Raw genomic sequence first — 70,425 nt, 5'->3', positions numbered from 1 at the left:
ACCAATGTTGGGGCACTGTTCCTCCCACTGACACCAATGATGGAGCACTGTTCCTCCCACTAACACCAATGATGGAGCACTATTCCTCCCACTGACACCAATGATGGAGCACTTTTCCCCCCACTGATACCAATGATGGGCCACTATTCCTTCCAATGACACCAGTGATGGGGCACTATTCCTCCAACTGACACCAATAATGGAGCAGTATTCCTCCCACTTATACCAATTATGTGGCATTATTCCTCTCACTGACACCAATGATAGAGTATTTTTCCTTCCCCTGACACCAACAATGGAGTGCTATTTTTCTCAGAGACACCAACAATGGGGCACTATTCCTCCCACTGACATCAGTGATAGGGAACTATTCCTCCCACTGAAATAAATGATGGTGCACTATTTTGTCTACTTATTTCAGTCATGGGGCACTATTCTTTCCATTGACACCAGTGATGAGGGCACTACTCCTACCACTGACACCAATGATGGGGCACTATTCCTCCCACTGACACCAATGATGGGGCACTATTCCTCCCACTGACACCAATGATGGGGCATGTATTCCTCCCACTGACACTAATGATGGGGCACTATTCCTCCCACTGACACTAATGATGGGGCACTATTCCTCCCACTGATACCAATGATGGGGCACTATTCCTCCCACCGATACCAATGATGGGGCACTATTCCTCCCACTGACACCAATGATGGGGCACTATTCCTCCCACTGACACCAATGATGGGGCACTATTCCTCTCACTGACACCAATGATGGGGCACTGTTCCTCCCACTGAAACCAATGATGGGGCACTATTCCCCCACTTAAACCAACGATGGGGCACTATTCCTCCCACTGACACCAATGATGGGATAATAGTCCTCCCGCTGATATCCTCAGAGTCTAGAGATAGATAAGTATGTCTACAATGTAACACTTATGAGCTTGCAATTTTATTGATATAAGTCGATCTGTGTGAGCCTCACCTAATAAACTAGCCAGATTCCTCCCCATATTGGACATCCTTTATTAAATATTTCTGTGCAAAATATTTGTTTTAACAGCAATAATAAAAAAATAAGAATATGCAAGATCCGTTTATAAACCATTTTATTACAAAGTCAGCTTTGGGTAAATCCCGACATTGTGTGACCTTTATACACAATATATCTATTGACTTACTTCCAGTTAAGGCAACATAGAATGTCTTTGGTATGATGTGTATTTCAGATATGCAATTGTATCCTGTTGCTGTTTATAACATGCTGATAAGATGATATATAGTCAATAAAACATTTAATGGTAATAAAATACATAGGAGTGAAGCTGAGGGAGGATATAGAGAACTGGGTGGGAGGAAATAGACATCAATGGAGGTTATCATTGGGGAAGAGGATTGCATTGTATTTGGGCTCACAGTATTTATGGCCCTACATTTATTCATTAGTACTATAGAGAACGATGATTGGCCAATGGCAGCCTCCTGATACAGAGAAGGTGACGCTCCAGCATTATGAGGGAATCGCAGCATAAGGTGCAAATCAGGGATGAGCCAAACAGTGCCGGCCAGAGCAAGGTCATCTAGTACCCCAGGGAAAGGTGCCAAACTGCGGCCCCCAGTGTGGGGAGAAGGTGGCCAGGTGGGGGGAGGGGGGGGGGTTGGGGTTGTAGTGCTTATAGGCTAGATGTGTACAGTTCATTTCATTCTGAATAGAAATTTAGACATATTTTTCATTATTCGTAAATTTGGATGAATCCAAAATTCTGAATGACAGTAGTAATGAATTTAAACTAATCCAAAAAAAAAAAAAAATAAGAAAATTTTAGATGGAATTCTACGTGTTTGAATCGAATTCAAATTTCCAAAGAGAATAAAATAGAATAAAAAAAATAAAGAAATATAATTAGAAAATAATAGAATAGAAAGAATAAATAAAAATAGAATAGAATAAAATAGAATATAACCTTCTTCTGAAATTTGAATCTTGAATAGAATAAATTCAAATTTGAATAGAATAGAAATTATTGTAATAGAAAAGAATAGAATAGAACAGAAAATAAAAGAATAGAAAAAAAAAACAATAGTATAGAATGGAACAGAAAGAATATATCCATCTTCCAAAATGTCAATTTATAATAAAAAAGAATATAACAATAAAAAAAAAGAAAATAACAGAAGAAAGAAAAAAGAAAAACATAGAATAAAATAAAATTGAAAGAATATAAGAAAAGTAATCTAGTGCCCCGGGCAAAACTGCCATACTGCAGCCCCCAGTGTGGGGGGAAGTTGACTGGGGGGGGGGGGGGGATGTATAGTGCTTACAGGCTAGACATGTGCATTTCATTCTGAATAGAAATTTAGACACATTTTTCATTATTCGGAAATTTGGATGAATCCACATCTCCAAATTACAGTAGTAACAAATTTAAATTAATCTGAATAAACAAAATAACAAAATTTCAGATGGAATTCAAATAGTTTTTGAATCAAATTTGAATTTCCAAAGAGAATAAAATCGAATAAAAAATAAAGGAATATAATTAGAAAATAAAAGAATATAGAATAGAAAGGATAAATAAAAAAAGAATAAAATAGAATATAACCTTCTTCTGAAATTAAAATTTCGAATAGAATAAATTAAAATTTGAATAGAATAGAAACAATTGTAATACAAAAGAATAGAATAGAACAGAAAATAAAAGGCTAGAAAAAAAAACAATGGTATAGAATGGAATAGAAAGAATATATCCATCTTCCAAAATGTCAATTTAGAATAAAAAAGAATATAATAGAAAAAAAAAAGAAAAGAACAGGAAAAAAAAAAGAGAAAAAGGTAGATTATAATAGAAATGAAAGAATATAACCTTCTTCCGAAATTCGAATTTTGAATAGAATAAATTTAAATTTGAAAAGAATAGAAAAGATTATAATAGAAAAGAATAAAACAGAAAATAAAATAATAGAAAAAAAACAGTAGTATAGAATGGAATAGAAAGAATATAACCATCTTCCAAAATTTCAAATTTAGAAAAAAAAAAGAAAAGAATAGAAAAAAAAAAAACAATAGAATAGAATGGAATAGAAAGTATATAATCATCTTCCAAAATGTGAATTTTCAAATGGAATAAATCTGATTCAAATTCGAATGGAATTTGAATCGGTTCAAATTTTTCCAAATTGAAATGAGTTTAATTAGGCCAAATTCGGAAAATTCCAATCGATTCAAATTCAAATAAATGAACCGAATTCCAAAAATGAATTAAGCAAATTAACCACTTAGGCTGCATTCACACCTAAGCGTTTCGCTTTCAGGCAGAAAGTCACGCGTTTTTACCGCGTTTTTGCCACGATTGTATACTTTTTTGAGCTTCAGGGGTTTTGCTTCAGGCTACAAAACGCTCAGATGTGAACAGGGCCCATTTAAATAACTGGGATTTTGCTTGTTGGGCGTTTCTCAGACGTTTTACAAGCTGAAAATGCTCAGGTGTGAATGCAGCCTTCGGGACCAGAAGATTTCCCCCCCTTAATGACCAGGCCTTTTTTTTGCGATTCGGCACTGCGTCGCTGTAACTTGCGTGGTCATGGGACATTGCACCCCAAACAAAATTGACGTCCCACAAATAGAGCTTTCTTTTGGTGGTATTTGATTGCCTCTGCGGTTTGTATTTTTTGCACTATAAAGAAAAAAAAAAAGCGGCAATTTTTTTTAAAAAATGCGACATTGCGGCGGACAGATCAGACACCTAACTGATATTTTTGACACTTTTGACATAGATTAGCCGACCTGCTGCAGTGCAATGATGGCGATTCGCGGGAACGAGCTGACCTGCCCCCGTGCAATGACGGTGATTCGCAGGAACAAGCCATCCTGCCACAGTACAATGATGTAGATTCGCGGGAAAGAGCTGACCTGCCCCCGTACAATGGCGGCAATTCGGAGGAATGAGCTGACCCGCCGCAGTGCAATGACGGCGATTTGCAGGAACAAGCCGACCTGCAGCCGTACAATGGTGGCAATTCGTGGGAACGAGACGACCTGCCGCAGTACAATGATGCTGATTTGTGGGAACGAGCCGACCTGCCGCAGTACAATGCCGGCGATTCGCGGGAACGAGCCAACCTGCCGCAGTACAGTGACGGCGATTCGCAGGAACAAGCCGACCTGCCGCAGTACAGTGATGGCGATTCGCAGGAACGAGCCGACCTGCCGCAGTACAATGATGGCGATTTGCAGGAACAAGCCGACCTGCCACAGTACAGTGATGGCGATTCGCAGGAACGAGCCGACCTGCCGCAGTACAGTGACGGCGATTCGCAGGAAGGAGCCGACCTGCCGCAGTACAGTGATGGCAATTTGCAGGAACGAGCCGACCTGCCGCAGTACAGTGACGGCGATTCGCAGGAACGAGCCAACCTGCCGCAGTACAATGACGGCGATTCGCAGGAACAAGCCGTCCTGCCACAGTACAATGATGGCGAATCGTGGGAACGAGCTGACCTGCCGCAGTACAGTGACGGCGATTCGCAGGAACGAGCCAACCTGCCGCAGTACAATGACGGCGATTCGCAGGAACAAGCAGTCCTGCCACAGTACAATGATGGCGAATCGTGGGAACGAGCTGACCTGCCGCAGTACAGTGACGGCGATTCGCAGGAACGAGCCGACCTGCTGCAGTACAATGATGGCAATTTGCAGGAAGGAGCCGACATGCCGCAGTACAGTGATGGCAATTTGCAGGAACGAGCCAACCTGCCGCAGTACAATGACGACGATTCGCAGGAACAATCCATCCTGCCGCAGTACAATGATGGCGATTCGTGGGAACGAGCTGACCTGCCGCAGTACAGTGATGGCGATTCGCAGGAACGAGCCGACCTGCCGCAGTACAATGATGGCAATTTGCAGGAACGAGCCGACCTGCCGCAGTACAATGATGGCAATTTGCAGGAACGAGCCGACCTGCCGCAGTACAATGATGGCAATTTGCAGGAACGAGCCGACCTGCCGCAGTACAATGAGGGCAATTTGCAGGAACGAGCCGACCTGCCGCAGTGCAATGATGGCGATTTGCAGGAACGAGCCGACCTGCCGCAGTGCAATGATGGCGATTTGCAGGAACGAGCCGGCCTGCCGCAGTACAGTGACGGCGATTTGCTGGAACGAGCCGACCTGCCGCAGTACAATGATGGCAATTTGCAGGAACGAGCCAACCTGCCGCAGTACAGTGATGGCAATTTGCAGGAACGAGCCAACCTGCCGCAGTACAGTGATGGCGATTTGCAGGAACGAGCCGACCTGCCGCAGTACAGTGACGGCGATTCGCAGGAACGAGCCGACCTGCCTCAGTACAATGACGGCGATTTCCAGGAACGAGCCGACCTGCCGCAGTACAGTGATGGCGATTTGCAGGAACGAGCCGACCTGCCACAGTACAATGCCGGAGATTCGTGGGAACGAGCCGACCTGCCGCAGTACAGTGATGGCAATTTGCAGGAACAAGGTACAATGATGCCGATTCGCGGGAACAAGCTGACCTGCTGCAGTACAGTGACGACGATTTGTGGGAACAAAGGTGCCCCCATCTGTACAATAAACCATTGCACCCAGGGCAGCCGACCCTCCTGCCCACCCCTAGTCCCAGCCCTGGAACCAAACATATCTGGGTTCAGTTGGAGGAGGGTTTGCAGAATATGACTAAAGTTTAGGTGCCAAATCTGAACCACCTAGTAAAATCAATGAGAGCCGAATGTTAAATAAATATATATATATATATATATATATATATATATATATATATATATATATATATATATATATATATATATATATATATATATATATATATATATATATATTAGGGTTAATAGGTGAGGGATTGTCAAATAAATGGAAAGGGAGGCTTGACACACCAAAAAAATTGCGTTGGGTTCCACCCAAAATACATACCAGACCCATTCCCTTGTTGAAGGCTTGGTATGGATGTCAAGGAGGACCCCACACAAAATATTAAAAAAATGCCATGAGAGTTCAAATTCAACACATGCAAAAAGAAAACCCTCAAAAAATACATACCAGACCCTTACTCTTACCCTTACCCTATGAATGCAGTCTGAAAGGAAGGAGGGAGTGGTCTGCATGCCATCCCCCGTCCTGAACCCTACTAAGCCACATACCATGAACATGGAGGGTACCTTGCTAGGCAGGAGCCTGCTGCCAAAGCACCTTGTCTCCATGTTGATAAAGACAAGGGCCTCTTCCCTACAACCATGGCCTGATGGTTGTGGGGGTCTGTGGGTGGGGGGGCCTATCGGAATTTGTTAGCCCCCTTTAACAATAAGAGGCATCCAGATACCAGCCCCCAGTTGTGCTCCCCCCCATTGTGCTTAGCTGCTGAGCTCCTCTTCCCATCCCCACACTCAGAGCCAAGACAAGATGGGGGGCAGCCTGGTGCAGTGAATTTCTGGAGAGATGTGACAACGGCACAGAGGAGAGAGCCAGGGGGAGCTGCGCAGTGTTGTCTAATCCCCCCTCCTTTCACAGGATCGCTCTTACACAGTTTGTTTACCGCCCCCCTACCCACACCTCCTGCTCCCGGGAGATGCTGGCAGCCCTTGGAGGACATGAGGAAGGGTAATTCCTGTCCTCTGCACTGCTGACCTCTGTCCTCTGCAGTGCTGACCTCTGTGCTCAGCAGTGCTGACCCATGTCTTCAGGGGTGCTGACCCCTTTTCCTCTGCCTTTGTGACCCCTCTTGCAATACTGACCCCTGTACATTGGCCTGCAGATCCTTATCCTCTGCCCTCCTTATCCCTATTCTCTGCCCTTGTGACTCCTGTACTCCACCCTGCTGACCCCTGTACACTTCCCTACTGGCCCCTGTCTTTTGCCCTAATAACAGCTTCTCTCCACCCAGCTGACTCCTGTCATCTGCTCTGTTGACTCCTAACCCCTGCCTTACTGTCCCTCTGTACACTGCCCTACTGACCCCCTGTCCACTGCCCTACTGACCCCCTGTACACTTCCCTACTGACCCCCTGTACACTTCCCTACTGACCCCCTGTACACACCCCCTACTGACACCCTGTACACTCCCCTACTGACCCCCTGTACACTCCCCTACTGACCCCCTGTACACTTCCCTACTGACCCCCTGTACACTCCCCTACTGACCCCCTGTACACTGCCCTACTGACCCCCTGTACACTGCCCTACTGACCCCCTGTACACTGCCCTACTGACCCCCTGTACACTGCCCTACTGACCCCCTGTACATTTCCCTACTGACCCCCTGTACACTGCCCTACTGACCCCCTGTACACTGCCCTACTGACCCCCTGTACATTTCCCTACTGACCCACTGTAAACTGCCCTACTGACCCCCTGTACACTGCCCTTCTGAGCCCCTGTACATTTCCCTACTGACCCCCTGTACATTGCTCTACAGACCCCCTGTACACTGCCCTACAGACCCCCTGCACACTGCCCTACAGGCCCCCTGTACACTGCTCTACAGACCCCCTGTACACTGCCCTACTGACCCTCTGTACACTTCCCTACTGACCCCCTGTACATTGCTCTACAGACCCCCTGTACATCACTGCCATATTGACCCCCTGCTCTACAGATCCCCTGTACACTGCCCTACTGACCCTCTGTACACTGCCCTACAGACCCCCTGTACATCACTGCCATATTGACCCCCTGTACACTCCCCTACTGACCCCCTGTATCCTGCCCTGCTGACCCCCTGCACACTGCCCTACAAACTGCTAACCCTATCATCTGCTATCCCCTGTACCCTGCCTTGCTGACCTTGCATCCACCGCCCCCCTGAATTTTTTTACTGCCCCCCCAGATAGATCAGGCAGGCTAGAGCCAACACTGTACCCCCACCTTTTTGTATGGCAGGAGATTTCCAACCTGTAAATTAATAGGGCTGGGTAAAAAAAATTGGTTGCTAAGGATGTGGCAAATGCTTGTGCCCACAGTTTCCTTAGCACCCATTGACGGATAGGAAGCCGTTATATATTGTAGCAGTAGAATTACCACTACTATAGTTGATATTTGGCTTTCTCTGAATGGGCTAAAAGTCCAGCATTCAGGAAAATGCATAGAGCTCATTTAGACTTTAACACACATTAACGGCTTGTTTACACTTTGCTTCAACACAAGGCTTTGGACGCACTTTTGTTAAAGCTCTCTGAGCGCCAGTCAAAGCTCCTGTCACTAAATAAAATGGTTCGCTTACAGTCCTGTTTACACCTTGCTTTGGCTTTGCTTCAAAAATGATACCCCGTGTAGCTTTAGTGGTGCTTCAAAGTGTCTTCAAAGCCTCCATAGAAGTCTATGGCAACTGGACTTTTATGGCTGAAGCCCTACTTTCTATAAACCCCTCCCCCATTTCCTGTTCATCCAATAGAGACAAAATGAAAAACACAGCACTTACTGCTCATCAAAATTACCTTCTCCAGCCATACTATCACATATGAAATTTGTCCGAATATACCAATATGGAATAGCACTTAAGGTGTCCTAAATTATGCTTAACCCCTTCAGATTTGCGCTATAGCCGAATGATGGCTACAGCGCGGACCTACTTTGCCGGGAGGCCGTCAATAGACGTCCTCCACATTGCATGCTCCCGGCGCACGCGCTGTGATCACCGAATCAATGAGACTCGGGTGATCACAGGTCGGAGTAAGGGGCCGATCCCGGAACCCTTACCACGTGATCAGATGTCAACCAATGACAGCTGATCATGTGATGTAAACAGAAGATCGGTAATCGTTTTTTTTTTCTCCTCACGCTGAAAAAAAAAGCCGATCAGCGGCTTCTGTGCAAGGGACATCGGTCCCGAAGAGGAAGATGCACAGCCATCTCATCTGTGCCCCCACCAATGCTGCCTGCCAATGCCCACAGTGCCACAAATTAGTGCCCACCAGTGCACAACAGTGCCAGCAATCAGTGCCACCTATCAATGTCCACAAGTGCCACCTATCAATGTCCACCAGTGGTGCCTATCATTGTCACCTACCAGTGCCAATCAGTGACCATCATTGCCACCCATCAGTGCCCATCCCTGACACCCATCAGTGACCATCACTGCCACCTATCAGTGCTCATCAGTGCCAGCTATAAGTGACACCTATATCAGTGTCACCTATTAGTGCTCTTCATGGCACCCATCAGTGCCACCTCTCAGTGCCACCTCTCAGTGCCCACCAGTGCCACCTCATTAGTGCCCACCAATGCGCCTATCAGTGCCCATCAGTGCAGCCTCTTTGTGACCTCTTGGATGAGTCGTCGCTGCGCTCTTGGGGTAATTTTGGGCGGCCGGACAATCCTGGGAAGGTTCACCACTGTTTCATGTCTTCGCCATTTGTGGATAATGGCTCTCACTGTGGTTCGCTGGATTCCCAAAGCTTTGGAAATGGCTTTATAACCCTTTCCAGACTGATAGATCTCAATTACTTTCTTTCTCAATTGTTCCTGAATTTCTTTGGGTCTCGGCATGATGTGTAGCTTTTAAGGATCTTCTGGTGGACCTTACTGTGTCAAGCAGCTCCTATTTAAGTGATGCCTTGATTGTGAACAGGTGTGGCAATAATCAGGCCTGGGTGTGGCTAGAGAAATTGAACTCAGGTGTGGACAACCACAGTTATAGTATGTTTTAACAAGGGGGGCAATCACTTTTTCACACAGGGCCATGATGGTTTGGATTTTTTTTCACCTTTAATAATAAACACCTTCATTTACAAATTGCATTTTGTGTTTACTTGTGTTGTCCTTGACTATTGTTTAAATTGGTTTGATGTTCCGAAACACTTAAGTGTGACAAACATGCAAAGGAATAGGAAATGAGGAAGGGGGCAAACACTTTTTCACACCACTGTATGTATAGACATATACATTATGGCATTGGCCTTCAGTCCCTGCTCCTCGCTTTTTTTGCCACGTATTTCTTCTTACTAAGGATGAGATGGTCCTGGAAGAGAGTTAAGCAGAGTCAATAAGGAGCCCAACGGAGGGAAAAGCCTCTCTATATAATCACATGATATCTGCCGATGTGCATCCTTCGTCATTGTCTGTACTAAAGATCAGAGATTACTTCTATGGGAGGAGATAGGAAACATTATACTGGGGAAAATAAGAAAAGTGCTATGGGGTACACGTTATATGAGATGCAATAGGTCGTGGCTAGTGATGGGCCTAGGGTAATGATGGTGAACCTTGGCACCCCAGATGTTTTGGAACTACATTTCCCATGATGCTCGTGAACTCTGCAGTGTAGTTGATCATCATGAAAAAATGTAGTTCCAAAACATCTGGAGTGCCAAGGTATGCCATCACAGGCCTAGGGTAACCAAGTATCCCGGATTGCCTGGGACAGTCCCGCATTTTACAGGTCTGTCCTGGGTTCCGGGCACTTTCATTCCGGGACAATGCAGTGTCCGGGAATGAAAATTAAACAGCCTCTCCCCCCTTCCCAGGCCAATCCGATGTCCCAAAAGGCTGCCGCATCGCCGCTTTACTCGCTGACAGTGCTTGTCCTGCCAAGCCGAGACCTGTTTTACTTTGTTCCACCGCTAACTCTACACTGCCCGAACTGACTGCTAGGACCACCTGCCGCCTGGTGTCTAGCAACCAGTGACGTCACGTCACCGCAGAGCGAGGCCCCAGCATTCAGAGCAGAGGAGGAGGATTTAACTTCCTCCTCCGTGTCTAGTGCTTTGGCTCCACCCACCTCCTCTTCAATCTTCTCCGGTGGCATGCTCAGAGGGAAGGGAACCGGCAGGATTTGAGAGCAACTCCCAATAATCAGAGGTGAGGCCAGGCACCGGGGATGGATGGACCACCATGCGTGTCATGAGACACCGACTGTAGAGAGGTATGGCAGATAAGCTGGCAGCAGAGGACACCCTCAGAGGTATGGCAGGAGGAAACATCCTTAGATTTTAGGGGTTCCTGCTGGGACTTGTAGTCTTTCACTTTTGGGGGATGTGACCCCCCAAAAGTGAAGGACCACAGGTCCCAGCATGAATCCCTCAGAGCTGAAGATGTGACCTTCTCCCCCCCCCCCCAACTATGAAGGTCCACGTAGGAACCCGTGAAATCTATGGGGGTCACAAAAAAAGTATCAAAAATCATCTTTTTTTGGGAAGAGGGGGGGGGGGGGGGTGTCCCTGAATGGCAGTTTGGAAATGTGGCCACCCTAGATGGACTCGGACTTGATTGGCTTAGGTTTTGGCAAATCCTGTTACAAATCTGTCAGAGATCTTCTTAGTGGCAAAAGCTAATGGGGAACAGGGGGGGGGGGGGGGGGCAATGGCCAAGCCATGCATGGTTAGCTGGGCACTGCCATGGGGAACATGAACTAATCCCAATTTAGAAAAGAAATCCATACAATGGAGAGAGGGCCCTTTTAATTCTTTAAATTATACATTTGGGAGATGCCTTGAGGTTAAGTTTTGACGTGTAGTTGGGGGGTCAGTAAAAATGTGTGGTTGAGCTGCATTTTTAGTGCCTCCCCTAGCCTCCCCCTATTAAGCTGCAATGGCAGCAGATGGGGGAGTTTACATGCTGCCATCATGATGCTTTGCTTCGCACTCGGCCCAAATATACTAGAGACAAAAAGTGCAGGTAAGGGTTTTACTACAAGCAATAAAAGACCATAGAGGATACAGCATACCTCCAAACATTCGAACTTCAGAATAAGGAACACTGTGGGTGTGGCCAAGTGCTTAGCAGTGGGAGGGGCTTAAGGGTTGTGGCTAAACAAAACCCATTCTGATTCCATCCATTCCCCCAATCCCATCCCGGCTCCATCCATTCCCCCAATCCCATCCTGGCTCCAGCCATTCCCCCGATCCCATCCTGGCTCCAGCCATTCCCCCGATCCCATCCCGACTCCAGCCATTCCCTGGATCCCATCCCGGCTCCAGCCATTCCCCCGAACCCATCCTGCCTCCATCCATTTCCGATTCCATCACGGCTCCATCCATTCCCCTAATCACATCCCGGCTTCATCTATTCCCCCGAACCCATCCCTGCTCCATCCATTCCCCCAATCCCATCCCGGCTCCATCCATTCCCCCAATCCCATCCCGGCTCCAGCCATTCCCCTGATCCCATCCTGGCTCCAGCCATTCCCCCGATCCCATCCTGCCTCCAGCCATTCCCCAATCCCATCCCGCCTCCATCCATTTCCGATTCCATCACGGCTCCATCCATTCCCCTAATCCCATCCCGGCTTCATCTATTCCCCCGAACCCATCCCTGCTCCATCCATTCTCCCGATCCCATCCTGGCACTATCAATTCCCCCGATCCCATCCCGGCTCCAGCCATTCCCCTGATCCCATCCCGGCTCCAGCCATTCCCCCGATCCCATCCTGCCTCCAGCCATTCCCCAATCCCATCCCGCCTCCATCCATTTCCGATTCCATCACGGCTCCATCCATTCCCCTAATCCCATCCCGGCTTCATCTATTACCCCAAACCCATCCCTGCTCCATCCATTCTCCCGATCCCATCCTGGCACTATCAATTCCCCCGATCCCATCCCGGCTCCATCCATTTCCCCTGATCCCCTCCCCGGCTCTATCCACCACCCCGATTAAATCCAGGCTCCATCCACCACCACGATCAAATCCTGGTTCTATCAATTCCCCCAATTCTATCCCAGGTCCATCCAGTCCCCTGATCCCATTCCGGCTCCATCCCTTCCAAACCAATCCCATTCAGGATCTATTCTATCCTATTCTATCCTATCTATCCCTAACTTCCCCATGCCTCAACTGCGTTCTGGCAGAGGGGCGTGCTGCTCCCTGCCTGTACAGGAAAACACAGGAGGAGGAGGAAGGGAGGGTTCAGTGCACTCCGATCTGCACTGTGTGTCAGAGGCAGCCAGGGAGAGATGCCTGCTGCCATGCAAAGACAGTGTAGCTGGAGGCATGCAGAAACCAAGACACCCCGCACACGCCACGGGTGTTTCAGGAATCAGCCCTGATTTGCCGGGACCCCGGGACATGGATAAAATTCCGAGACGGTCCCGGTGAATCAGGGACAGTTGGGAGGTATGGGTACAGCAATGTAGAATTGGCCAGAAGCAGAACAAGGCCCTTTTTATACTGAGGGGGCTGGTTTATACTAAAGCCCCAGCATTGGCCCTTCTTGGTTTAAAGCAGGGGTCCCCACACTATGGCCCAAGAGTCACATTTGTCCTGCTTATAAGATTTTACTCAGTCTACAGCAACTCTAATGTGAGGGGGGGGGGGGGGAATTCTGATGTGAAGGGGACTTCTAATGTGAAAGGGAGCACTCTGATGTGATGGGGGGGCTTCTGATTTGAAAGGGAGATCTAATGTGTAAAGGGGACACTGATGGAAGGGGGGCATGCTTATCTGGGGGTGTGATCAGGGTGGGGGTATCTTCGGGGTGTGAGCAGAGGGGAGGTGGTATCAGGGGGTATGATCACGGTGGGGGATATCTACATTTTCACTGGTTAAGGGGACACAAATACTTGCCTTGCCCCAGGTGCTTGCTGAAAACCCAGGCTACGCCACTGGTCCCTATCTCTAAAGGAGTATGAGCCCAATGTAACCAGAGCTTTAGATGTCATCATTGAACAGGACATTCTGCTAACCCTGGTTGCCTCGTCATGTGAGCAATGACATCAGTGCACTCACCAGGTACATGGCGGCACCCAGGAGGGTGGCTTTTATAGTCACATCCAGATCCAGTGGAAATGAGACGACATAATTGCCGCTCTCCATCCGCATCACCCCGACAACATGCTGCTCATCCCGAGACTTCACCTGAGAACGAGACAGAAAGGTCACGTGAAATGGGTTAGGGCTGGTTGATAACCCCCCCACCAACCTATTCTACCCCCGCAGGGGCCGGCTGTTTTACCTCAAAGGTGGAGTTTCCAAAGATGCTGGTCTGTAAGCTTGGCCCCAGAATAAGCAGAACGACCTCTTGGCTGGCGTTCATGACGGACAGGTGGGTCACCATGTTGTTCCAGTGCAGCTTCACCAATCCAATTGGATGCGCAGGAGGACACTGAATCTCCACCTGTAATAGGAGACACAGTCATCTCACCTCCACAGTCCATCTTCAGATACACTCCATAGCTGAATGTTTCTGAATACCTGACCATTTGGAATGAGTAGAGCCAGGCAAAGTTGAGTTCACTGAGCGATAGGAGAACCTGGGGGAAGGTCTAAGAACCCTGAACATAACGCTGGACCTCACTGAAATCTACGGTAAGTGGGCCTTGGGTTTTTCCAGTCTTTTTCAAGGCTAATTTGTGAGCATTTGGTAAAAAGAGACATCAGTAGACTAGTCACCACCCTGGGGACGTCTAACAATGCACAGCAATTTGTAATGGATTGTTCTGCGGGGAGAAGACCTTTAAAGGTTGCTTCGCCCCTTTGTTTGAAAATCGTTTGCATAATACCCTTGGCCAGGATTGATCTTCAAGATTCACCTCCCATTGACTTCAATGGCATTCAGAATTTGCAGTAGGTGGGTTTGATGAACCTAAATAAGACCCAAGAACATTTACACATCTCTACACGTAAGTAGTCTCTGACAGTCTCATGTTACATGTAAGCAGTCTCTGATAGTCTCATATTACATGTGAGTAGAGATGAGCCAACAAGTCGGCCCAAAACCTAGGTTTGGACCCAACTTTGACTGTTGGGGACATTCAAACAAATGCTTAAACCTTTGCCCATTCAGTCCCTTGTTCCACAGATTCATTTATAAAACCAGTATTTCTACAGCTTCCATGTATGACAGCATCTCATCATCACTGATTGGTAAGAAAGTCCCTGGGGACCACTGACGTCACAGGGAATCCCTGTACATGTAACCAAAAGGATGGGGACTGCCCAAATATGGCCGTTGGCCATCATGGCCATCAATGATGTCACCAACATTTCTACGCCTCCCCTTATATATTAGCTCGGGGAGTAACATCAGTCGTGTGCACCGAGTCATTGTTTTTCTTTTCCTGTGTTCGATAGGCATCATGATTGACGATCGACTTACAATTAAAGACATTTTTTGGGGGATTTTCTTTTTATTTAAATAAAGTATTGTCAAACATTTTGGTGTTTTTATATCCAGGTTCCAAGTTTTTTTTTTTTTTTTTTTTTGTGAAGGAGTAGGGGTATTATATACCTCATACTCATTCATGTAGGAGAGGGGTGGTATATGGGGAGCCCCCCTATTATTAAAGGGGGCTTCCAGATTCTTATAAGATCCCACAACCAATGGCCAGGGTTGTAGGGGAAGAGGCCCTTGTCCTCATCAACATAATGACAAGGGCCTTTGCTCCTGCCAGTGGCAAGGCACCTCCAACTCCTACTCCGACTATGCAAATCCCCTCTACCTAGTACTTCTCAAATACCAAATTTCACGTTTACAAGTCGTTCAGAACACAGCAGCCAGACTGGTAATCAAAAAAAACACTGGGAATCAATTACCCCGTCCCTGAGGACTCTACATTGGCTAGCCGCGAAGGACCGGATTACATTTAAGACCCTCTGCTTCACTCACAAATCGACACAAGGTGAGCCCCGCAATACCTCTGCGACAAAATAAAGCACTACACCCTAGGTTGCTCCCTCCAGTCAACTAACCAGAACTTCCTCCACATCCCCAAGACCCGTTATAAATCAAAAGGCGAACAAAGGTTCGCGGTCCGAGGACCACGGCTATGGAACGCTCTACCCGTGGACATCCGCTTGAAAGAAAACCATCTGGCCTCAAGACCCATCACTTCTGAAGACCCAGATGGACACTGTTTGGCAAAAACGGCTTGAGGCAATTTAGTTTGCATATGTAGCGCTATACAAGTTACTCATTCATATATATATATATATATATATATATATATATATATATATATATATATGTATATATATATATATATATATATATATATATATATATATGGGCTGTGAAAATGAAAGATTAATTCCTCGATTAATCGTTAATTTTTTTGATCGATCAAAATTCTTTTGACCGGTACTCACCTCTCCGCCGACTTCCCAGGTCTTCAGGGAGTTCCGCCGGAGATCCGGTGACATCACCAGACTCCTTCCCCAAATGCCTCTGTCTGCTAACGAAGGGAAAGGGGGAGGAGCCTGGTGACGTTGAAGTTTCTGATTGAACGTAACGTGTACGGGGGAGGAGCTCTGCATGACGCCCCCCGCTGCTGCCCTACGGAACTAACACGATTGTCGGCTTTACATGCCGTGTTTTTATCATCTTTATGTGAGTAGTTTGTGTTTGAACACAAAAATTAAATCGTATTCTTAAGCGGTGAGCACTTTGATCTTTTCTTTCTACCCACGACCTGAGATTGTGAGAGAAGTTTATGGTCCGTGTCAACCCTTTTGATGCCCGCATGCATGACCACCTGTTTGCACAGGGGTCCATGCCATAAGGTGAGAGTGATTCGTTAGACCGGAGGTGGAGGGATTGTCACACTACTGTGGAAAAAAAAAATTACTTACGTCAGTGCTATAGTTTGAATTTAAAACGTTTGTGTGAACTGTGAAGTTAAGTCATGGATTGTGAAAACTAAGTAGTGTCAGGTGATTGTATATAGTGTATACCACATTTACCACTGACTAATGCAGAGTTGCAATGCAAGGAGATCAGCTAAAAGTAGTTTGGATCTGTATGTGCGTTATAATTAATCGAAATTAGTCGATTAATCGATTAAAAAAAAAATCTATTAATCGAACACAAAATTTTTGATCAGTAACAGCCCTAATATATATATATATATATATATATATATATATATATATATATATATATATATATATATATATATATATATATATACACACACACACATATATATGTACTATAAAATGCATAAATGTGGAGGAATGGAGGAACCTGTGAGCAGGTGACTATATACTGTATATACACTCACCTACCACTTTATTAGGTACAGCTTTTTAATTGCTTGGTAACACAAATTGCTAATCAGCCAATCACATGGCAGGAACTCAATGCATTTAGGCATGTAGACGTGGTAAAGAAGACTTGATGAGGTTCAAACCGAGCATCAGAATGGGGAAGAAAAGGGATGTACAGTGGTGTGAAAAAGTGTTTGCCCCCTTCCTCATTTCCTGTTCCTTTGCATGTTTGTCACACTTAAGTGTTTCGGAACATCAAACCAATTTAAACAATAGTCAAGGACAACACAAGTAAACACAAAATGCAATTTGTAAATGAAGGTGTTTATTATTAAAGGTGAAAAAAAATCCAAACCATCATGGCCCTGTGTGAAAAAGTGATTGCCCCCTAAACCTAATAACTGGTTGGGCCACCCTTAGCAGCAACAACTGCAACCAAGCGTTTGCGATAACGTGCAATGAGGCTTTTACAGCATCCTGGAGGAATTTTGGCCCACTCATCTTTGCAGAATTGTCCTAATTCAGTTACATTAGAGGGTTTTCGAGCATGAACGGCCTTTTTAAGGTCATACCACAACATCTCAATAGGATTCAGGTCAGGACTTTGGCTAGGCCACTCCAAAGTCTTCATTTTGTTTTTCTTCAGCCATTCGGTGGTGGACTTGCTGGTGTGTTTAGGATCATTGTCCTGCTGCAGAACCCAAGTTGGTTTCAGCTTGAATACATGAACAGATGGTCGGACATTCTCCTTCAGGATCTCTTGGTAGACAGCAGAATTCATAGTTCCTTTTATCACGGCAAGTCTTCCAGGTCCTGAAGCAGCAAAACAGCCCCAGACCATCACACTACCACCACCATATTTTACTGTTGGTATAATGTTCTTTTTATGAAATGCAGTGTTCCTTCTACGCCAGATATACTTGGACACACACCTTCCAAAGAGTTCCACTTTTGTCTCATCGGTCCACAGAATGTTGTCCCAAAAGTCTTGGGGATCATCAAGATGTGTTGTGGAGAAATTGAGACGAGCTTTGATGTTCTTTTTGCTTAGCAGTGGTTTTCTCCTTGGAACTCTGCCATGCAGGCCATTTTTGGCCAGTCTTTTCCTGATGGTGGAGGCATGAACGCTGACCTTAACTGAGGCAAGTGAGGCCTGCAGTTCCTTGGACGTTGTTGTGGGGTCTTTTGTGACCTCTTGGATGAGTCGTCGCTGCGCTCTTGGGGTAATTTTGGGCGGCCGGCCACTCCTGGGAAGGTTCACCACTGTTCCATGTCTTCGCCATTTGTGGATAATGGCTCTCACTGTGGTTCGCTGGATTCCCAAAGCTTTGGAAATGGCTTTATAACCCTTTCCAGACTGATAGATCTCAATTACTTTCTTTCTCAATTGTTCCTGAATTTCTTTGGGTCTCGGCATGATGTGTAGCTTTTAAGGATATTCTGGTGGACCTTACTGTGTCAAGCAGCTCCTATTTAAGTGATGCCTTGATTGTGAACAGGTGTGGCAATAATCAGGCCTGGGTGTGGCTAGAGAAATTGAACTCAGGTGTGGACAACCACAGTTATAGTATGTTTTAACAAGGGGGGCAATCACTTTTTCACGCATGGCCATGATGGTTTGGATTTTTTTTCACCTTTAATAATAAACACCTTCATTTACAAATTGCATTTTGTGTTTACTTGTGTTGTCCTTGACTATTGTTTAAATTGGTTTGATGTTCCGAAACACTTAAGTGTGACAAACATGCAAAGGAACAGGAAATGAGGAAGGGGGCAAACACTTTTTCACACCACTGTAAGTGACTTTGAATGTGGCATGGGTTGTTGGTGCCAGACGGGCTGGTCTGAGTATTTCTGGGATTTTCACGCACAACCATCTCTCGGGTTTACCGATTTCAGCCAGTATAAATCTGCCCTCCAAAAATACAATTCCAGCCTCCTCACTGCCAAGCAGACCTATTTTTATCACTCTCATTAACAACTTATCATCCCATCCCCGTTAACTCTTCTCCTCTACCTTCATCTCTCTACTTCACCCTCCACCGACTCCGCCCACCAACTCACTCACTGCCCAGGAGATCGTCAATCACTTCAAACAGAAGATTGATACAATTCGCGAGGAGATCTCTACTGTTCAGATACCCTCCACGCCTTACACTACATGCCTACGAATACAATCATTACTTCCCTCTTTCAACCTCACCACTATAGACAAGGTTGCTAAACTACTTGCCAAAGGGCCATCTAACCACCTGAACCCTCGCAAATGTTACGTTCACCCTCTGGTTCTATTATACACTCTCCAACCCTCATCTTGAATCTCTCCCTCTCTTCTGGCATCTTCCCCAAATCTCTAAAACATGCTCTAGTCACCCCCCATACCTCAAAAGCCCTCACTGGACCCATCCAATCTTAAGAACCTACCTTAACAATCTCCTTGCTCCCGTTTTTATCCAAACGTCCTTGAACGCCTGGTCTACAACCGACTGAGCGTCCACCTTGCCGAGAATAGCCTTCTTGATCCCCTTCAGTCTGGATTTCGTCCTCAACACTGCCCAGAAACTGCTCTCCTAAAACTAACAAATGATCTACTGACAGCCAAAACCAATGGGCACTATTCTGTACTTCTATTCCTGGACCTTTCTGTTGCCTTTGTTACGGTTGGCCACCCCCTCCTCCAAAAAAAAAACTCTACACCTTTGGTCTCCATGATTGTACTTTTCGCTGGTTCTCTTCCTACTTATCCAACCGCACATTTAATGTTATTTAGAATTCTGCTTCCTCCTCTCCTCCTCCATTTTCTGTTGGGGTCCTCCAAGGTTCTGTTCTTGGACCGCTCCTATTTTCAATCTACACCTCCTACCTGGGTCATCCGATAGCCTCCCATGGCTTCCAATACCACCTCTACTCTGAGGACACCCAAATCTATTTCTCCGCCCCTCAGCTCACTCCTTCTATCTCCTCACGTATCACTAATTTACTATCAGATATATCAGTCTGGATGTCACACCACTTCCTCAAACTCAATCTATCCAAAATGTAACTTATCATTTTTCCCCTGATCTCTCTGTCAAACTCGGTGGCATAACTATAAGCTCATCCCCACATGTCAAGGTCCTGGACTCAGGACCGTTTTTAAGACAGGGCAAAAGGGGCAGCTGCCCTGGGCCCCATCATTGTTGTGGGGCCCAGAGCAGCTGCCTCATACTTGCCAACTATCCCAGTTTAAATTCCCTTATCCCTTGAGGTTTAGTCCCGTGCTGTGTCACGATATCTCAGTGTAAAGTTCTATTGCTGCTGCCCAGCTGTGCCCTTTTGCCATGTACAGATAATTCACCTGCAGACCCTGTGTTTACATGTAAATAACCTGAATTCATATGTAAATAGAGGCGGAATTTATGTGTATATCATGTCCCCCTGAGGTCATATCCACCATCGCTTCTGCTGAATGCTGCCCACTGGGGAGGTAAAGGAGCATGTTTGAAAGTCCTGCCTACAACTGTGCTCATTAAGCCTAATATCAGCATGTTCTGCAAAGGTAAGCAAATTGGAGGTGGAACCTGTCTTTAAAATAACATGGTGCCACAGCACCCTTCATTTTGTTGCCTATGAACAGTCATTGAGTGATAAGGATATGCAGTAACCTCTAGGAACCAATCAGTGAGCAATAATAATGTGTAGTAACCTCTAACAACCAATCAGTGAGCAGTATTGATGTATAGTAATCTCTAGAAACCAATCAACAAGCAGAAGTCATGTGCTGTAACCTCTAGAAAATAAACATTGAGACAAAATGTGTGCTGTAACCTCTAGCAGCCAGTCAGTGAGCGGTAATGATACACTTTAACCTCTGGCAACCAAACGCAATTGCTGCCTGATCTGATTCAGTAAACTGATTTTGCGTCTAGCTGTTATTTATTGTAGGTTTCAGAGCATGTGGAGAGTGAAATTGCATGGGGGGGGGCAAGAAAATGTTTGCCCAGGGTCCAGTCAATATTAAAGACAGCCTTGCCTGGACTCCGAACTCTCCTTTAAGCCCCCACGTCCAATCACTGTCCAAATCTTGCCGCCTCAACATCTCCAAAATACCCCCCTTTCTAACCAATGACACAACAAAGCTCTTAATTCACTCGCTGGTCATCTCCCGCCTCGACTACTGCAACTCCCTTCTCATTGGCTTACCTCTACATAGTCTATCACCTCTTCAATCCACCACGAATGCTGCTGCCAGACTCATCCACCTTACCGATCGCTCTGTGTCTGCTACTCCTCTCTGCCAATCCCTCCACTGGCTACCGCTCACCCAATGATCCCAGGTATGCGGAATACTGTCTCTGACCACACCTTGAAGCAGATTGTCTACAGCAGCAGAAGACCACACCGGTGCCACTCCTGTCAGCTAAGAACAGGAAACTGAGGCCACAATTCTCATAGGCTCGCCAAAATTGAACAATAGAAGATTGGAAAAAGGTTGCCTGGTCTGATGAGTCTTAATTTCAGTTGCAACATTCAGATGGTGGGGTCAGAATTTGGCGCACGGATCTATCCTGCATTGTATCACCGGTTAAGGCTGGTGGTAGGGGGTGTAATGGTGTGGGGGGATATTTCCTCGGCACACTATGGGCCCCTTAGTACCAATTAAGCATGGTTTAAACACTACGGCCTACCTGAGTATTGTTGCTGACCATGTCCATCCCTTTATGACTACAGTGTCCCCATCTTCTGATGGCTCCTTCCAGCAGGATAATGCACCATGTCACAAAGCTCCAATCATCTCACCACTGGACAATGAGGTCCCTGTCCTCCAATGGCCTCCACACTCACCACATCTCATCCAATAGAGCACCCTTGGGGTGTGGTGGAATGGGAGATTGGTATCATGAGGGCTGGTTCACACAGGGGTGACTCAGATCCGACTTCAGGTTGCCTCAAGTCGCGCTACATGTAAAAATCAATGTAAGTGAATGAGAGCCGTCTTAATGCACACTACTGAAGTCGCTCCGACTTCAGAAAAGGTTCCTGTACTACTTGTATCCGACTTCTAGGCAACTGGTACCCATTGATTTCAATGGAAGTATCCTAAATGTGCAGTCAACAAATTTGCAGCAACTGCATGATGGTTTTATGTCACTATGGAGCAAAATCTCTGAGGAACGTTTCCAACACCTTGTTGCATCTATGCCACCAAGAATGAAGGCAAAAGAGGGTCCAACCTGGTACTAGCATTAATGTCTAAACCGCTGTCAACAAAAGCGAGTACACCCCTAAGGGAAAATGTCCAAATTGTGCCCAAAGTGTCAATATTTTGTGTGGCCACCATTATGTTCCACCAGAGCTTCACAGGTTGCCACTGGAGTCCTCTTCTACTCCTCCATGATGACATCACAGAGCTGGTGGATGTTGGAGACCTTGCGCTCCTCCACCTTCTGTTTGAGAATGTCCCACAGATGATCAATAGGGTTTAGGTCTGGAGACATGCTTGGCCAGTCCATCACCTTTACCTTCAGCTTCTTTAGCAAGGCAGTGGTCGTCTTGGAGGTGTGTTTGGGGTGGTTATCATGTTGGAATACTGCCCTGCGGTCCAGTCTCTGAAGGGAGGGGATCATGCTCTGCTTCAGTATGTCACAGTACATGTTGGCATTCATGGTTCCCTCAATGATCTGTAGCTCCCCAGTGCCGGCAGCACTCATGCAGCCCCAGAAGATGACACTCCCACCACCATGCCTGACTATAGACAAGACACACTTGTCTTTGTCCTCCTCTCCTGGTTGCCCCCACACACGCTTGTCACCATCTGACACCAAATACGTTTATCTTGGTCTCATCAGACCACAGGACATGGTTCCAGTAATCCATGTCCTTAGACTGCTTGTTTTCAGCAAACTGTTTGTGGTCTTTCTTGTGCATCATCTTTAGAAGAGGCTTCCCTCTGGGATGACAGCCATGCAGACCAATTTGATGCAGTGTACGGCGTATGGTCTGAGCACTGACAGGCTGACCCCCCACCCCTACAACCTCTGCAGCAATACTGGCAGCACTCATACGTCTATTTCCCAAAGACAACCTCTGGATAGGACCCTGTGCACGTGACCTCAACTTCTTTGGTGGGCAATGGAGAGGCCTGTTCTGAGGGGAACCTGTCCTGTTATACCGCTGTATGGTCTTGTCCACCATGCTGCAGCTCAGTTTCGGGGTCTTGGCAATCTTCTTATAGCCTAGGCCATCTTTATGTAGAGCAACAATTCTTTTTTTCAGATCCTCAGAGAGTTATTTGCCATGAGGTGCCATGGTGAACTTCCAGTGACCAGTATGAGAGAGTGAGAGCGATAACACCAAATTTAACACACCTGCTCCCCATTCACACCTGAGACCTTGTAACATTAAAAAGAGTCACATGACACCGGGGGAGGGAAAAAGGGCTAATTGGGCCCAATTTGGACATTTTCACTTAGGGGTGTACTGACTTTTGTTGCCAGCGGTTTAGACATTAATGGGTGTGTGTTGAGTTATTTTGAGGGGACAGGAAATTGACACTGTTATACAAGCTGTACACTCACTACTTTACATTGTAGACAAGTGTCATTTCTTCAGTGTTGTCACATGAAAAGATAGAATATTCACAAAAATGGGAGGGGTGTACTCACTTTTGTTAGATACTGTATATATATATATATATATATATATATATATATATATATATATATATATATATATATATAGAGAGAGAGAGAGAGAGAGAGAGCGAGAGAGCGAGAGAGAGAGAGATATTATACTGTACTATACAGTGCATCCACATGTACACCAGGGGGCACATGTGAGAAGGTGACTCTACACTGTATATGACCACACACACATATATATATACTGTATACTATACTATACTATACTACTACTACATACCTCCCAACATGTTGCAATAGGAACGAGGGACACATATCAGCAAAAGTATTTAGGCATAGGACACTCCCCCTGTCACGCCCCCTTAAAGGACAATTATACAAAAAAGTTATTAGTTAAACCGACAAGTGTTTTCTTTTTTGTTTGTTTTTTTTTTACCACTACTATTCCTTTATATTGGCTTTTGAAATTCACAAATGCAGAAAATTATAAATCAGATGAAAGGTTTAGCACTAGGAAACACTTTTTGAGAGATAAAAAGTGCATTTTATATACATCTATATAGATCAGACCAAAATGAGGGACAAATGAGGAGGAAAGAGGGACAGCGGGACATTGCTCCAAATCAGGGACAGTCCCTTGAAATCCGGGACAGTTGGGATACTGTATAGTATACAGTACATACATATCTCCACCAAGGGGCACATGTGAGAAGGGCACTCTACACTGAAGATATATGTATACCATACTATACAATGCATACATATCTCCACCAGGGGGCACATGTGAGAAGGGGACTCCGCACTGAAGATATATGTATACTATACTATACAATACATACATATCTCCACCAGGGGGCACACGTGAGAAGGGGACTCCGCACTGAAGATATATGTATTCTATACTATACAATGCATACATATCTCCACCAGGGGGCACATGTGAGAAGGGGACTCCACACTGAAGATATATGTATTCTATACTATACAATGCATACATATCTCCACCAGGGGGCACATGTGAGAAGGGGACTCCGCACTGAAGATATATGTATTCTATACTATACAATGCATACATATCTCCACCAGGGGGCACATGTGAGAAGGGGACTCCGCACTGAAGATATATGTATTCTATACTATACAATGCATACATATCTCCACCAGGGGGCACATGTGAGAAGGGGACTCCACACTGAAGATATATGTATTCTATACTATACAATGCATACATATCTCCACCAGGGGGCACATGCGAGAAGGGGACTCCGCACTGAAGATATATGTATACTATACTATACAATGCATACATATCTCCACCAGGGGGCACATGTGAGAAGGGGACTCCGCACTGAAGATATATGTATACTATACTATACAATGCATACATATCTCCACCAGGGGGCACACGTGAGAAGGGGACTCCACACTGAAGATATATGTATACAATACTATGCAATGTATACATATCTCCACCAGGGGGCACACATGAGAAGGGGACTCCACACTGAAGATATATGTATACAGGGGAATCGGCCCCTGGGCAATAGGAGGTTATGGGGCCCCCGGGCAATAGGAGATTGTGGGGCCACCAGGCAAATGATTATGGGGCCACACGGTACACACACACACACATACAGCATACACACACAGACACACAATATAAACACACAGAATACACATACACACAAAGTTATTGGAGAGGTGGGGCAGCTATAATCTTGGGATTTAAAAAAAAAAAACACAGATTTTTACATACTGTCCCTGGTTTTATTGAGGTTGGCAACTCTGATGGGGCCCCTTAGTAGCATGGGGCCCTCGGGCAGTGCCTGAGTGCCCGAATGGTCAGTCCGCCCCAGCATATATACTATACCAGTGATGGCGAACCTTGGTACCCCAGATGTTTTGGAACTACATTTCCCATGATGCTCATGCACTCTTCAGTGTAGTTAAGCATCATGGGAAATGTAGTTCCAAAACATCTGGGGTGCCAAGGTTCGCCATCACTGTACTATACTATACTATACTATACTATACAATGTATACATATCTCCACCAGGGGGCACATGCGAGAAGGGTACTCTACACTGAAGATATATGTATACTATACTATATAATGCATACATTTCTCCACCAGGGGGCACACGTGAGAAGGGGACTCTGCACTGAAGATATATGTATACTATACTATACAATGCATACATATCTCCACCAGGGGGCACATGTGAGAAGGGGACTCCGCACTGAAGATATATGTATACTATACTATACAATGCATACATTTCTCCACCAGGGGGCACATGTGAGAAGGGGACTCCGCACTGAAGATATATGTATACTATACTATACAATGCATACATATCTCCACCAGGGGGCACATGTGAGAAGGGGACGCTACACTGAAGTTATATGTATACTATACTATACAATGCATACATAACTCCACCAGGGGGCACATGTGAGAAGGGGACTCCACCCTGAAGATATATGTATACTATGCTATACAATGTATACATATCTCCACCAGGGGGCACATGCGAGAAGGGGACTCTACACTGAAGATATATGTATACTATACTATACAATGCATACATATCTCCACCAGGGGGCACACGTGAGAAGGGGACTCCGCACTGAAGATATATGTATACTATACTATACTATACTATACAATGCATACATATCTCCCCCAGGGGGCACATGTGAGAAGGGGACTCTACACTGAAAATATATGTATACTATATTATACAATGCATACATTTCTCCACCAGGGGGCACATGTGAGAAGGGGACTCGGCACTGAAGATATATGTATACTATACTATACAATGCATCCTTATCTCCACCAGGGGGCACATGTGAGAAGGGGACTCCACCCTGAAGATATATGTATACTATACTATACAATGCATACATATCTCCACCAGGGGGCACATGCGAGAAGGGGACTCCGCACTGAAGATATATGTATACTATATTATTTAATGTATAAATTTCTCCACCAGGGGGCAAATGTGAGAAGGGGACTCCACAATCAAGATATATGTATACTATACTATATAATGCATACATATCTCCACCAGGGGACACACGTTAGAAGGGGACTCCGCACTTAAGATATATGTATACTATACTATACAATGCATACATATCTCAACCAGGGGGCACATGCGAGAAGGGGACTCCGCACTGAAGATATATGTATACTATACTATATAATGCATACATATCTCCACTAGGGGGCACATGTGAGAAGGGGACTCCACCCTGAAGATATATGTATACTATACAATGCATACATATCTCCACCAGGGGGCACATGTGAGAAGGGGACTCCACCCTGAAGATATATGTATACTATGCTATACAATGCATACATATCTCCACCAGGGGGCACATGTGAGAAGGGGACTCCACCCTGAAGATATATGTATACTATACTATACAATGCATACATATCTCCACCAGGGGGCACATGCGAGAAGGGGACTCTACACTGAAGATATATGTATACTATACTATACAATGCATACATATCTCCACCAGGGGGCACACGTGAGAAGGGGACTCGGCACTGAAGATATATGTATACTATACTATACTATACAATGCATACATATCTCCCCCAGGGGGCACACGTGAGAAGGGGACTCGGCACTGAAGATATATGTATACTATACTATACTATACAATGCATACATATCTCCCCCAGGGGGCACACGTGAGAAGGGGACTCGGCACTGAATATATATGTATACTATACTATACTATACAATGCATACATTTCTCCACCAGGGGGCACATGTGAGAAGTGGACTCCGCACTGAAGATATATGTATACTATATTATACAATGCATACATTTCTCCACCAGGGGGCAAATGTGAGAAGGGGACTCCACAATCAAGATATATGTATACTATACTATACAATGCATACATTTCTCCACCAGGGGGCACACGTGAGAAGGGGACTCCGCACTGAAGATATATGTATACTATATTATACAATGCATCCATTTCTCCACCAGGGGGCAAATGTGAGAAGTGGACTCTGCACTGAAGATATATGTATAATATATTATACAATGCATACATTTCTCCACCAGGGGGGCACATGTGAGAAGGGGACTCCGCACTGAAGATATATGTATACTATACTATATAATGCATACATATCTCCACCAGGGGGCACACGTGAGAAGGGGACTCCGCACTGAAGATATATGTATACTATAATATACAATGCATACATTTCTCCACCAGGGGGCAAATGTGAGAAGTGGACTCCGTACTGAAGATATATGTATACTATACTATACAATGCATACATATCTCCACCAGGGGGCACATGTGAGAAGGGGACTCCGCACTGAAGATATATGTATACTATACTATACAATGCATACATATCTCCACCAGGGGGCACACGTGAAAAGGGGACTCCACACTGAAGATATATGTATTCTATACTATACAATACATACATATCTCCACCAGGGGGCACACGTGAGAAGGTGACCATACATTGTATATATACGTTGTTAAATACCTGCAAAGTCCACGTGTTTGTCACATGTACAGCAGCTATTAAAATAAATCGTCTGCCGATGTGTAAATCGCAAAAAATGAGTGAAACAAAATGTGCAGAATCGCCCATATGATGAGACGCTTCATAATGTGAATTGGGGGGGGGTGGGCTTAAGGACAAAAAACGTCCAATCCTGTGCTGGGATCAGCGGTGACACCCCCCCCCCCCCCCCCCCCCCCCGGGACTGATTTCTGTTGTTTCTTTGAGCGTCTTCATTATCCAATCATTACCCTGTATCTGTTTTCCACCTTTTTTTTTTTTGGACTTTATTCATCGTTGACATTTGTCACCTTTATCCTGAGAAAGGACGAAGAGGTCTGAAAACACGATCGCTCTGTTTGCGGGAACACCGGCTGTGTCACGGCCCCACGTGGTGGATACCTGGAGCACACCTGGCTGTATGCATGGATTTTAACGCTTGAGCTATTGCCGCTCTGTCCACTCCTAACACCTATAGTATATATTTAGTAAGATTATATTTTATATATATATATATATATATATATATATATATATACAACCATCCCCACCTCTCTGGTGCAGGTACATCCGCAGTTCTCCAGAAGCTGCATGACCTGCGTGCCCCCGTTGTCCCTGATGGTCACATCATAGACGGGCCCGCAGCACGCCACCTTCTCCTCCGCCTGGAAGATTCGTTGGCTGACATTGTTCAGCACATCGAAGGAACGTCCCCAGCCCTGGGATGTGGTGACTGTGGGAGAGAAGATAAGGAGGAGTCATTTAGTGAACAGCGGGTACAGCATGACAAACCATTGATGAAATATCAGATATTTCCCCGTCATCTATAGACAGCGGGGTTTTGGGGTCAATATGGCTCACAGGAGCTGTTGGAGGACACTAGAAGCACACATCACCGGGTACCAGATCTGATCCTACACTCTCCTATGTACGGCCAGCTCTCCATTATGGGTGGAGGAGACCTACCGATGATATACAGGTATCAGACAATGCCCATCATGTATAAGCAACGGGATTCGGGGTCAATATGGATCACAGGAGATGTTGGAGGACACTAGAAGCACACATCACCGGGTACCAGATCTGATCCTACACTCTCCTTATGTAGGGCAGCTCTCCATTATGGGTGGAGGAGACCTACTGATGATATACAGGTATCAAACATTCCCCATTATTTATAAGCAATGGGATTCGGGGTCAATATGGACCACAGGAGATGTTGGAGGACACTAGAAGCACACATCACCAAGTACCAGATCTGATCCTACACTCTCCTATGTACGACCAGCTCTCCATTATGGGTGGATGAGACCTACTGATGATATACAGGTATCAGACATTCCCCATAATTTATAGGCAATGGGATTCGGGGTCAATATGGTTCATAGGAGTTGTTGGAGGACACTAGAAGCACACATCACCAAATACCAGATCTGATCCTACACTATCCTATGTACGGCCAGCTCTCCATTATGGGTGGAGGAGACCTACTGATGATATACAGGTATCAGACATTCCCCATCATTTATAGGCAACTGGATTAGGGGTCAATGGCTCACAGGAGTTGTTGGAGGACACTAGAAGGAAGCACACATCACCAGGTACCAAATGTGATCCTACACGCTCCTCTTTACAGCTGGCTCTCCATTATAGGTGATGAGATCCATTGATGATATACAGTTATCAGACATTCCCCATCATTTATAGGCAACAGGATTAGGCGTCAATATGGCTCATAGGAGCTGTTGGAGGACACTAGAAGCACACATCACCAAATACCAGATCTGATCCTACACTCTCCTATGTACGGCCAGCTCTCCATTATGGGTGATGAGATCCATTGATGATATACAGTTATCAGACATTCCCCATCATCTCTGGACAATTGGATTCAGCATCAATATGGCTCACAGGAGCTGTTGGAGGACACTGTAAGCGCACATCACCAGGTACCAAATCTGATCCTCCATTCTCCTACGTAGGGCTGGTTCTCCATTATGGGTGGATGAGACCCATTGATCAGAATGACTGGATATACTAAGTTGATGACCTTTTGACATTCCAGCTGACCGTATCTTAGTCAAGAGATCTCAGTAAGAGATCCAGGTGGCCACATGACCGTAAGAATTTTCGACTTCTTTTGGTATAATTCCCTAAAATCTGTCTATATACTGAGTAACACACAGCAGCCGAAAGCTGAAATAAGCCTTGCATTGGGAGGGCATGGTAGATTATAAGTTAAAGTGGACTATCTTACTGTTAAAATATCTCAAATTTTACTTGAAGGTGTATTGATTGATTGATTGATTGAAGCAGTCAAATTTGCCAACATCTGAGACAAGAGATCCTGAACATCTCTGTGGTGTGTGGGGGACAGGAGAACGCCAAAGGCCAACCAAAGAAGAGAACGGTTTGTTGGATGTTTCTCCAATGCCGTGTACACACGGTTGGAATTTCTGACAACAAATGTTCAATGGAAGCTTGTTGTTGGAAATTCCGACCATGTGCAGGCTTCATCGGATGTTTTCTGTCGGAATTTCTGACAAACAAAATTTGAGATCTGGATCTCAAATTTTCCGACAACAAAATCCGTTGTTGGAAATTCCGATCACATGTACACAATTCCAACGCACAAAATTGCACGCATATTCGGAATCAAGCAGAAGAGCCGCACTGGCTATTGAACTTCAATTTTCTTGGCTCTTCGTACGTCACCGCGTTCTTGACGTTGACATTTGTGTGACCGTGTGTATGCAAGACAGGTTTCAGCCAACATCCCTCGGGGAAAAAAAACATGGATTTTGTTGTCGGAATGTGTGATCGTGTGTACGCGGCATAACAGTTAGTGGTCAGAGAGAAGAATTTCCCTTACAGTGGTGGTCAATGAGAAGACTGTCCCTTACACTGGTGGTCAGATGGAAAGAATGTTCCTTAAATTGGTGATCAGAGGGAAGAATTTTCCTTACATTGGCGGTCAGTGGGAAGAATGCTCTTTACATTGGTGGTCAGTGGGAAGAATGCTCCTTACATTGGTGGTCACTGGGATGAATGCCCCCCTTACAGACAGCTAAACTGTTCTTTAATGTCACGTAGTTGACTCTGCCAAGTGATGTTGGACCTGGAGCTATGCAGGCACCATCAGATGGCAGGTCAATGAGCAAGGAACCCCTGGTAACTTCTGGAGGAATCGTGGTTGAAAATGGCTGCTTAGGATGAACATTGGACAGAGAGAGGACAGATGAATGTGAACTTGAGATCAGACAATGAGAATTCTGTTGGATAAAATAAGGGAATTTTCTTACATTTTTCCCGAACAGTTAACTGGTTAATCTGAAACAAAAAATTCCAGTATTAGCTGATGATCTTTTCCAGAAATACCATTCATCAACATGAAATGGGTGGAATGTGGACTGACAAAGAGAGACTGAACGAACGACACTCAACACATAACATTGATCATAATATCAACAAAATGGGGATAATGGATTCCCGTCCAATGACCCGAATGCTCTCTATGTGCCATCACAAACAACCTAGAGCCAGGTCATACTACATATGTAATGTTCATGGGTAGATAGAATGGTTGTTTCGGCTGACGTAACTGGCATCCGTTACAATCATTTTACACATAAGAAAAATCATAGTTCTTTCTAAACGCAGTCTGTACATCTGGTGAATGGTCACCCCATGTCCAATATTTACTGATCTTCCCAACAATGGCAGACTGCTGAATGGTCACCCTATGCCCAATATTTAGGGATCTTCCCCCGTGTCAAATATTTTAGGGATTTTCCCAACAATGGCAGACTGGTGAATGATTACCTCATGTCCAATGTTTACGGATCTTCCCATTAAAGACAGACTGGTGAATGGTACCCCATGTCCAATATCTAGGGATTTTCCCATTAATGACAGACTGGTAAATGGTCTCCCCATGTTCACTATTTAGGGATTTTCGCAACAATGGCAAACTGGTGAATGGTAACCCCATGTCCAATATTTAGGAATCCTCCCAAAGATAATAGACTAGTGAATGGTCGCCCTATGTCCAATATTTAGGAATCCTCCCAAAGATGATAGACTAGTGAATGGTCGCCCTATGTCCAATATTTACGGATCTTCCCATTAATGATAGACTAGTGAATGGTCACCCTATGTCCAATATTTACGGATCTTCCCATTAATGATAGACTAGTGCATGGTCACCTTATATCCACCATTTAGGAATCTTCCTAAAAATGACAGACTGGTAAATAGCCACCCCATCTCCAATATTTAGGAACGTTCCCATTAATAACAGACTGGTGAATTGTCACACCATGTCCAATATTTATGAATCCTCCCAAAGAGGAGAGACTGGAGAATGGTCACCCCATGTTCAATATTTCAGAATCTTCCCAAAATGTCACACTGATGAAAGGTCCAACATGTAGGGACTTTCTCATTAATTACAGATTGATGAAGGGTCACCCTGTGTCCAATATTTACAGATCTTCCCAATGATGACATGCTGATGAATGGTCACCACATATCCAACATTTAGGGACCATCCCATTAATGACAGACAGGTAAGTGAACACCCTATGTCCAAAATTTAAGGATCTTCCCAACAATGACTGACTGGTGAATGGTCACACCATATCCAATATTTGGGGACCTTCCTAACAATGACAGACTGGTGAATTGTGATCCTATGTTCAATATTTAAGGATCTTCCCAATGATGATATGCTTGTGAATGGTCACCACATGTCCAACATTTAAGGAACTTTCTATCAATGACAGAGAGGTGAATGAACACCCTATGTCCAAAAAAATGTAGGGATCTTCCCAACAATGACAGACTGGTGAATTGTCACCCTATGTTCAGTAATTAAGGATCTTCCCAACGAGGATATGCTTGTGAATGGTCACCCTGTGTCCAATATTTGGGGACCTTCCCAACAGGGACAGACTGATGAATGATCACCCCATGTCCAACATTTAGGGACCTTCCCAACAATGACAGACTGGTGAATGGTCACCTCATGTCCAATGTTTAGGGATCCTCCCATTGGTGACAGACTGGTGGACTTATTATCAGAAGGTAACAGGCAGTACGGGGTAGTATGGGTAGACAAACACAGGAGGGTGGAGAAAGGTCATCAATGGTTAGATAAAGGGTGATACTGGTGGTAAGAATTAGTTGGTAGTCAAGTTACCTGGAGTAGAAGCTCTAGACCCGACTGTATGCCCATTATCTCTGGACTGGGTGCAGTTGGTGGATAGGAATCTGGAGGAGCAAATGGGGCGATGACATTGTAACTGGGGGGGGTCATCCTGGAGGGGTTTAGATACCTCAATGTCTGGACCTGCAATAAGGAGAGATATAGTCAGTTCATGGGGTATCGTATGGGTATCATATATATAGTATCATCTGGGGTATCATACGGTCAATTCTATCAAGGTGTGTATATGATGTGTTGTCATTGGGGTGCGTTTATAATGTGATGTCACAGGGGGTCATTATATGTGACATCATTGTGATGTCAATATTATGTATTTTAGAGTGTGATGTCACTGGGGTGTCTTGGTTATATTACATCATTGGGAGAGTAAGTGGTGCTGCATTTTCTGACTAATATCTGTTATATCATGTGATTTGTCATGTGATGTTACTAGGGGTGTGTTTATTGAATGATAATGGGGGGGGAGGTTAGCTGTCACTCGGATGACTCTGAGAAGGTGGCCCGTGTGCCAGTCCTGGAAGGATCTCAACTTTTACTACAGAGATCTATTTAGGCACATTATGTGACAATAGTATTACCGGAACTGCCATCCATTAAGTTTAATTCACAAAGCTTTATTCCAAAATTAAGTATCTTTATTTTAGCCATGTGACTATGATTTCCAATCTCATTGGCTGAAAATAACTGTCACTTTTGTGAAAATAAGTTTCTGTGTCTTGGTGTTAGCTTACTGAATTGAGCCTATTGTGTTGTGGGTCTCCGACGCCTATTGTGTTGTGGGTCCCTGACGCCTATTGTGTTGTGGGCCCCTTCTGTGGGCCACAGAAGAATAATAAAGGCCTTCCACAGAGGATTCACCAATGGCTCCCACAGAAGAGTAACCAAACACCCTCAACAGAAGAGGCCCACACAGAAAAGTCACCAAGGGTCACCAAAGGCCCCCACAGAAAAGTCACAAAAGGCCCTCTACAGAAGAGTCACCAAAGCCCCACACAGAAAAATCATCAAGGGTCACCAAAGGCACCACAGAAGAGTCATCAAAGGCCCCTCCCACACAGAAGAGTCACCAATGTGTACCCCACAGAAGAGTCACCAAAGGAACCCCATCAGAAGAGTAATCAAAGGGCCCTGCACAATAGAGTCACCAACGGGCCCCCTACTGTTGAGTACCAAAGGTTCTTCTACAGAAAAGTCACCAACAGCTCCCCCACAGAGGCGTTTCCAAAGGGCCCCCCACAGATGAGTCCACAAAGGCCCTCTACAAAGGAATCACCAAAGGCCCACACAGAAGAGTCATCAAGCCCATCCTCCCACAGAAGAGTCACCAAGGGTCACCAAAGGCCCCCCACAGAAGAGTCATCAAGCCCATCCTCCCACAGAAGAGTCACCAAAGGGCCCCCCTACAGAACATTCACCAAAGAGCCCTCTACAGGGGAGTTACTAAAGGGGCCCCCTACAGAATAATTACCAAAGGAGCCCTCCAGGATAGTCCCTTAGGAGCCCTTTACAGAATAGTCACCAAAGGCCCTGACTGAAGAGTCAGCAATGGGCCCCCACAGAAGAGTCACCAAAGGCCCTGACAGAAGAGTCAGCAATGGGCCCCCACGGAAGAGTCACCAAAGGACTCCCCTATTGAGCCTATTGTTTTGGTTGACGTGGATCTAAAGTGAAATCTGGACTCTCAATATAACCCCCGCCACATTTCATCTGGGCTCCATCCAAGTACCTCCGGTCACTGACTTCTTGTCCAGTTCTGCCCATTATTCGTGGCTCTGTGTGAAACTTGAGAAGCTTAATGGCTGTCTCTGAGCAAGATTTGGCTTTTGGATCTGCTTCTCCTGACCTACTCGAGTCACATAGAGGCCAACATTGCTGTTACTCCTTCTGAAAATGCTCATTAGGAAGTAAAGAAAACCTCTTCCACAAAGAGCTGAAAAGCATGTGTGTTTTTTTTTATCATGACAGCCCCAGGAAATGATAGAAAGAGACAAAATAATAAATTAGCTTTTCAAAGAAACAGTCTTTATTAATAAAGTGCTCGCTTAGAAAGAGTTATCAAAGTCCTCCACAGAAGGGTCACCAAAGACTCTCCCACAGAAGAGTCATCAAAGTTCCCCAACAGGAAAGTAACCAAAGGGCCCCCAGGGCAGTCACCGAAGGGCCACCCACAGAAAAGTCACCATAGGGCCCCCATGGAAGAGTGATCAATGAATCCTTCCTTCAGAAGAATCATAAAAGGCCTCCACAGAAGAGTCACCAAAGGACCTCAAACAGAAGATTTACCGAAAGATCTCCCACAAAAGAGTCACCAAAGGGCCTCCCACAGAAGAAACACCAAAGCCCCCCAACAGAAGAGGGACCAATGGATCCCCCACAGAAGAGTCACCAAAGGGGCTCCCTCAGAAGAGACACCAAAGAGCTCCCCTCAGAAAGGTCGCTAAAGGCTTCAACAGGAGAGTCAGCAAATAGTCTCTCATAGAAAAGTCACCAGGGGGCATCCCAAAGAACAGTCACAATGGAGCCTTCCACAGAAGAATCACTAAATACCTCCCACAGAAGAGTGACCAATGTATCCCCCACAAAACAGTCACCAAAGAGCTCCCCTCAGAAGAGTTGCCAAAGGGCTCCCCTCAGAAAAGTCCCTAAAGGCCTCCACAGAAGAGTCACCAAATGGTCTCCCACAAAGTATCAGCAAAGGGACTCCCAACGAAGAGTCAACAAAGGCCCCCCCACGAAAGAGTTTCCAAATAATTCCACACAGAAGGATCACCAAAGGGCCCACCACAGAAAACTCAGCAAAGTGCACCCCCCCAGAGAGGACTCAGAAAAGTGAAGAATCATCAAAGGGCCTCCCACAGAAAAGTCACCAAAGGGCTCCCCACAGAAAAGTTGCTAAAGTCTTCGACAAAAGAATCACCAGATGGTCGCCCACAGAAGAGTCCCCAAGAGGCCTCTCAAAGAAGAGTCACCAAAGGCCACCAATAAAAAAGTTTATAAAGGATTCCCCGCAGAAGGGTCACCAAGGCCCCCCCCCCAATAGGCTCAGCAAAGTGCCCCCAAGAGAAGACTGAGAAAAGTGCCCGACACAGAAGAGTCACCAAAGGGGCCCCTACAGGAGAGTCCCCAAAGGGCCTCCCACAGAAGAATCACCAAAGGTCCCCCATAAAGAGTGACCAATGGATCTTCCACAAAAGAGTCACCAAAGGGCAACATTCGGAAGAGTCACTAAAGGGGTCCCCTGAGAAAAGTTGCTAAAGATCTCCACAGACGAGTCACCAAAAGGTCTTTCACAGAAGAGTCACCAAGGGGCCTCCCAAAGAAGTCACCAAAGGCTTCCACAAAAGGGTTTCCAAAGAATTCCACACTGACGGGTCACCAAAGGGCCCCCCACAGACTAGTCAACAAAAGGCTCCCTATTCAATTACTGCCCAACTGAAAACTTAGAGGGATGGATAGTAGGGATGATCTCAAAGTCTGCACCACACTTTGGCTGTCCTAACGAATGTCCAAACAGCTACCTGTCAATGATTGCTACATCCTTGTGATGTCACCTGGTCCCATTCATTTGCTGGCCTGGAATCCTTGGATAGCTCTGACATCATTGACCATGGGCATAAATACGATGCAGTCCTGGAGATGTAATTCATCACCAGTTAGTTACAGGATCAAATTTGTCCATTGGTCATCTGGATTTTTCTCTTTTGGCAGGTTGTTGGGTTTCGTATACACTGTGATTGGTGAGGATTGCCCCCAGACCCCCACAATCACCACCCAGGGTTGTGGGAAAGAGGTCCTTGTCCTCATCAACATAGAGACAAGGTGCTTTGGTCCCTCCCTGGCATGGTACCCCCCTACCACACCCCCCCCCCCCCATGTTGGCGGCATGTGATTTTTGTCCCCTCCCCTTTCCTGGCCAGACAGTCTGCATGCTCTGATAAGGGTCTGTTATGGATTTTTTGGGGCGACAGGGCTTCAATCTTTTTCTTGTTTTTTTTTGTGTTGGGTTTTCCATAAAACATAGAATGCTGTATTGAAGTTCTCATTGTGATGTCGTTGTTATGTATGTGTAATAATTGGAAATGCATATATCAAACTGCATCAATGGAAGTCTATTATGTGATGTCATGGGGCAAGTATGTAATATCTGACTCAATCTGATATGTCATGGGGGAGGTATGTAATACACTATATTTCCAAATGTACTGGGACACCTGCCTTTACACGCACATAAACTTTAATGGCATCCCAGTCTTAGCCCGTAGGGTTCAATATTGAGTTGGCCCTTTGCAGCTATAACAGCTTCAACTCTTCTGGGAAGGCCATCCACAAGGTTTAGGAGTGTCTATGGGAATGTTAGACCATTCTTCCAGAAGAGCATTTGTGAGGTCAGGCACTGATGCAGGACGAGAACTTCAAAGACCTGGCTAGCAGTCCCTGCTCTAATTCATACCAAGGATGTTCTATGGGATTGAGGTCAAGCCAGTCAAGTTCCTCCACCCCAAACTCGCTCATCCATGTCTTTATGGACCTTGCTTTGTGCACTGGTGCGCAGTCATTTTGGAACAGGAAGGGGCCATCCCCCAAACTGTTCCCACAACATTGGGAGCATGAAATTGTCCAAAATGTCTTGCTATGCTGATGCGTTAAGAGTTCCCTTCACTGGAACTAAGGAGCCAAGCCCAACCCCTGAAAGACAACCCCCACACCATAACCCCCCCTCCACCAAATGATTTGGACCAGTGTACAAAGCAAGGTCCATAAAGAATTGGATGAGCGAGTTTTTGGTGGAGGAACTTGACTGGCCTGCACCTCAACCCATAAGAAAAACCTTTGGGATGAATTAGAGCGGAGACTGTGAGCCAGGCCTTCTCGTCCAACACCAAGAGGGACCAATGGATCCCCCACAGAAGAGTCACCAAAGGGGCTCCCTCAGAAGAGGCACCAAAGAGCTTCCTGTTCCAACACAACTGCGCACCAGTCCACAAAGCAAGGTCCATAAACACATGGATGAGCAAGTTTGGGGTGGAGGAACTTGACTGGCCTGCAAAAACATTGGGATGAATTAAAGCAAAGATTGCGAGCCAGGTCTTCTCATCCAACACAAATGCTCTTCTGGAAGAATGGTCAAACATTCCCATAGACACCCTCCTAAACCTTGTGGACGGCCTTCCCAGAAGAGTTGAAGCTGTTATAGCTGCAAAGGGTGGGCCAACTCAATATTGAACCCTATGGACTAAGACTGGGATGTCATTAAAGTTCATGTGTGTGTGTAAAGGCAGGTGTCCCAATACTTTTGGCAATACAGTGTATATCAAATTTCATCATTGGAAGTCTACTATGTGATGTCATGGGGCAGGTATTTAACTCCTTCAGATCCACGCAATAGCAGAATGATGGCCTATTTTGCTGGGAGGCCATCAATAGATGTCCTCCCCTTGGCACATGCTGTGATCACTGAGTCAATGAGACTCCGGACCCTTACCACATGATCAGCTGTCAGCCAATGACAGCTGATCACGTGATGTAAACAGAAGATCTGTAATCATTTTTTTTTTTAAATGAAAGCTGATCACCGGCTTCTGTGCAAGGGACATCAGTCCGAAAGAGGAAGAAGCGAAGCCGCTTCATCTGTGCCAACCAGTACCGCCTGCCAGTGCCATCTGCCAGTGCCCACAGTGCCAACGAATCAGTGCCCACCAGTGCATAACAGTGCCAACAATCAGTACCACATATGAATGCCCACCAGTGGTGCCAATCAGTGTCTTATCAGTGCCACCTAGCAGTGCTGCCTATCAGTGTCACCTACCAGTGCCAATCATTGCCCATCACTGTCTACTACCCATCAGTGCCCATCACTGCCAGCTATTAGTGCCACCTATCAATGCCCTTCAGGGGGCTGCTCATCAGTGCCACCTCTCAGTGCCCACCAATGCCACCTATAAGTGCCCACCAGTGCATAACAGTGCCAACAATCAGTGCCACCTATCAATGCCCATGAGTGCCACCTATCAATGCCCACCAGTGGTGCTAATCAGTGTCTTATCAGTGCCACCTAGTAGTGCTGCCTATCAGTGTCACCTACCAGTGCCGATTATTGACCATCACTGTCTACCACCCATCAGTGCCCATTACTGCCACCTATCAGTGCCCATTACTGCCACCTATCAGTGCCCATTACTGCCAGCTATCAGTGCCACCTATCACTGCAACCTATTAGTGCCATTCAGTGCCACCTATCAATGCCCTTCAGGGGACCTCCCATCAGTGCCACCCATCAGTGCCACCTCTCAGTGCCCACCAATGCCACCTATCAGTGCCCATCAGTGCCACCACAGTGCCCACCAGTGCCGCCTATTAGTGCCAATCAGTGCCGCCTTATCGGTGCTCATCAATGCAGCCCATCGGTGCCTATCAGAGCAGCCTATCAGTTCCCATCAGTGCAGCCCCATCAGCGTACATCAATGAAGGAGAAAATCGACCTGTTTGTTACATTTATTAACAAAATTTAAAACTGTTTTGTATTTAAAAAAAACAAATGCTCTATTTTAAATTTTTTTAACAAAAAAAAAAAAAACCCCAGAGGTGATCAAATACCACCAAAATAAAGCTCTATTTGTGGGGGGGGGGGGGGGGGGATGTCATATGTGTACAGCTTTGTATGACTGCGCAATTGCGGTTCAAACAATGACAGCGCTAGAAGCTGAAAGTTGGTCTGGGCAGGAGGGGGGGTTTAGGTGCCCGGTAAGCAAGGGGTTAATATAAGACTCATTGGCGGTGCATGGCGTGATGTCATCAAGTTACATGTGATGTGTGATGTCATTGTGGTGTAGGTAGTGTGATATCATTGGGGGGAGAGGTTTGTATATTTTTTTACCTCACCGGGAGGGGTGCATATTTTATGGTGTCATTGGAGTGTATGTGTAGTGGGTGATGCCATGTGGGTCTGTACATTCAGTGTCAGGAGGGGACACACAAATGGTGGGATGGATATTACCTTTGGAAGACATGCTGGGTCATCAAGCAATAGGCTGTCTGTAAAAGAAAAAAAAAAAAAAGAGTGGTTATTCCCACCTATAAGTGGCACCCAGCACAGTATATATACCATACAGCATTGTAGGGAGCTTCATGGGGTACTAGGAGGTGCCATATAAAGTAGTAAGAGGAGTTATTATGCCATCATTGTAAGCTCTACAAGCCGGGCCCTCCCGTACCTTTGTATTGAACTGTACTGTAATTGTGCCCCCCCCCATACATTGTAAAGCACGGTGTAAACTGTTGGCGCTATATAAATCGTAAATAATAATAATAAAAGTACTGTATACACACTCACTGGTCACTTAGGTCCACCTTGCTAGTATTGGGTTGGACCCCCTTTTTGCCTTCATTCTTGGTGGCATAGATCCAACAAGGTGTTGGAAACGTTCCTCAAAGATTTTGCTCCATAGTGACCTGATGGAAGTTGCTGCAGAATTTGTCGGCTGCACATCCATGATACCAATCTTCCCTTCCACCACACCCCAAGGGTGCTCTGTTGGATGAGATGTGGTGAGATGTGGAGGCCATTGGACAGTGACCTTGTTGTCCAGTGGTGAGATGATTGGAGAACAGTGACCTCATTGTCCAGTGGTGAGATGATTGGAGGACAAGGACCTCATTGTCCAGTGGTGAGATGATTGGAGGACAGGGACCTCATTATCCAGTGGTGAGATGATTGGAGGACAGTGACCTCATTGTCCAGTGGTGAGATGATTGGAGGACAGTGACCTCATTGTCCAGTGGTGAGATGATTGGAGGACAGGGACCTCATTGTCCAGTGGTGAGATGATTGGAGGACAGTGACCTCATTGTCCAGTGGTGAGATGATTGGAGGACAGGGACCTCATTGTCCAGTGGTGAGATGACTGGAGGACAGTGGTCTCATTGTCCAGTGATGAGATGATTGGAGGACAGGGACCTCATTGTCCAGTGGTGAGATGATTGGAGGACAGGGACCTCATTGTCCAGTGGTGAGATGATTGGAGGGCAGGGACCTCATTGTCCAGTGGTCAGATGATTGGAGGACAGGGACCTCATTATCCAGTGGTGAGATGATTGGAGGGCAGGGACCTCATTGTCCATTGGTGAGATGATTGGAGGACAGTGACCTCATTGTCCATTGGTGAGATGATTGGAGGACAGTGACCTCATTGTCCAGTGGTGAGATGATTGGAGGACAGTGACCTCATTGTCCAGTGGTGAGATGATTGGAGGACAGGGACCTCATTGTCCAGTGGTGAGATGATTGGAGGACAGTGACCTCATTGTCCAGTGGTGAGATGACTGGAGGACAGTGGCCTCATTGTCCAGTGATGAGATGATTGGAGGACAGTGACCTCATTGTCCAGTGGTGAGATGATTGGAGGACAGGGACCACATTGTCCAGTGGTGAGATGATTGGAGGACAGTGACCTCATTGTCCAGTGGTGAGATGATTGGAGCACAGTGACCTCATTGTCCAGTGGTGAGATGATTGGAGGACAGTGACCTCATTGTCCAGTGGTGAGATGATTGGAGGACAGTGACCTCATTGTCCAGTGGTGAGATGATTGGAGGACAGTGACCTTATTGTCCAGTGGTGAGATGATTGGAGGACAGGGACCTCATTGTCCAGTGGTGAGATGACTGGAGGACAGTGGCCTCATTGTCCAGTGATGAGATGATTGGAGGACAGTGACCTCATTGTCCAGTGGTGAGATGATTGGAGGACAGGGACCACATTGTCCAGTGGTGAGATGATTGGAGGACAGTGACCTCATTGTCCAGTGGTCAGATGATTGGAGGACAGGGACCTCGTTGTCCAGTGGTGAGATGATTGGAGGACAGGGACCTCATTGTCCAGTGGTGAGATGATTGGAGGACAGGGACCTCATTGTCCAGTGGTGAGATGATTGGAGGACAGGGACCTCGTTGTCCAGTGGTGAGATGATTGGAGGTTTGTGACATGGTGCATTATCCTACTGGAAGGAGCCATCAGAAGATGGGGGCACTGTAGACATAAAGGGATGGACATGGTCACCAACAATACACAGGTAGGATGTGATGATTAAACCATGCTCAATTCAGCGGCGGCTCTAGGCTTTGCGAGGCCTTAGGCAAATCTGAGATATGAAGCCCCATTCACATCCATAATGGGAAAAATAATTCAAGCGATAAAAATGAACTGTATAAATTGTATATGTTAAGAGTTTTAAATTCTATGAACTATGAATTCACTGTTTATAGAATTTTCTCTAATCAATTCTTCTTTAATCAAATATATATATTACATATATATATATTATATAGAACACACATATATTTCCTTTGACATGAAGGTCAGGTTAATATAACCCAGCCAGCACAGAGATCCCCCATATATCAGAGTCTGCAGGATCCCCCCTTGCAGTGTAAGGGAACTCTGATATAAAGGGGAATGCTGCGGATCATGATCTAAGGGGCAACCTGCAGACTTTAGTGTAAAGGGGAACTCTAATGTAAGTGAGGGGGGAGCTCTGATGACCAAAGATTACCTTTATATCAGAGTCCACTGCATTCCCCTTTACATCACAGAGTTCCAACTTGCATTTAAATTGCAAACTCTAATGTGGAGGAGGCTCTGGAGCTCCTTCCGCAGACTGAGAGAGTCGCAGACATGATGCAAGAGATGATCAGAGACTGCAGACATGATACAGGAGATGATCAGAGACTGCAGACATACTACAGGAGATGATCAGAGACTGCAGACATGATACAGGAGATGATCAGAGACTGCAGCCATAGTACAGGAGATGATCAGAGACTGCAGACATGATACAGGAGATGATCAGAGACTGCAGACATGGTACAGGAGATGATCAGAGACTGCAGACATGATACAGGAGATGATCAGAGACTGCAGACATAGTACAAGAGATGATCAGAGACTGCAGACATGATACAGGAGATGATCAGAGACTGCAGACATAGTACAGGAGATGATCAGAGACTGCAGACATAGTACAGGAGATGATCAGAGACTGCAGACATAGTACAGGAGATGATCAGAGACTGCAGACATAATACAGGAGATGATCAGAGACTGCAGACATGATACAGGAGATGATCAGAGACTGCAGACATGATACAGGAGATGATCAGAGACTGCAGACATGATACAGGAGATGATCAGAAACTGCAGACATAGTACAGGAGATGCTCAGAGACTGCAGACATGATACAGGAGATGATCAGAGACTGCAGACATGATACAGGAGATGATCAGAGACTGCAGACATACTACAGGAGATGATCAGAGACTGCAGACGTGATACAGGAGATGGTCAGAGGCTTCAGACATGATACAAGAGATCAGTGGTGTCTGGTGCTCACAATTCTTGGGGGGGGGAGGGGTGCAAACAAACTGAAAAATTCAACAACAAAAAAAGAAACATCAAATACAGCCACTGTGCCCATCAAATACAGCCACTGTGCCCATCAAACACAGCCACTGTGCCCATCAAACGCAGCCACTGTGTCCTCAAATGCAGCCACTGTGCCCATCAAGTGCAGCCACTGTGCCCATCAAATGCAGCCACTGTGCCCATCAAATGCAGCCACTGTGCCCATCAAATGCAGCCACTGTGCCCATCAAATGCAGCCACTGTGCCCATCAAGTGCAGCCACTGTGTCCATCAAACGCAGCCACTGTGCCCATCAAATACAGCCACTGTGCCCTCAAATGTAGCCACTGTGCCCTCAACTGCGGCCACTGTGCCCATCAAGTGCAGCCACTGTGCCCATCAAGTGCAGCCACTGTGTCCATTAAATGCAGCCACTGTGCCCATCAAATGCAGCCACTGTGCCCATCAAATGCATGCCAACCCGTTTGTGGCAGACAGCATCTGTTTGATTGTGGGGAGGATATGTGCTAGGGGGCCTTTGGGAGGGGAGAAGATATGTGCTGGGGGGGTGGATTTCATATCCAAGCCCCCTTGTAGCACAAGTCCTAAAGTCCCCCCAGAACACAGTGGCGCCACTAAGGTTGGTGTCACCTGGTGCGGTAGAACATGGTGTCACCCCCCTGCACTTAGCAGGCTTAGCTAGGCTTAGCAGGCTTAGCTAGCAGGCTAGTGTGCTGGTGTGGCTCTCCCTCCTTAACCTGTCACAATGGATGGAGCAGGGATGAGATTGGGGGGGATAGAGCTGGAATGGGATGGGGAGAATGGATGGAGCCAGAATGGTAATGGGGGATGGATAGAGCTAGGATGGGATCGGGGTGGTAGATGGAGCCGGGAGTGGATCGGGGCGATGGAGGGAGCCAGGATGGGATTGGGGGGGATGGAGGGAGCCAGGATGGGATTGGGGGGATGGAGGGAGCAGAGATGGGATTGGGGGGGATGCGATCGGGGGGAATGGATGGAGATGGGATTGGGGTGGGTGGATGGAGCCAGAATGGTAATGGGGGATGGATAGAGCTAGGATGGGATCGGGGTGGTAGATGGAGCTGGGAGAGGATCGGGGGGATGGAGGGAGCCGAGATGGGATTGGGGGATGGAGGGAGCAGAGATGGGATTGGGGGGGATGCATGGAGCTGGGATGGGATCAGGGGAATGTATGGAGCCGGGATGAGATCGGGGAATGGATGGAGATGGGATTGGGGTGGGTGGATGGAGCTGGGATGGGATGGGGTGGATGGAGCTGGGATGGCATGGGAGGATGGGATGGAAATTGGATTGGATCGGGGGTGTATGGAACCGGGATGGGATTGGGGTGGGGTGGATGAGCTGGGATATTACGGGAGATGGATGGAGCTGGGACTGGATCGGGGGGGATGGATGGCACCGTGATGGGATGGATGGAGCCGGGTTGAGATTGGAGTGGGGTGGATGGAGCAAGTATGGTATAGGGGGATGGGTGGAGCCAGAATGGGATTGGGGTGGGGTGGATGGACCCGGGATGGGATTGGGGTGGGATGGATGGAGCCGGGATGGAATCGGGGTGGGGTGGATGGAGCTGGGATGGTATGGGGGCATGGATGGAGCTGGGATTGGATCGGGGGATGTATGGAGCTGGGATTGGATCGGGGGATGGAGTCGGGATGGGATTGGGGTGGGGTGGATGGAGCTGGGGATGGATGGAGCTGGGATTGGATCAGGGGGATGGATGGAGAAGGGATTGGGGTGGGGTGGATGGAGCTGGGATGGTATGGGGGGATGGATGGATATCCTCTCCCCCAAATAGCTCCAAGTTCACTCTGCTTGCCCCCCCTCCCTCACCCTCTTCTTTATGCCCCCTCCCCTCCATGGCTAATGTTAAGATTACACAGACTTCAGACCAGCAAGGCTCTCGGTGAATGCTGTGACTCGTTCCCTCCTCCTCTACTGTGTGGAGGGGAGGGGTGGGTTCAGTTTGCTCCACTCCACAGTGCACTGTGTGTCAGGCAGCTGGGGAGAGATCCCGGCTGCAATGCACAGCGGAGTGGAGTGGAGCTTGCGATGTGCAGGAACGGAGACACCCCACACAAGCCGCAGGAATCTAATTCGCCAGGACTTCGGGTCAAGAATGCAAGGCGGTCCGGGTGAATAATGGAGCTTGCGGTATGGGCAAATTAGACGGCCGCAACTTGTGAGGCCCCTGCGGGGGGGGGGGGGGGCGAGGCCTAAGGCGACCACCTAATTTGAGAGCCGCCTCTGGCTCAATTGGTACTAAGGGGCCCAACGTGTGCCAAGAAAATATCCTCCCCCCACACCATTACACCACCACCACCACCAGCCTGAACCGGTGATACAAGGCAGGGTGAATCCATGCGCCAAATTCTGACCCCACCATCTGAATATTGCAGCTGAAATCCAGACTCATCAGACCAGGCAATGATTTTCCTAGGCTTCTCTTGTCCAATTTTGGTGATCCTGTGCCGATTGTAGCCTCAGTTTCCTGTTCTTAGCTGACAGGAGTGACACCCGGTGTGGTCTTCTGCTGCTGTAGCCCATCTGCTTTAAGGTTGGATGTGTTCAGAGATGATATTCTGCATACCTTGGGTGTAAGGAGTGGTTATTTGAGTTACTATTGCCTTTCTATCATCTGGAACCAGTCTGCCCATTCTCCTCTGACCTCTGACATCAACAAGGCATTTTCCTCCACACAATCTGCCGCTCACTGGATATTTTCTTTTTTTTTTTCCCCACCATTCTCTGTAAACCCCTAGTGATGGTCGTGTGTGAAAATCCCAGAAATACTCAGACCGGCCCGTCTGCCACCGACAACCCATGCCACGTTCAAAGTCACTTCAATCCCCTTTCTACCCCATGCTGATGCTCGGTTTGAACTTCAGCAAGTCGTCTTCACAACGTCTAGATGCCTAAACGCATTGAGTTGCTGCCGTGTGATTGGCTGATTAGCCCTTTCTGTTACCAAGCAATTGAACAGGTGTACCTAATAAAGTGGCCAGTGAGGGTATAGACCAGTGACGGCGAACCTTGGCCCCCCAGATGTTTTGGAACTACATTTCCCATGATGCTCAACTACACTGCAGAGTGGATGAGCATCATGGGAAATGTAGTTCCAAAACATCTGAGGTGCCAAAATTCAAAAGAAAATTCCATTTGTGGGAAGAAAAAAGATAAGAATTACATTTTCGTACAGTGTAGTATGACCGCGTAATTGTCATTCAAAGTGCGTCAGCGCTGAAAGCTGAAAATTTATCTGGGCAGAAAGGGGGGGGGGAGGGGGGGTTAAGTGCCCCGTAAGCAAGTGGTTAAGTAACTGACTATCTGTTGATCGTTAAACTTTGATAATAAAAGCTGGAAGCTGATTGGTTGCTATGCAGAGCTGTGTTATTATTACCTGCGATCCGGAGTCTGGGAGGTCCTGTCTTGTTATTGTTACCTGCAGCCCCGGAGACTCGGAGCGTCGGTGTGGTTTCGTGACACGCCCCACCCAACGGAGAGTTGTGGTCGGAGATTTGGAGGAAGGAGGAGGTGGGGGGGGGATAAAGATGGAGGCGCTCCGCCTCGAATAACGTCTTCCAGGACGGAATATCAGGACGATTGCACCGATCGGTCGCAGGGAAAAGACGTCGGTGTGACGGTTATATTCCCTCTTATTATTCTGGAATGACGCTGCTGGGCGGTCACCGGGGGGTTAACTCTGCGGCGTGTTTATCGGAGGGGCGGAGGGGGAGGGGGGAGTGGAGTTTTGGTCTGGGGTCAGGATTCTGGCGGTGGAAGTCCGGGTTAGATTAGGCGTCGGCTGAGGAAAATAGAAACACGAAGAGAGAAGAAGAAGGACGTGGAATATCCATCTGTTGTATGGAGCCGACACAAAGAGGACCTGTCAGCGTTACAAATAAATCCCGGGAGTGTCACAATGTACAGAGACGGGATCATCGTGCAGGAAATCCCCACCGCTCGTCATTAATACCCCCCTCCTCATCTCCACACAGTGACTGCCATCCCACAATGTGGAGGAGACCACATCTACAGAACTCCCAGACAGCAACATCTGTGCAACAAACACAACACAATGTAACACTTTATAGTGACTGATCAGGAAACAAAACACAACAAAATAAAATAAAACAACACAATGTAACACTTTATAGTGACTGATCAGGAAACAAAACACAACAAAATAAAATAAAACAACACAATGTAACACTTTATAGTGACTCATGAGGAAACAAAAGACAACAAAATAAAACACAACACAATGTAACACTTTATAGTGACTGATCAGGAAACAAAACACAACAAAATAAAATAAAACAACACAATGTAACACTTTATAGTGACTGATACAGAAACAAAACACAATGTAACACTTTATAGTGACAGATGAGAAAACAAAACACAACAAAATAAAATAAAACAAAACAAAACACAATGTAACACTTTATAGTGACTCATGAGAAAACAAAACACAACAAAATAAAATAAAACAACACAATGTAACACTTTATAGTGACTGATGAGGAAACAAAAGACAATGTAACACTTTATAGTGACTGATGAGAAAACAAAACACAATGTAACACTTTATAGTGACTGATGAGAAAACAAAACACAATGTAACACTTTATAGTGACTGATCAGGAAACAAAACACAACAAAATAAAATAAAACAACACAATGTAACACTTTATAGTGACTGATACAGAAACAAAACACAATGTAACACTTTATAGTGACAGATGAGAAAACAAAACACAACAAAATAAAATAAAACAAAACAAAACACAATGTAACACTTTATAGTGACTCATGAGAAAACAAAACACAACAAAATAAAATAAAACAACACAATGTAACACTTTATAGTGACTGATGAGGAAACAAAAGACAATGTAACACTTTATAGTGACTGATGAGAAAACAAAACACAATGTAACACTTTATAGTGACTGATGAGAAAACAAAACACAATGTAACACTTTATAGTGACTGATCAGGAAACAAAACACAACAAAATAAAACAAAACAAAACACAATGTAAAACTTTATAGTGACTGATGAGAAAACAAAACACAACAAAATAAAACAAAACAAAACACAATGTAACACTTTATAGTTACTGATCAGGAAACAAAACACAATGTAACACTTTATAGTGACTGATGAGAAAACAAAACACAATGTAACACTTTATAGTGACTGATGAGAAAACAAAACACAATGTAACACTTTATAGTGACTCATGAGAAAACAAAACACAACAAAATAAAATAAAACAACACAATGTAACACTTTATAGTGACTGATGAGGAAACAAAAGACAATGTAACACTTTATAGTGACTGATCAGGAAACAAAACACAACAAAATAAAATAAAACAAAACAAAACACAATGTAAAACTTTATAGTGACTGATGAGAAAACAAAACACAACAAAATAAAATAAAACAAACACAATGTAACACTTTATAGTGACCGATGAGGAAACAAAACAAAATGTAACACTTTATAGTGACCGATGAGGAAACAAAACACAATGTAACACTTTATAGTGACTGATCAGGAAACAAAACACAACAAAATAAAACAAAACAAAACACAATGTAACACTTTATAGTGACAGATGAGGAAACAAAACACAACAAAATAAAATAAAACAAAACAAAACACAATGTAACACTTTATAGTGACTGATGAGAAAACAAAACATCACAACTAGAAATAGATATATATTTTTTTTTTTGCAGAGACCCTGGAGAATAAATTGGCAATCATTGCAATATTTTATATCACACTGCATTTGTGCAGCAGTTTCTCAAACACAATTATTTAGGAAAAAAATACACGTTTAACCACTCAAGGACCAGCCTTGTTTTGAGATTTTGGTGTTTACATGTTTAACCACTTGCTTACTGGGCACTTAAACCCCCCTCCTGCCCAGACCAATTTTCAGCTTTCAGTGCTGATGCACTTTGAATGACAATTACGCGGGCATACAACACTGTACCCAAATGACATTTTTATCATTTTTTTCCCACAAATAGAGCTTTCTTTTGGTGGTATTTAATTACAGCTCGGAGTTTTATTTTTTGCTAAACAAACAAAAAAAGATGCAAAATAATAAAAATAAAAAAAATCATGTTTAATAGTTTGTTATAAAATTTTGCAAACAGATTATATTTCTCCTTCATTGAAATGCGCTGATGAGGCGGCACTGGTGGGCACTGATAGGTGGCACTGGTGGGCACTGATAGGCACAGTTAAGGAGACACTAATAGGCACAGATAAGGCAGTACTGATGGGCACAGATAAGGCGGCACTGATGGGCACAGATAAGATGGCACTGATGGGTGGCACGGATGGGTGGCACTAAGGGGCACTGATAGGTACCACTGATTAATGGGACTGATGGGCACTGATAGGTGGCACTGCTGGGCGGCACTGATGGGCACAGATATGTGGCACTGAGGTGCAGCACTTTTGTTGAGGCAGATTGTGGGCACTGATAGGTGGCACTGTGGGCACTGATAGGTGGCACTGTGGGTACTGATGTATGGCACTATGGGCACTGATGGGTGGCACTGCTGGGTGGCACTTTTTTTAGCATCTGGGTGGTACTGGCAGGGGGCAGGTGGGCACTGATAAGCTGGCCATGATCGGGACTGATGTCCCGATCATGGCCGCCGGTAATCGGCTTTTTTTCCTCCTCGCGCTGTCAGCCGATTACCGGCTCTGTTTTGTCACATGATCAGCTGTCAGACCCCTTGCTCGGATCCGTGATCAGGCGAGTCTCATAGACTCGCTGACCACAGGGCGCGCAGGCCGCTCGTGCACGGGACGACGTCAATAGAGTAGTCCCGGCAAAGCAGGTCCGCGCTGTAGCCATCATTCGGCTATAGCGCGGATCTCTAGTGGTTAAAACTGTTTTGTTTTTGTTTTTTTGCTAGAATATTACTTAGAACCCCCAAACATTATAGATTTTTTTTCCCCCCTAACAGCCTAGAGAATAAAATGGCGGTCATTACAATACTTTTTTTTCACACTGTATTTGCGCAGCGGTCTTACAAGTGCACTTTTTTTGGAAAAAATCCGCTTTCTTTGAATAAAATTTTTATTTTATTTTTTTATATTGTGAAAGATGATGTTGCGCCGAGTAAATCGATACCCAACACGTCACGCTTCAAAATTGTGCTTCGCTCGTGGAATGGCGACAAACATTTACCCTTCAAAATCTCCATAGGCAACGTTTAAAAAATTCTACAGGTTACATATTTTGCGTTACAGAGGAGCTCAGCGGGACGGGGCGCGTTTAAAATTTTTTATTATTATTATTTATTTTACTTTTTATTTTTTTATTAAAAAAAAAAAAAATGGCACTGTTATTCCTATTACAAGGAATGTAAACATCCCTTGTAATAGAAAAAAGTATGACAGGTCCTCTTATATATAAGATCTGGGGGGTAAAAAAGACCTCACATCTCATATTTACACTAAAATGCGATGATAAAAAAAAAAAAAAATCATTCAAAAAAATTGGCCCCTTAAGAGGTGTGGGCAGAAGTGATGCTTTGACGTGGCTTCCGCCCTGCTATGGTATGGAGACAGGTGGGGGCCATCTTGCCCTCACTCGTCTCCATAGACAACCCGCGATCGCCTTTGGCGCTGCCGAAGGCTCCGATAAGCGGTGGAGGGCACCGGATCTTGGCGGGGGGCCCCCTCTCCCGCTGCCGATAAAATCCGCCGCAGAGACCAATTTTATCTTGTAGCGGACCGCCTGCTGAAGACGGGGATACCGGGGTTCCATAACAATGATATCCTCCTTCAACCAGCTGCCGTAAAACTGCGGCGGGTGGTCGGTAAGTGGTTAATTAACCACGTAAAGCGGAGTTCCGCCTGCTAAATTTCTTTTAACTGCTTCAGCCCCGAGAGATTTTACCCCCCTTCTTGACCAGAGCACTTTATTTTCTACTATAATAAATATCCCCCAAAAAATCTATATAAAAAAACGAATTTCTTCCTCAGTTTAGGCCGATACGTACTCTTCTACATATTTTTGGTAAAAAAAAAAAATCGCAATAAGCGTTTATAGATTAAGTGTGTCCTAGGGAGTGATTCTAACTGTAGGGGGATGGTCTGCCACCAGGGGCAGACTGACAACTCATGGGGCCCCCCGGGCAATAGGAGATTATGGGGCCCCCCAGACAGTGGCGTAGTGTGGGTTGTCAGCACCCAGGGCAAGGCAAGTAATTTGCACCCCCCTAACCTGCAGACTTTTAGCACCTCCCGAGTACTGACCTACCTGATCCCTACACTGACCATTATACTACACTACACACTAAACTGTCCACTACACTACACACTAAACTACCCACTACACTACTCACTAAACTGCCCACTACACTACACACTACACTACACGCTAAACTACACACTACACTACACACTACACTACACGCTAAACTACACTATACACGACACAATAAACTACACACTACACTACACACTACACTACACGCTAAACTACACTATACACGACACAATAAACTACCCACTACACTATACACTAAACTACTCGCTAAACTACACTACACTCCACACTAAACTGCCTACTACACTACACTATACTATACACTACACTACTCACTAAACTGCCCACTACACACTAAACTATACAGTACACTACACTACACGCTAAACTACACTATACACTACACACTAAACTACCCACTACACTACACTATACACTACACTACTCGCTAAACTACACTACACTCCACACTAAACTGCCCACTACACTACACTATACACTACACTACACACTAAACTACACTACACACTACAATATATGCTACACTACACACTAAACTGCCCACTACACACTACACTATACACTAACCTACACTACACACTAAACTGCCCATTATAAACTACACTATACACTAAACTATACTATACACTACACTACACACCCCACTACACTACACTACACTACATACTACACCAGGGATCTGCAATTATTGGACCTCCAGCTGTTGCAGAACTACAAGTCCCATGAGGCACAGCAAGCCTCTGACAGCCACAAGCATGACACCCAGAGGCAGAGGCATGATGGGACTTGTAGTTTTGCAACCGCTGGTGGTCCGCTAATGGGCAGATCCCTGTACTACACTATACACTACACTACTCACTAAATTACACTACACACTAAACTGACTTACTGGCTGCTCCCTCTCCCCAGACCAGCAACGTGACTCACGAGGGAGTCTGCCACCCACCTGATTTTCTTCCATCTGCTCTGCCTCTGCAGTCTGTCTCACTGCCTGCCACAACAGGGAAACAATCTGGGATCCGGAGGAGAGGTGGAGGGGGACAGCAGTGGCTCACAGCTAAGCGGGGGCCAGCCCCGCTTCCCCGTGATCCAGGACAGGCCGGGCCCACCGCTGCAAATGACCCCCTTCGCCCAATCACAGGGCACCAGGGGCCATCCTGTGGTGGGCAAAGCATGGAGACATAGGAAATCAAAATTAGGAGGACGGAGTAAGGGACACACACACTGGCGTGGGATTTCGCCCCCCCCCAAATGTTGCGCCCGGGGCCGCAGCCCCCTCTCACCCCCCACGCTACGCCACTGCCTCCAGCAAGCTGCTTGCTGTGGGGTTGCTCAACAAGAGGGCCAAAGGGATCCAAGAAGAAGAGCCAATCCGGGCTGCTCTATGCAAAACCAACTGCCATAATGTCGCAGTCCCCCTAAAAATCGCTGATCGCCGCCATTACTAATAAAAAAATTAATTAATAAAAATGCCATAAAACTATCCCCTATTTTGTAGACGCTATAACTTTTGCACAAACCAATCAATAAACGCTTATTGCGATTTTTTATTTTTTTACCAAAATTATGTAGAATATATATCGGCCTAAACTGAGGAAATTTTTTTTTTTTTATATAGATTTTTGGGGTTATTTATTATTATTTATAAATAAGGTGGCACCTTATTTATTATAGCAAAAAGTAAAAAATAATGCGTTTTTTTTTTTCCAAAATCGCTCTTTTTTTGTTTATAGCGTAAAAAAAAAAAATGCAGAGGTGATCAAATACCACCAAAAGAAAGCTCTATTTGTGGGGGGGAAAAAAATATGTCAATTTTGTTTGGGAGCCATGCCGCACGACCGTGCAATTGTCAGTTAAAGTGACGCAGTGCCGAATCGCAAAAAGTGCTCTGGTCTTTGGCCAGCCAAATGGTTTAAAAGTGGTTAATTAAAACCAGCAACTGTTGAGACAACACCCTGGTCAGGTCTATGTACAGTATAATGTACAGAGTGCGGGGGTCAGGAGTAAGTAAGGAACAAAACAACATATAGTGTACAGCAGTCAGGATAAGCACCACGCTCACATCAGAGTCCTCCCTTACATCAGAGTCCCAACATTCTCCCTATAATCACAGTCTGCACAGTCAATCCTCCCTTACATCAGAATCTCACCTTACGGCAGAGCCCCCACAGTGGCACCTTATGGCAGAGCCCCCATAGTGGCACCTTATGGCAGAGCCCCCATAGTGGCACCTTATGGCAGAGCCCCCATAGTGGCACCTTATGGCAGAGCCTCCACAGTGGCACCTTACGGCAGAGGCCCCAGAGTAGTACCTTACGGCAGAGCCCCCATAGTAGTACCTTATGGCAGAGCCCCCATAGTAGTACCTTATGACAGAGCCCCCAGAGTAGTACCTTGTGGCAGAGCCCCCATAGTAGTACCTTGTGGCAGAGCCCCCATAGTGGTACCTTGTGGCAGAGCCCCCATAGTGGCACCTTGTGGCAGAGCCCCCATAGTGGCACCTTGTGGCAGAGCCCCTATAGTGGCACCTTATGGCAGAGCCCCCATAGTGACACCTTATGGCAGAGCCCCCATAGTGGCACCTTATGACAGAGCCCCCTGAGTAGTACTTTACGGTAGAGCCCCAGAGTAGTACCTTACGGCAGAGCCCCCAGAGTAGTACCTTATGGCAGAGCCCCCATAGTAGTACCTTACGGCAGATTCCCCAGTATAGTACCTTACGGCAGATTCCCCAGAGTAGTACCTTACGGCAGAGCCCCCAGAGTAGTACCTTACGGCAGATTCCCCAGAGTAGTACCTTACGGCAGATTCCCCAGAGTAGTACCTTACGGCAGATTCCCCAGAGTAGTACCTTACGGCAGAGCCCCCAGAGTAGTAGCTTATGGCAGAGCCCCCATAGTAGTACCTTATGACAGAGCCCCCATAGTAGTACTTTATGGCAGAGCCCCCATAGTAGTACCTTATGACAGAGCCCCCATAGTAGTACTTTATGGCAGAGCCCCCAGAGTAGTACCTTATGGCAGAGCCCCCAGAGTAGTACCTTGTGGCAGAGCCCCCAGAGTAGTACCTTGTGGCAGAGCCCCCATAGTGGCACCTTATGGCAGAGCCCCCATAGTGGCACCTTATGGCAGAGCCCCCACAGTGGCACCTTACGGCAGAGCCCCCAAAGTAGTACCTTACAGCAGATTCCCCAGAGTAGTACCTTACTCAACCAATCACCATTCAGCTGCCTCCGAATGGCAACAAGTGGATTTTTCACGGGCATGGAATTGTTAGATCAACTTCTGTTGTCATCTATGGAAATTTTTAAGGGTCAAAGTTTGTCACCATTTCACGGGCGGGCGCAATTTTGAAGCATGACATGTTGAGTATCGATTTTCTGCTCACCAGAGAAAGCACTGATAAAATGACATCTAACTCAGCCAAGTTAGGAATCTTACCTTCTATCAGCCTATAAAGTCCATCCTACACTGCAGGCTGTGTCCACGCCTCCCTCTCCTCTCCTCCAGATGTCGGCATATCCTGCTCTGTATTCAAAGAAGGCATGCGGGGGAATGGGGAGTGTACAGTGTGTTCCCATTGGCTGAGGAGGTAGTGGAGGGGCAGAGCAGCTATAGCCTCCAGGATTGTACATCAAAGACATTTCAGGGACAGATGTAAAAAAAAAAAAAAAAGATTTTTACAATCTGTCCCTGGTTTTACTGAGGCTGGCAACCCCGATGGGGCCCCCTAGGGGCCCTCGGGCAGTGCTCGAATGGTCAGTCCGCCCCTGTCTACCAATGACATGACAGTGATCATTGCTCCCGATCACAGGGAGCAGTAGATCCCTGTCATGTTGCTAGGCAGAACAGGGAAATGCCTTGTCCCCGTTCTGTCGATTGTGTGTCATGCGATCGCGGGCCTCTGGTGGACATCGAGTCTGCGAGACCCGCGGGCACACTCACAGAGTATGCGGCGGGCGCACGCTCGCCCACTAGGCCGCGTCTTAAAGAAGACTTACAGGTACAACCATTTACGCAGCTGGGCCATTGTGCTCACGTACATCGTCAGTAGGTCAGGAGTTTAGGGTCAGGAGTAAGTAACATAGAGTTCAGAGGTAAGGAGTGTACAGTCAGGAGTAAGTAACAGAGTTCAGAGGTCAGGAGTGTAGTTTCAGGAGTAAGCAACATAGAGTTTAGAGTTCACAGGTAAGGACTGTACGGTCAGGAGTAAGTAAGAGTTCAGAGGTAAGGAATGTAGGGTCAGGAGTAAGTAACAGAGTTCAGAGGTGAGGAGTGTAGGGTCAGGAGTAAGCAACATAGAGTTTAGAGTTCAGAGGTCAGGAGTGTATGGTCAGGAGTAAGTAAGAGTTAAGAGGTCAGGAGTGTGGAGTCAGGAGTAAGTAAGAGTTCAAAGGTCAGGAGTAACTAACAGGGTTCAGAGGTGAGGAGTGTAGGGTCAGGAGTAAGCAACATAGAGTTTAGAGTTCAGAGGTAAGGAATGTAGGGTCAGGAGTAAGTAACAGAGTTCAAAGGTCAGGAATGTAGGGGCAGGAGTAAGTAACAGAGTTCAGAGGTGAGGAGTGTAGGGTCAGGAGTAAGCAACATAGAGTTTAGAGGTAAGGAATGTAGAGTCAGGAGTAAGTAAGAGTTGAGAGGTCAAGAGTGTATGGTCAGGAGTAAGTAACAGAGTTGAGAGGTCAGGAGTGTAGAGTCAGGAGTAAGTAAGAGTTCAGAGGTCAGGAGTGTGGGGTCAGGAGTAAATAACAGAGTTGAGAGGTCAGGAGTGTAGGGTCAGGAGTAGATATGAGTTCAGAGGTCAGGAGTGTGGGGTCAGGAGTAAGTAACAGAGTTGAGAGGTCAGGAGTAGATATGAGTCCAGAGGTCAGGAGTGTGGGGTCAGGAGTAAGCAACATAGAGTTTAGAGTTCAGAGGTCAGGAGTGTAGGGTCAGCAGTAAGCAACATAGAGTTCAGAGGTCAGGAGTGTAGGGTCAGGAGTAAGCAACATAGAATTCAGAGGTCAGGAGTTTAGGGTCAGGAGTAAGTAACAGGGTTCAAAGGTCAGCAGTGCAGAGTCAGAAGTAAGGAATGTAGGGTCAGGAGTAAGTAACATAGGGTTCAGAGGTCAGTAGTGTAAGGTCAGGAGTAAGCAACATAGAGTTTAGAGTACAGAGGTCAGGAGTAGGTAACATAGGGTTCAGAGGTCAGTAGTGTAGGGTCAGGTGTAAGTAACATAGGGTTCAGAGGTCAGTAGTATAGGGTCAGGGGTAAGCAACATAGAGTTTAGAATTCAGAGGTCAGGAGTAAGTAACATAGGGTTCAGAGGTCAGTAGTGTAGGGTCAGGAGTAAGCAACATAGGGTTCAGAGGTCAGGAGGTCAGCAGTGTAGGGTCAGGAGTAAGTAAAAGGGTTCAAAGATCAGGAGTATGGGGTCAAAAGTAACAGAGCCCAGAGGTCAGCAGTGCAGGTTCAGAAATAAATAACAGAGTTCAGAGGTCAGCAGTTCAGAGTCAGAAGTAAGGAATGTAGGGTCAGGAGTAGGTAACATAGGGTTCAGAGGTCAGGAGTGTAGGGTCAGGAGTAAGTAACATAGGGTTCAGAGGTCAGGAGTGTAGGATCAGGAGTAGGTAACATAGGGTTCAGAGGTCAGGAGTGTAGGGTCAGGAGTAAGTAACATAGGGTTCAGAGGTCAGTAGTGTAGGGTCAGGAGTAAGCAACATAGGGTTCAGAGGTCAGGAGGTCAGCAGTGTAGGGTCAGGAGTAAGTAACAGAGTTCAGAGATTAGGAGTATAGGGACAAAAGTAATAGAGCCCAGAGGTCAGCAGTGCAGGTTCAGAAGTAAATAACAGAGTTCATAGGTCAGCAGTGTAGGGTTAGATGTAAGTAACATAGAGTTCAGAAGTCGGGAGGTCAGCAGTGTAGTGTCAGAAGTAAGTAACAGAGTTCAGAGGTCAGCAATGTAGGGTTAGATGTAAGTAACATAGAAGTCAAAGGTCAGGAGTGTAGAGTCAAATGTAAGTTACATAGAGTTCAGAGGTCAGAAGTAACACCCCCCCCCCTGATACACACACACACACACACACACACAAGCAAAATACCCAACTCCCTGTACAAACATCCACTCCATCTGTAAAATTCACTCACTGGACCTCAGCATGCAACAGTATGAGGGAAGTTCTCCTCCCTGGTACCCCTTAGCTGTGTCATATGACCCATCAGAGCATGGTGGTGGGGGGGGGGGTATCAGGATCTAGGAACAAGGTAGGTTGATTTATGCTTGTTACATGCCAGTGATCAATAGGTAGATTGGGACGGATGGGTTGCCATCCCTACCATAGCATTTCTGTCACCTCCAACCAGTCTGACCATTCTCCTTTGACCTCACTCGTCAATACATTTCCCTCTGCAGAACTGCAGCTCGATGGATGATTTTTGCCCCATTCGGAGTAATCTCTGTAGACTGTTGTGGATGAAAATCTCAGGAGATCGGTTAGATCCTCTAACCAGCCCATCCAGCACCGGCAATCATGCCACTGTCACAACCACCAAGGTGACATTTTCCCCCATTTTGGTATCTGACTTATATCCGCATGATTTTTATAGATTGCGTTGCTGCTAGTACCGATTCAGGGTAGTCCAGTGCCCAGGCCAAGGATCCAGAATTGTGGCCCCCCTTCCCCCACTGCTAATACATGCCATAGAATGGGTGTCCGTTTTTTGCCCCTTCGCTTCACTGCGCCCAAAGTAACTTCCCCTCCTGCCCACCCCTTTGTCCGTCCCTGGCTACTGCCACGTGATTGGTTGTTTAGATGTTATATGTTTGTCTTCTATGTAAGCATTATATGTGTCTTACATGTTACATGTGTTCCTTTTTATCCTTCCTTTATTGCGAGGGGGAATCTTAAAAATAAATAGCATGGTGTGAAAATCACAGCAAGATATTCCTGATCTGAAATGCTGGCCTTTTTTTCTGTTTAGACCAATGAATATATCCCATGGTGAATCCAGAGGACGATAATCTTACCCTGCTCTAATATTCCCAACACTATACGATTAATCTAGCAGAGTGAAACGCGTTGGGAGGCAGAGGAAAGGTTGCAATAGGCTTGTCCTGGATACTGCTGATAAATATTTATACCGGGCTTTGAAGAGGGCTTCTTTACCTTCGTTGATATGCCGTAGTAATAATATTCCCGGGTTTACAATTAAAGTGGATCTCCAGTCCGATCTCACCGCCGAACATCCAGATTTGTAGAACAAGGAAATGAAGAATTCACTCTGTGATGATGATGAGGACCATTGCTTATGGTGAATAGAGATTTAGACATTGCCGGAAATTTGGGCAAAAAAGAAAGTTGAAGAGTATAGTAGACATCATTTCTCTTAAAAATTATTTAATGTGATCACAATTTGGGAACGACAATTCATGTACAAAGCAGATATAAAGAACGGATAATATTCAGCAGAAAAAAAAAGAAAAATCATTCAAAAACAAATATTAGTCCGCAAAGTAACAGGTCACAGTTCCGGATGTAACAGGTCATGGTGTAACAGGTCACAGTGTAAGGGGTCATGTTGTAACAAGTCACTGGTCTGGGTGTAACAGGTTACGGTGTATCAAGTCACAGGTCACAGTGTAACAAATCACAGGTCACGATGTAACGGGTCACAGGTCCGGATGTAACAGGTCATGGTGTAACAGGTGACAGTGTAGCAGGTCACAGGTCATGGTGTAACAGGTCACAGGTCCGGATATAACAGATCATGGTGTAAAAGGGTCCCAGTGTAAGGGGTCATGTTGTAACAAGTCACAGGTCACGTTTTAATGGGTCACAGGTCCGGATGTAACAGGTCACGGTGTAACAGGTCACAGTGCAACATGTCACAGGTCACGGTGTAACATGTCACAGGTCACGGTGTAACAGGTCACAGTGTACCAGATAACAGATCATGGTGTAACAGGTCACCGGTCCGGATGTAACAGGTTATGGTGTAACAGGTCACAGGTCATGGTGTAACAGGTCATGGTGTAACAGGTCACAGGTCCGGATGTAACAGATCATGGTGTAACAGTTCCCAGTGTAAGGGGTCATGTTGTAACAAGTCACAGGTCCGGGTGTAACAAGTTACGGTGTAACAAGTCACAGGTCACGGTGTAACGGGTCACAGGTCCGGATGTAACAGGTCACAGTGTAACAGGTCACGGTATAACATGTCACAGGTCACGGTGTAACAGGTCACGGTGTAACAGGTCACGATGTAACATGTCACAGGTCACGGTGTAACATGTCACAGGTCACGGTGTAACAGGTCACAGGTCATGGTGTAACAGGTCACGGTGTAACATGACACAGGTCATGGTGTAACAGGTCACGGTGTAACAGGTCACAGGTCCGGATGTAACAGGTCACAGTGTACCAGATAACAGGTCATGGTGTAACAGGTCACCGGTCCGGATGTAACAGGTTACGGTGTAACAGGTCACAGGTCATGGTGTAACAGGTCACAGGTCCGGATGTAACAGATCATGGTGTAACAGGTCACGGTGTAAGGGGTCATGTTGTAACAGGTCACAGGTCCGGATGTAACAAGTTACGGTGTAACCAATCACAGGTCACGGTGTAACAGGTAACAGGTCCCGATGTAACAGGTTACGGTTTAACAAGTCACAGGTCACGGTGTAACCGATCACAGGCCATGGTTTAACAGGTCACTGGTCAGGATGTAACAGGTCACAGTGTAATAATTTATAGGTCACAGTGTAACAGATCACAAGTCATGGTGTAACAGATCAGAGTGAAACAGGTCACAGGTCACGGTGTAACTGATCACAGGCCATGGTTTAACAGGTCACTGGTCAGGATGTAACAAGGTCACAGTGTAATAATTTATAGGTCACAGTGTAACAGATCACAAGTCATGGTGTAACAGATCAGAGTGAAACAGGTCACAGGTCATGGTGTAACAAGTCACAGTGTAACAGATCACAGGTCAGGATGTAACAAGTCACAGTGTAACAGGTCACAGGTCATGGTGTAACAGTTCAGAGTGTAACAGATCACAGGTCATAGTGTAACAGGTCAGAGTCACAGTCATGGTGTAACCAGGTGTGGACTGACAACTCATGGGGCCCCCGGGCAACAGGGGAAATTTATGGGGCCCCCGGGCAATAGGAGATTATGGGGCCCCGGGCAATAGGAGATTATGGGGCCCCCAGGCAATAGATTATGGGGCCACACAGTATAGACACACACACATACAGTATAGACACACAATATACACACACAGTATACACATACAGAATACACATACACACTGAAAAGGTACTGGAGAGGTGGGGCAGCCATAATCTTGGCATTTTTTTAAAAACACAGATTTTTACATACTGTCCCTGGTTTTATTGAGGCTGGTAACCCTGATGGGGCCCCTTAGTGGCATGAGGCCCTCGGGCAGTGCCCAAGTGCCTGAATGGTCAGTCCACCCCTGGGTGTAACAGGTCAGAGTGTAAGAGTTCACAGGTCATGGTAAAACAGATCATAGGTCATGGTGTAACAGGTCAGAGTGTAAAAGATCACAGGTCACGGTGTAACAGGTCATGGTGTAAGAGGTCACAGGTCATGGTGTAACAGATCACAGGTCACGGTGTAACAGGTCATTGTGTAAGAGGTCACAGGTCACGGTGTAACAGGTCATGGTGTAACAGATCACAGGTCATGGTGTAACAGGTCATGGTGCAAGAGGTTACAGGTCATGGTGTAACAGGTCACGGTGTAACAGGTCATGGTGTAAGAGGTCACAGGTCATGGTGTAACAGGTCATGGTGTAAGAGGTCACAGGTCATGGTGTAACAGATCACAGGTCACGGTGTAAGAGGTCATGGTGTAAGAGGTCACGGTGTAACAGGTCATGGTGTAACAGATCACAGGTCACGGTGTAACAGGTCATGGTGTAAGAGGTCACAGGTCACGGTGTAACAGGTCATGGTGTAGCAGATCACAGGTCACGGTGTAACAGGTCATGGTGCAAGAGGTCACAGGTCATGGTGTAACAGATCACAGGTCATGGTGTAACAGGTCATGGTGTAAGAGGTCACAGGTCACGGTGTAACAGGTCATGGTGTAAGAGGTCACAGGTCATGGTGTAACAGATCACAGGTCACGGTGTAACAGGTCATGGTGTAAGAGGTCACGGTGTAACAGGTCATGGTGTAAGAGATCACAGGTCACGGTGTAACAGGTCATGGTGTAAGAGGTCACAGGTCATGGTGTAACAGGTCATGGTGTAAGAGGTCACAGGTCACGGTGTAACAGGTCATGGTGTAAGAGGTCACAGGTCATGGTGTAACAGTCATGGTGCAAGAGGTCACAGGTCATGGTGTAACAGTCATGGTGCAAGAGGTCACAGGTCATGGTGTAACAGGTCATGGTGTAAGAGGTCACAGGTCACGGTGTAACAGGTCATGGTGCAAGAGGTCACAGGTCATGGTGTAACAGATCACAGGTCATGGTGTAACAGGTCATGGTGTAAGAGGTCACAGGTCACGGTGTAACAGGTCATGGTGTAAGAGGTCACAGGTCATGGTGTAACAGATCACAGGTCACGGTGTAACAGGTCATGGTGTAAGAGGTCACAGGTCACGGTGTAACAGGTCATGGTGTAAGAGATCACAGGTCACGGTGTAACAGGTCATGGTGTAAGAGGTCACAGGTCATGGTGTAACAGGTCATGGTGTAAGAGGTCACAGGTCACGGTGTAACAGGTCATGGTGTAAGAGGTCACAGGTCATGGTGTAACAGTCATGGTGTAACAGGTCACAGTGCAACAGTCATGGTGTAACAGGTCGTGGTGTAAGAGGTCACAGGTCAGCTGCTGGGTCGGTCTGTGACGCTCCGCCTCTGGTCATAAATGATGGAGTCCTGTAAGAGAATTAGGAGAGCATTAGGATTCTGCTACTTACATCATCACTAGTAGAAATGGCGGAAAGATCTACAGCAATACTAACAAGTCATTTACTCAGTTCAGCTCTCACCCCTCTACACCCCTTATGGACCTTTTTGACCTGTTTATTTGATGACAAGTTAACCCTTTCTCTGCCACACTTTTTTTTCCCTGTTTAGACCAATGAATATATCCCATGGTGAATCCAGAGGACAATAATCTTACCCTGCTCTAATATTCCCAACACTCTACGATTATTCTCCTAGCGGAGTCAAATATAGCATATGCTGCTGGCCCGTTCCTCCATTGAAGCCCAAATATAAGGAGCCCCTAAGTTTTATCTTCAACAATAGGTTACACAAAGAGAAGAATGGAGGTGTCCTCACCAGATAGAAGCAGGAGGCCAGAATCATGGCTTTCATCGTCACCTCCAGGTCCATTGGAAATATGACCGTGTACTGGTTCCCTTCACTCCTTATCATCCCCACCACATGCTGCTCGTCCCGAGATTTCACCTTTCAGGAAAAAGCACAGAGATATCACAAACAAAAACTCCAGGAAAGTTAAAGCCCAATTGAACTTTCCCAATGAATCCAATGGTCCTTCTGCAGAAATCTCAATCTCAACCCCCCTCCCTTCTAAGTCAGCACTATAGCTCGGCAATCAGCAAAGTCCATGCTCCCTATAGAGTGGAAAAGCCTATCTTTGACTCAGGGAGTGGGTTGAACCTCTGCCCCAGAAACCAACAGAAAACAGCAATATATTGGGCTTAGGAGAAACCTAATGATTCCAGATAACATCAGCAAAGCTTAGGTTGGCTGTACACCTTAAACTTAGTCTACGGACACTCCAACTTAAGGCAAGATCCCTACACTAATGCCACGGTCAGAATTTCCGAAAACAGATGTTCGATGGGAGCTTGTTGTTGGAAATTCCGACTGTGTGTAGGCTCCATCGGACATTTTCCGTCGGAATTTCCGACGAACAAAATTTGAGAGCCGGATCTCAAATTTCCCGACAACAAAATCCGTTGTCGGAAATTCCGATCGTGTGTACACAATTCCGAAGCACAAAGTTCCACACATGCTCGGAATCAAGCAGAAGGAACCGCACTGGCTGTTGAACTTTCAATTTTCTGGGCTCGTCATACGTGACCGCGTTCTTGATGTTCGGAATTTCCCACAACATTTGTGTGACCGCGTGTATGCAAGACAAGTTTGAGCCAGCATCCTTCGGGAAAAAAAAACATGGATTCGGAATGTGCAATCGCGTGCAGGCGGCATTAGAGCGCAACTTCTTTCAGGGACCAATGTGAGTGGTTATCTGTATGCTCTAATGTATATTGTAATATGAGGATGTGTAAAGACAGAAGATAAATAGTCTATCTCTGGAACCATAAGCTGACTTGGATTTGTACCTCATACCTCAAAAGAGATGTTCCCGAAGATACTGATCTTGAGGCTGGGGCCCAGGATTAGAAGAAGGACCTCCCTCGAGGAGTCCATGATGGACAAGTGGGTGATGAAGTTATTGGAGGGGAAAGAGACGAATCCGATGTTCCCAGTACTGGGGAGAGTCAAGACTGCCTAGAACAGAGACAACAGGATTATAACGTCACACAGGGAGGACTTTAGAAGTATTCTTTTGTCTCACTTCTGGATTTTCACCAAAACATTTTCAGTTTTACTTGTTTTTCCTTTTTCCTATTTTTTATTTTTTTTAGTTTCTATAAAAAGGATCAATCCATCTCAAACACACATATTTTAGGTCTAGGTGGGGTCCTGGTGGATTGAGACCTGCTTGCTGGCTTCTTGAGGCCTTCAGAGATGAGGTCTCCATGTATAGCTCCTGTCTGGGCAGGGAAAGTGAAAAGGAGATTCTTTATGTAGCGCTGAAGAGTACCCGCTACGTCTGTAAAAAAAAAAAAAAAAAAAAATTCTCAAGACTATAGTTGAGTCTTGGGGTTAATTGTTCTAAATTGTGGTTTTGACATCAGTTTGGCTGGGCTGTATTAAGGTTCTGCCTGGTCATAGTTGCAGTTAACACCTTTGACAGGCATTAGAACGCAGTCTGGTTGGACGCATTGGGTACCAATCTCTCTCTCGGAGCCAATCAGCGGGTGCATTGTCTCGCTGTGTATTCCGGGAGAGGGTACTTAAGGTACTGAAGTCACGTGGTTCTGGGTTCCGGTCCAGAAGTAATTTCTGACTCAATGGTCCTGGTCCTTCTGACCAGCCCCTGGGGGCCCTCATGGCCTGGAGTGCGGATCCATCCGTTTCCGAGTCTCGTAACTGGCTAGTCCGAGGCTCAGTAACCGGAAGGAGGATTCTAAGGTGGTCCGGTGCCGTCTCGGGTTTTGGAGAGGCCCAGCAACTCGTCATGCAACCAGGGGAGGACTCTTCGGAAGAGGGCCACGCACGAGGCTGGCTGCTCGGTAAGAGCCTGGATGTTGAGCTGTAAGGACGCTAACTGAATCCACATTTCTTGCGGTATCGCCGGACCGGCTGCAAGATACTGGTACCGCAAGAAAGTTCCTATTCCTATCCTTCTGTTACAACTAAGTTCCTGTGAGAGACTTTTTGTGTTTATCTAAAAGTTTGCAACCAAGTCTGTGCCAGAGACTTTGCTAAGTTTGAATCATTTGTCGGCTGCTAAGTCCCTGAAACCAGGACTTATCCGACGGTGGAAATATCCAGCTGCGAGTGGATACTCCCTGGATTATCTAGAGAGAGACATTTGTTAAGTGCCTGAGCTTCCATACCTATACCCTCTATTCCCAAATGAGAGACTGAGTTTCTGTTCAATGTTTTAAGCAAATAAAAATTCCAAAAGGAATTTGAGTGTCGGTCTCTGCAGTTATTGGGTCATCAACCTCGGGAACCCCTAGACAAGAATGACGAGCTACGAGGCGGAGGAGGTAAACGGTAAGCCCAAGAAAACCAGCCACTCCTTCGGGGGTCAGTGCTACATTTATTTTATCAGAAATGTTGGGTATATGTTCACATTTTGACAAAATCTGTTTAATTCATTTTGGAAAAGGTGTTTGGTTGGCTGTTTTTTTTAAGGGTTTGAGTGGCTCCTAGGGGTGGTACATGGGTTTTTACTTACATGTGTTTAGTTGAAGATGCAGTGCCTCACACATTCTCATGCACAAGTGGGCGTTACCCACATACATAAAGCCTGCCTAGAAACACCCAGACCCCCAGACTGGCACCCACCCATAAACGGATTTTGATATTTGCATGACTCCCACTGCTTGCAACAGAGCTGGGGGCTCTTTCCACCACAGCCTGACTCTACTTGGCTCGCCCCTTTTATTCATTGGATTTTAGCTCTTTTAACCACTTAAGGACCAAGCCTCTTTCTGAGATTTGTTGTTTACAAGTTAAAAACATTTATTTTTTTGCTAGAAAATTACTTGGAACGCCCAAACATTATAATTTTTTTCTAACACCCTAGAGAATAAAATGGAGGTCCTTGCAATACTTTCTGTCACACCGTATTTGCGCAGCGGTCTTACAAGTGCACTTTTTTGGGAAAAAATAAAATTTTATATATATAATGTATGTGTGTATATATATATATATATATATATATATATATATATATATATATGTGTGTGTGTGTGTATTTATATATATATATATATATATATATATATATATATATATATATATATATATAAAATAACTGTAATATAATGTACGGGGATTATAATATAGGGGGATTCCCTTCATCTACACCAAACTCTTACCCTGGAGGAGGGTCTTATATAGATGCTAATGGGGTGGGCTCCCCCCCTCAAAATACATATCAGACCCTTATCCTTGATGAGTGTCTGGTATAGACGTCAAAGGAGACCCCCACCAACTGGGGTGCCATTAAAGTTCATGTGTGTGTAAAGGCAGGCGTCCCAATACTTTTGGTAATATAGTGTATGATGACCCCCCCCCCCTACTTAGATGTGAGCCCACAAGTACCAGCACCCTCTGGCTACCCCGTTTCCCCGAAAATAAGACCTAGCGTGATTGTCTGTGATGGTTGCAATATAAGCCCTACCCCCCCAAATAAGCCCTAGTTAAAGTCCTTGTAAGTCTTATTTTCAGGGTAGGGCTTATTTTCGGGGAAACGGAGTAGGGCTTATTTGGGAGGGGTAGAACTTATATTGCAGCCATCACCGACAATGACGCTAGGTCTTATTTTCGGGGGAAACAGGGTATCAGTAGAGGATTGTGCAGCACCTGCCTTATACCCAATTCCCCCTTCATGTTCTTTATTGGTATGTTGTGCTATAATTTATTTGTCCTTTGATTTATATTTATTTTTACTCATTTTTGGGAGTCTTTAGGCAGAAAAGCCCATTCAGCATAGGTATTTTTTTTTTTTTGGTGTTATGTACTTTGTCCACTAGATGTCACTGTGGTTGGCTGCAGTAATATGACCACATGTAGTAAATTGTGACATTTCCTGCTCGCCAATTCCTGTTGTATGGTGTTTTATTTTTTATTTTATTTATTTTTTCTGTATATTTATTTAGATTTACTTTTGTATTCCTACTTATCATTTTAGTCATTTTTATGAGTTTTTGACACTAAAGTCCATTCAGTGTAGGCACATTTTATGTTATATCGATATGGTCCACTAGATGTCACTGTGGTTGATTGCAGTTACGTGATCCCCACATAATACATTTGTGACACTTCCTGCTGGTTAAAAACCTGTCGCATGATGTTTTCTTGAAGGTATTTTGATCGACTATAGGGTCGGGGCCGTATTGATTGAAATATAATAACTTTTTGTTAAAATAGCTCTATAGAGAATTAATAGGTTTGGGTTATATATTGTGTAGCGGCGGCTCCTGAAGAGCACGCGCTATGCGTTTTTCAAAGTTAAAGTTTTCCCAAACTGCAGTTTGGTTTGGGTTTATTTGTCCAAATTAGACCTCTGCATCAGTCTTACTGCACTGTGAAATGTTCAGCTTGGCCACAGGGGGGCACTGTCTCTTGTGGCGGGTGTGGAACTATGGTCTGGTCAGGTGCTTAAGTTACTCTCTTTCTGAGCCAGGTCAGTGGGAGTGGCGTTCTCGCTGTGCCCTCTGGGAGAGGGTACTTAAGATGCGGACGTCTCGTGGTTCGGGGGTCCAGTGCTGATTACATGGTCCTGGTCCTCCTGACCAGCCCCCAGGAAGGCTATGGCCTGGGGTGCGGATCCACCCGACTTTAATGCCTCGGGGCTGGCTAGCCCAAGGCAAGGGAACTAAAAGAGGATTCTGAGGTGGTTGGGTGCCGTCTCCGGTTTGGGAGAGACCCAGAGTACTTCAAGCATTCCAGGGGAGGACTCTTTAGAAGAACACCATGTACGAGTTGGTTTTCTTAACAAGAGCCTGGAAGGGCTGAAGTAACCGAGAGAATCCGGTCTTGTGGATATCGCCAAGCAGGCTGAAAGATCCAGGTATCCTAGAAGTGTTCTACAGCTTAGTTTTCCTACGTGTTCTGCAACAACGTCGGTGATAAAGACTTTCTTCCTGAGTAAGCACCATGTTGGTTGCTAGACCATGTGATAGAAGGACTGTCCAACCTGAGTGATCATCCAGCTGTGATTGGCTGTTCTCTGGATGCAGTCAAAGTAAGCAAGCTCTTCAACGTTTTTTGGACTTTGACATTGAGAGAACCTGAACTACCCTTTCCAACCCTCTGATCCCAAGTTGAAGGACTGTTCAATTGTCTGAGTTCGCAAATAAAATCCATTCAAGTGGATCTGTTGTCTCAAGTTACTGGGCCACCTAACACGGGACATCCCCTAGACGTGCAACGAGGAGAACGGAAGGTATCAGAAAGCCCAAGAATAACCAGCAGCTCCTTCGGGGGTTAGTGCTACATATTGTTTTGTGTGATACTCCCTGTGGTGGTATGAGATCCGTGATGCGATGTTGTGGTGGCGGTGCTCCTTATTTCCATGCATGGGTCGATATCGGGAAGGAGTGAACTATCTATATTGGTTTATTTATATAAATCCCTGTACTGTTCCATCGTTACTATACAATTTGAGTTGGGAACAGGTCAGAGCGTAGATCTGATTGGCCGTCCGAGGCTCAGATCGAGGCTTGGCTAAGATGTGCCCGCCTTTACACGCACATGACCTTTAATGGCCGCCCAGTCTTAGTCCGTAGGGTTCAGTATTGAGTTGGCTCCGCCCTTTGCAGCTATAACAGCTTCAACTCTTCTGGGAAGGCCGTCCACAAGGTTTAGGAGATGTGTCTATGGGGATGTTTGACCATTCTTTCAGAAGAGCATTTGTGAGGTCAGGCGCTGGTGTTGGACGAGAAGACCTGGCTCGCAGTCTTTGCTTTAATTCATCCCAATGTTTTTGCAGTTCCTCCACCCCAAACTCGCTCACCCATGTCTTTATGGACCTTGCTTTGTGGACTGGTGCGCAGTCTTGTTGGAACAGGAAGGGGCCGTCCCCAAAACTGTTCCCTCAAAGTTGGGAGCATGAAATTGTCCAAAATGTCTTGGTATGCCGACGCCTTAAGAGTTCACCTAAGAGGACCCCACATGTAATGTGAATGGACTGAAGACTTCTATTAAATGATAGTGTATGAAATCAAAAACAGACATTTGGGGGGCATAAGGTGAGGGGGAAGGGGGTCAGTTTGTAATGAGGGAGTCCAGAGTTGGACTTTAACGGACCAAATACGACGCAGGGGAAGTTATTGGCTACTGCCTATTGGACTTCCTTTTCTAGTCCCGTCTTACGTCATCACATTCAAAAGGAACGGACTTTAGAACGGACTTAGTCCATTCGTATGTCGGCAAGTCCATTAGTTTGGAAAGGTCCACGGAACTCCACCAAAAGTCAGTTGGGAAGACCGTCGGACCTAGCCTGCCGGAAAGTCCGGTCGCGTGGACGCGGCATAAGCCTCTTACCTCTCTTGAACACCCGCAGCTGTTGCTCTCAGTAACACTCATGACTTCATCCCCTCGGCTATCTCTGACCCTCAGATCAAAGTTGGGTCCGCAACACTCAACGTGCTGATTGCCCTGATACATTCGCTGGCCTCTGTGATCGAGAACGTCAAAGCTCCTCGCCCATCTTTGTGAAACCGAGACTGCAAGAAAAAGAAATGATGATGGCTGTAGAGGCCTACGTCTGTCAAAAAGCAGACTGTCTGATACAGTGTTAATAAACATTGTTCAGGGCAGAGATAGAGAAATGCAAAGTAACATTGTTTATAAACATTGATCATACAGGAGATAGAGAGATACAAAGTAACATTGTTTATAAACATTGATCAGATGGGAGATAGAGAGATACAAAGTAACATTGTTTATAAACATTGATCAGATGGAGGATAGAGAAATACAAGCAG

General features: G+C 45.9%; 2 protein-coding genes across 3 annotated transcripts in view; both read right to left on the bottom strand.

The window, feature by feature from the left end:
- Positions 1–9,720: 9,720 nt before the first annotated feature.
- Positions 9,721–47,748, bottom strand: LOC143961826 (phospholipid scramblase 3-like). Its single transcript, XM_077471160.1, has 8 exons — positions 47,204–47,748; positions 40,359–40,396; positions 33,338–33,487; positions 31,440–31,467; positions 28,689–28,870; positions 13,921–14,082; positions 13,695–13,823; positions 9,721–9,992 (listed from the first exon to the last, which is right to left on the bottom strand). Exons 3-8 carry the CDS (start codon positions 33,452–33,454, stop codon positions 9,933–9,935), a joined length of 678 nt encoding a protein of 225 aa, XP_077327286.1. The 5' UTR covers positions 33,455–33,487; positions 40,359–40,396; positions 47,204–47,748; the 3' UTR covers positions 9,721–9,932.
- Positions 47,749–59,495: 11,747 nt separating this feature from the next.
- The window catches only part of LOC143961825 (phospholipid scramblase 1-like), a 24,447-nt gene continuing 13,517 nt past the window's right edge, over positions 59,496–70,425 (bottom strand). For both annotated transcript variants that reach the window (XM_077471158.1, XM_077471159.1), the window contains exons 4-7: positions 69,983–70,164; positions 64,481–64,642; positions 63,443–63,571; positions 59,496–63,034 (exon numbers count right to left, since the gene is read on the bottom strand). In XM_077471158.1, the coding sequence (XP_077327284.1) occupies positions 62,981–63,034; positions 63,443–63,571; positions 64,481–64,642; positions 69,983–70,164 (527 nt within the window). In that variant the 3' untranslated portion in view covers positions 59,496–62,980. The remainder of the gene's footprint in view (positions 63,035–63,442; positions 63,572–64,480; positions 64,643–69,982; positions 70,165–70,425) is intronic.

Source organism: Lithobates pipiens, unplaced genomic scaffold, assembly GCF_037356315.1.
Source record: "Lithobates pipiens isolate NorthernLeopardFrog02 unplaced genomic scaffold, aLitPip1_a1.2 Scaffold_8, whole genome shotgun sequence".
Taxonomy (NCBI): Eukaryota; Metazoa; Chordata; class Amphibia; order Anura; family Ranidae; genus Lithobates; species Lithobates pipiens.
This window is presented reverse-complemented; position numbering and strand designations above follow the sequence as displayed.

What these genes read in the sequence shown, in the direction of transcription:
- LOC143961826 (XM_077471160.1), bottom strand. Translation starts at nt 33,454, where the DNA reads ATGACCCCCCCCAGTTACAATGTCATCGCCCCATTTGCTCCTCCAGAT. An exon ending in GTTAACTGTTCGGGAAAAAT is followed by an intron (nt 28,871 to 31,439) that starts GTAAGAAAATTC and finishes TCTCTCCCACAG; the next exon opens with TCACCACATCCCAGGGCTGG. An exon ending in TTGGAAACTCCACCTTTGAG is followed by an intron (nt 13,824 to 13,920) that starts GTAAAACAGCCG and finishes TCTCGTTCTCAG; the next exon opens with GTGAAGTCTCGGGATGAGCA.